The following is a 64,363-nucleotide window of genomic DNA, read 5'->3' as shown; positions in this document are numbered from 1 at the left end:
CGTGGAATTGCAATACACCGAGATGTTTGTGTTAATTAACACGCTGAGTCCCTCAGTAAGTGAGGAACTTGAATCCCTCAGTAAGTGAGGAACTTGAGTCCCTCAGTTAGTGAGGAACTTGAGTCCCTCAGTTAGTGAGGAACTTAAGTCCCTCAGTTAGTGAGGAACTTGAGTCCCTCAGTTAGTGAGGAACTTAAGTCCCTCAGTTAGTGAGGAACTTAAGTCCCTCAGTTATTGAGGAACTTGAGTCCCTCAGTTTGTGAGGAACTTGAGTCCCTCAGTTTGTGAGGAACTTGAGTCCCTCAGTTAGTGAGGAACTTGAGTCCCTCAGTTAGTGAGGAACTTAAGTCCCTCAGTTAGTGAGGAACTTGAGTCCCTCAGTTAGTGAGGAACTTAAGTCCCTCAGTTAGTGAGGAACTTGAGTCCCTCAGTTAGTGAGGAACTTGAGTCCCTCAGTTTGTGAGGAACTTGAGTCCCTCAGTTAGTGAGGAACTTGAGTCCCTCAGTTAGTGAGGAACTTAAGTCCCTCAGTTAGTGAGGAACTTGAGTCCCTCAGTTAGTGAGGAACTTAAGTCCCTCAGTTAGTGAGGAACTTGAGTCCCTCAGTTAGTGAGGAACTTGAGTCCCTCAGTTAGTGAGGAACTTGAGTCCCTCAGTTAGTGAGGAACTTGAGTCCCTGAACGGTGAACGGTAGCAATGGCATCTAATAAGAGGCCTAATAGTAGTGGCTAATCAGACACAGACAGTGAAAACGAAAAGCGAATTTCAGTGAAAAAGAAATTAAACAGTCAAGTATTTCGGTCAGAGTGGTTAGCTGATAAGGAATTTAATGACTGGTTAGCAAGAAACAAGAATGACAAAGCTTATTGCAAATGGTGCCACATCAGTCTCCAACCCAAACTGAGTGTGTTGAAAAACCATGCCCTGTCCAAAAAAACACAGATTCCAAAAAATGTTTCACGAGGCTGTAACGAGGTAAGATAATTTGCATAACTTATCACAAATAACAGCTCTACTCATACTGAACTAAAATTTTACTGTGAGAGTGAGACTAACCTATCCATCTATAGGAAAAGTCAAAGATGTAAATTGTCATTCCCTTTTATCTCTCAATTAGTGTGTTGTTTTCATTTTTGCATTTCTCGGATTTTTTTCCCCAAGGTAACCAACTATTTATATTGATTTTTTATAGAATGGTGGGGATAAGCTGCAATTTTTTACTTTCATAAATGTGAATAAAATTGATGTTATTGTTTTCAAACAGTACGGCACTGATAACATAAAGTAATTCACATTATATTGCAACTTAACTCTTGCCTTTTTCCAAGTGATTGAAAGCGGTTACTTATTTATTTTTTTAGCCACTTTCCTCTTTGTAAGGGTAGAAGAGACTCTTCAGCTATGGTAAGCAACTCTTCTAGGAGAAGGACACTCTAAAATCAAACCATTTTTCTCTAGTCTTGGATAGTGCCATAGCCTCTGTATCATGGTCTTCCACTGTCTTGCGTTAGAGTTCTCTTGCTTGAGGGTACACTCGGGCACACTATTCTATTTAATTTCTCTTCCTCTTGTTTTTTGAAGTTTTTATAGTTTATATAGGAAATATTTCTTTTAATGTTGTTATTGTTCTTAATATTATATTTTTCCTAATTTCCTTTCCTCACTGGGCTATTTTCCCTGTTGGGGCCCCTGGGCTTATAGCATTTTGCTTTTCCAACTAGGGTTATAGCTTAGCAAATAATAATAACAATTAGTTAAGTATTATGACTAAAATCAAGGTAAAGTGATAACACGACTTCTTGGATTACAGTTTTTAAAAGGTGAATCTGCCGAGAACTTGTTTGAAGTACTTTGTGAGGAATTCCAGTCATGTAAATTAAACTTGTCAAATTGTGTTGGATTTGCAGCAGACACAACAAATGTTATGTTTGGTGCAAATAACAGCATTGTTACCAGGCTAAAAAAGAACCCAAACATACAGTTAAGTGTGTTTGTCATTCCATTTCCCTGGCTGTTAGTCATTTCACAAAATTGTTGCCAAAATCTCTAGAACAAATATTACGTGCGTGTAACTCTAACTTTAGCCACTCTAGCAAAAGACTCCGAGAACTTGAGAGAGTTTCAGGAATTTATGCAGGCTCGATGGCTCTCACTTCATGCCTGTGTATCTAAGTTGTTAGACCAATGGAAAGTTTTTCATATGTATTTTCAGGTAGCCTGCACAGAAGACAGACTACTGTCTTCTGACTTCCCATACAATGAGTTGTCAAATCCATATACACATCTATATTTCCAGTTCATGGAGTATGTTCTGTCCCTGACTGATAAGATCAATATAATATTTCAAAGCTCTCACTCAACAGTTCACTGTGCAGTCAGAGACTGCCGTTATTTGTATGTACAGATTCTTGGCTGTTTCTTTAAACCCAGTACTCTCAAGCTACCTGTTAGAAGAGTGGTGCAGTTGGACCCTAAAAACCAGGATTACCATCTTCTAGTTTTTTGGAGGAGTTAAGTTTAGTAGGCTGGCAGTACTTCTTGAGAGTACTGCTAGTAAAAGGGACAGCCAGAGCACAGCTCAAATATTTGAGCGGCTTCTTTTGTTTGTAGTAGAACTTGCAGCTCAACTCCAAAAGCTCCTTCCTCTCAGTGACCCAACATTGACATCTATTTGTTCCCTCCTTGACCCAAATGAAGTTGCACGAGGCTATAAACTGTCTATAGTAGATGTTTCTGCAAAGTTTCCTGGAATCATTGCAGTTCAGTTGTTGGGCGGAGGGATTTGCCTTTCCATCGGTTTTCTTCTTTATTCTAATTCTTTTATTTTCTTCTCTCTTTTTTTCCACATTTGATAAATATATTCTTTTCATTTCTCTATTCCTTCTTTCTTGAACAGCACGTTTCCTATTATCTTCTTCATTAGGCTGTTGCAATTCCACTATTTTTTTTTTCTTTCGTCGCTAAGAGGAGCAAGATTTTGGATAATGAGTGAAGCTTGCTTATAATGAGCGAGGAGGCAAATAATATTCTTTCTTACTGAAATGTTCTGGTCAAAAATCGACCAAAGTGGTAAATATCCAAATTTATCTAAATTGGCAAAAGCATTACTAACCATTCCTGTCAGTAATGCTGATTGCGAAATAAATATTTTCCTCTGTAAACTTGAAAAAAAAAATGAAAAGAGAAACCCCCTTAAAAACGCCACTCTAACGAATGAGTTGATTGCTGGAGAAGGCATACACTATAACAAAGGGGTCATTAAATTTGAGCCCACTAAAGCTATGATAAATTCTATGAATAGAAATATGTACCCACAGTGGCATAGTCAGTAAGGTGTGATTGTATAGGCCTACATATGTTTTCCTTTATAAGTAAAGTATGTTTTTTTTTTCATTTTCTTTATATCGTCAGTAAGGTGTGAATGTATACATATGTTTTCCTTCATAAGTGAAGTATTTTTTTAAATATAAGTATCAAAATGTTAATTATGTTTGAAGAGATTTCCACGCATTGTGCAAGTAGCTAATTACATATGTGAAATATGAAAGAAAAGGGATATTTTATTTCAATTTTCTTACAAGTTTTCATCAAATATATCCAATTATTAAATCAAAATGGTCACATGCGTATCATTTCAGCTAATATAAACACTGAAAAACTCCATTATGTTATTTTAACTGTTATTATGGAAATGTTTAATGCAATAACAATTAGTGAGCATAATTCTAGCATTATATCATACCATATTTAGCATAAATTGCTTTTTAGCATATATTTTTCATCCGACTAGCATAATTTACTGTTAATTTGTTCTCTTCAGTTATTTATTTCCTTATTTCCTTTCCTCACTGGGCTATTTTTCCCTATTGGAGCCCCTGGGCTTATAGCATTTTGCTTTTCCAATTAGGGTTGTAGCTTGGATAGTAATAATAATAATAATTAGTAATTTTATTTTTGGTAACACCGGACGAGAACCACATGTTGGTGCCCTATCAGGGCTGCCATTCGTACGATAATTATCATACATGTACGATTATTTTAGATCCAGTACGATGTACGATACATACCTTAGGTATATACAAATGTGTGTGTTTGATTAAATAATTATACTAAAATATTTTGAAAAGTCAATCATGTAACTCCCTAATAATTATATTGAAACTGTGTACGATACCAAGGTATTAAACTTTGGAATACTCTGCCCGCTTATCTAAAGGCACTGCTTAGCGTTCGGTCTTTTAAGAAATCATATACAAATCTCCTGTTATCTGGGTATTAAGCTTTATTAATAAATATTTATACTTGCCTACCTAACCACATCGCAAGTATGTTTCATTGTTTAGAATATTTTATTTGTAAAACTAGTTCTTTTACTGAGTTTTTTGCTTAATATCTACAATTTTTTCAATGTATATACCATTAGCTTTCATATACCATCTTTCCTTATCATATAAATATGCATTTCCATTTGTTTTTAGGCTAAGATTCTCATTTATATGTATCTATTTGTATACACATGATTATGTATATGTATGCGTACATTTTGTATATCTATATCCATATTTACTTTATTTTTTATTTTTACTTAATTGATATTATCTTGTTGTATTATTACCCGAAGAGCTCTGCTCCACATGGGCTTGGACTGAGTCTTTTTTTCTTTTTGTAAATCTTTGAATGTAAATATCTTTTGTCCAATAAACATTATTATTATTATTATTATAATTTTGGTTGAAAAACGACAATTTTAAGGCTCATGTACGATAATCCAGTCGAAATAATCTGGCAACCCAGGGGTGCCACTCGTACGATAATTATCGTACATGTACGATTATTTTGGGTCCGGTACGATGTACGATACATACCTAAGGTATAAATAATGTAGTTGTGTGTGGGTTTAATTAAACAATTATACTAAAATCTTTTGAAATAAGTCAATCATGTAACTCCCTAATAATTATATTCAAACTGTGTACGATAATTTTGCTTGAAAAACGACAATTTTAAGGCTCATGTACGATAATTCAGTCGAAATAATCTGGCAACCACATGTTGGTGCCCTTTCCAAACATAAACAGAGAAGAGAACACGTGTGAGCGGTCGATTCGAGCAGTAGATTTGCAGAACACGTTTTGTATCGTCATTAAATTTCGCTAAAGTGTATTGAAATTACATCGGCCTGGAAGATTTGAGCAGTCGTTCCCCTTGTCAATACCCAGGTAAGTGAAAATTATGCTTTTTAGAATCATATAATTGAAAAAGAAAGAATTCATTTTGTAAGAGAGTGGTTAACAATTGGAACATGCTGCCACAATTTGTTGTTGAACTCGCAATCTACTTGGAAATTTGAAAACAATATAGATAAGGCATGGAGGGATCAAGATTTACTTTCTAATTATAGAGCTAAAATAGATTATAGTAAAATTATTTATAATATAGCCACCACCAGTGCAATCACCAAGCTAGTAAATCATTCGGAGCTGGATGTACAGGCTTAACAGCCTCTTCCAGACCATCAACTGTAAGAAACTGTACTGTAATGAAGTACAGCATAGGAGTACAGTATATTCTATGCTAGACTAGGGCAAAATGGAACTGAATTACTGATAGTCTAATACTACTTATGTTGTCCACCATTCGTCTGCCTGGAGGCCTCCCTGAGGCTACCTGTATGCAAGTATGAAGTAACTTAGATAATTTGCAGTGTTTTGGGTAAAAGTTAAAATTTGCGGGGGACACCCAGGTCTTTCACACTACGATTTTTGCCGCCTCAGTCTGTAGGCCTAAACCTACAGGTTTGTAGGGGTTAATTTTGGACTTTTTACTTTTACGGGTTTATTTCTCGCCCTCCAGCAGACCCTAAAAGTCTGTTCAGGCGGGCCTTTGTGTGTGAAAAATAATTTCTTTCCAGTTAATATTTTGCTCTGTATCTTATCAGTTATTTCACTAGCATTTGTTTTCAGGTCACTTTTATCAGATCAGATCAGATTCAGGTTGAGGCTTTGCCTTTGCAACGGCGCCTCTGTGTCTTTTAGTTTTGTGTGTTCCTTATTTTCACTAGTTTTTCTCTTTTCATCCACATTTGTTGTAGTACTCTTTTCTTATTTTCAATATTTTCTTCACAAAAAAGGAATTTTCCAACTGTTTGTGCACTATCTTCTTGGATCTTCTTCATATGGTTGTTGGAGTTCAATTGCTTTTATTCTTATATCACTAAACTGTGGACAATATAACATGAAGTGGTTAGCATTTTCTTCTACATCACAGAATACACAGTTTATATTTCCATCTTGGTGTCTGTTTTTTATATTCAAGCCCAGTGAGTTTGTCCTTGCTCTGAATAATAAAATTGACAAAAATGTGTTGTCATACACTTCCTCCTCCTTGATTTCATTTTTCCAGTTGTTATACAAAATTAGACTCTCCTTGCACTCCATTTCACTCTTCCATTTGCTTGTGTCCCATTCTCTTGTTCTCTTCTTTATGTCCTCTTTCGTACATCTCTTGACTTCTCTCATCGCCATCCCACATTCCTCAGCATACTTCTTCACATGCATCCACCACTTCCTCTCTTTTTCTTCCATATCATTGACTATTGCTGTTAGTAAGTCCTTTTCTCCCTTATAAATGCTATTAAGGTACCTCAGCTTTCCATCCATTACCCTTGTTTTCATAGCAGATGCTCCTACATCCCCTCTCAAGGCTACAATTGCTGTATTCTTTACACCCCCTAACATCCTTCTATACACTCCATTCTCTATTCTTTGCAACTTTTCTGTTTCCGTTTCCATTAAGTTAATTACGTTTGTTCCATATAATATAGAAGGTAGTGCTACACTTTTCCAGTATGCTTTCCCTATCATTATCTTATTACAACTTTTTTCTATGATCGAATATATAAGATTAGCTAGCTTTTGCACCTTAACTATCATTTCACTTTTCTGTGTTTTGAACATATTCCTACTATCATCTACCTTGATACCTAGGTATTTAATATTGCTTACTACTCTTATTCCCTCTATATTATCTGGTTTTTCCTTCATATATGTAAGTACGCTACTTTTGTCTCTATTTATGTCTAAACCACACTGCTTTCCTATATCTATCACTTTCCTTATGTTCAATTCAGCATCCTCTATATTCCCAGCAAGCACTAGGACATCATCAGCAAAAAATAATACTACTAGCTTGCCGGCAGAGATGAACTGAAGAACAGAAAACGGGAATGATTCCTCCTACCACCCTTTAACGGGTGTTACCACCCAACCACCACAAGGCGGTTGCCTAGTTTTAGAAAAATTCTGCCGAAATAGAGATAATTAGCTATGTATATATAACTGCCAGGTAAGTATTCACAAAACTTTGTTTTATCATAAAAACTCCATTTTTAAAACCATTACCTTCCTTTTCTACTTGTTTTATAATCTGATAAGTAATTAATTTGAATAATGTTGTAGAGCCAGTACAGCCTTGCTTTATTCCACTACTTACGCTCAATTTGTGTTCTACTCTTTCCCCTATGTCTAACGTAGTCGAGTCTCCCACATATACTTCTGCTATAGAGTTAATTATACTAGTATATACTTTATATTGCTTTAATGTTTCTATCAGCGCTTCCCTTTTTATGGAATCGAAAGCTTTTTTGAAATCTAAAGAGGCAACTATGAGTTTTTTTTTTATTTTTGAAAGTTTCTTCGACCATGTACTGTAAGATGAGTATATTATCCTCAATCCTTCCTCCCTCTGTAAATCCCGCTTGACTATCCTCTATGGCATTATTAATTTTTAGATGTCCTTCTATTTCATCTTTTTTAAAAGCCATGTATATTTTATATGATACATTTGTGAGTGCTATTGGTCTCAATTCCTTTGCTGTTGGTTTGTTTTTCTTTTTTAACATTTTTGATCTGGATTCTTTCCAGCTTTTGGGTTTTTCTTTGCTGGCTAGTTCCTCTTTGTAGCAGTTCACTAGCGTATTCTTACATATATCACTTATCATCATTGCTTTGTAATGTTCTGGCTTTAGTCCATCTCGCCCAGCTGCTTTACCTTTCTTTAGGCGTTTTAGGCATTTTTCTAATTTACCTTTATTGATTTCAGCGGCGGGCACGGGTTTAATTTTTCCTTTAACATTTAGTACAGCATCGTAATGCTCCCTTAGATGTTCTGGTATACTATATTCATTTACAGTTATAATGTCGTTTTCTCTTCTCAAATTATCCAGGTATTCACTCTCCTTCTCCTCATTCCAGATCTCAGTTGTTCTATTTTCATGTGTGTTGTAGACTGTTTTCCAAAATTTTACTAATTCTTCTTTAGCCTCTTCATCTGATAGTTGATTTCCTCTATCTCCATATAATTGTATTGCCTCGCTTTTTATTTCTTTGCTATTTCTTGATTTGTTTATGTTTTCACATAGTTTATTGTTTTTATCATCTCTTATCTCCCTGGTCTTCTTTTTCTCATATAACGTTATGCTGTCTTTCACCAGTATTTGTACTTCTTTCTTCTTATGATTGTATTTTTCTTCTAATTCTGTTTTTAACCTAATATCTTTTTCATTTCTCTTTTCTATTAAGTTCATTTCTTTCCTTAATCTTTCTCCTTATTTCCTCAGTTACCCAAGGTTGTTCTTTGGTCTTCCCTTCATTTGTTACCCTTCTCCTATATGTTTTAGCCAAATGTTCTTGTTTCATTTCTGCCATTATTATGTTTAGCTCTTCAATGTTTTTTACATCCTTGCTGACAAGTTTTCTCTCTATAGATTTCACATATTCGTCTATATCTTTTGTGTCATTGCTATAATACGTAATTTCTTCCTACTTCCCTTTATTGTAGTTATTTTCTCTATTTGTTTTTACTTCCAATTCTACTGTTATTAAGTTGTGATCTGATATATCTAATAGTGTTTTATCTTCATCTATTTCCATACATTTAAATTGTTTATATAGCATGTTATTTGCAAGTACAAAATCAATAGCACTATGCTGATCTTGTCTATTCCACGTGTATAGTCCTGAGCACCTTTCATCTCCATTTAATAGTGTTAGGTTGTGATTACCCATCCAATCTAGCACCATTTCCCCATTCCTGTCTACTTGTTGGTGCCCCAGAAGTCCCATGTGGCCGTTAAAATCCCCCATAACTAGCAAAGGAGTTGTTTCTCCAGCTTTCTGTATTAATTTTTCACATTTTGCTTTCAATTCTTGATCTCTTTTTCTATCTTCTGTATTTCCTGCTGCGAAATATTCTAGTATTATCAAAAATACTATGTTGTGGATTTTGCACTGTACCATTATTATATCGCTATGTTTTGTTTCTATTTCCTCTGCTTCAGTGATATTATTGTTTTTAAAAATGAACATTAACCCACCACCCTTTTTGTCTTTAAAATCCCTTCTTTTTTCTATTTTTAACAGACCTTTACTTAGCTGTATTTTATCTATTTTTTGGTGCGTTTCTGTCAAACAAAATATATGAATTTTATTTGTGTTCATCTTGTTTTCTACTTCTATTAATTTCTGCTTAGTTAGTGCTTGGATATTCAACAGGCATATTTTTATACATTGGCTAACTTTTTTGTCTAAATTTATACCTTTTCTAATTCGCTCTGCTTGCGTTTGCTTCTTGACGAAAATTGTCGTTTCTTACTAGTTCTCCTCTCTTTATGTACCATCCCTGCTCTCCATTTTCTTTTTTCTCTCTCAATTCCTCTAGCAACTTCCTTTCTTTTTCCCTTTCCCTAAAAGTGAGGTCAGGTGCTATGAAAACTTGTCTCAACTCCTCTTTTGTTGATTTCCTGAGGTGTTTCCCCCTTGCAATTACTCCCCATTTTTCCTTGGTGCTTTTAAGCTTAACTGGCTGGGCCCTTGGTTTTTGTCTTTGGCCCTGTCCCTCTCTCTCTTCCCTTGGTTTGCCTAGCCTACCCACTTCTTCAATTTCCACATCGTTCATTCCTAACTCGACATTAATCAAACTCCCACATATATCAAAATCATCTTTCAGCCTTTCATTACTATCAACTTTTGTACTTTCTTTTATGTTGAAAATTACTATATTGTTTTTCTTTTTCTCCTTTTCCCTTATTTCTATTATCTCTGCCCTAACTTCCTCCCTAACTTCTCTTGTCAGCTGAGCCGTTCCTATCATATTATTATCCACTAAAGCCCTGATCTCCTTTTTAACTCATCTACCGTATCCTGCAGCCCTATGAAACTATCCCTGAGTTTATCATACTGTTTCCTAAGTTTCTTGTTTTCTGCCTTCAAGTTTTTGAAATCCCCCCGGCATCTACTACAAAACCATCGGGCATGTTTAGATTCGCTAATTCTCTTAAATTCACTTCTGTCTAGTTGTCCACAGCCTATGTGAAACCATACATCACACAAATCACATTCTATAGCTTCTTGGTTTGATCTTACCCCTTTTTTGCACCATCCGCAGTCGTTTGGACCAGCCATCCTTTCTTCATGGTCAGACTCGCTTGAATATTCTTCCTCTCCTTTTCCCCCTTTCACTTCCTTCTTTCTCACACTCACACCCACTGCACCTTTCACTGATTCTCTCTTAGACACCATGTTTAATATCTTTTGAGCTTGGTTATGTTATTGTAGCGGCTTTATAATTATCAGAACACACAATCACGTTTCTTCTCTCTTGTTGACATTTAGAATCTTATGTTTATAACATTTTCTAAAAAAAAAAGTCTTCAGGTTTTTCTTGAAAGCTGCCACATTTTTGCTATTCTTGACGTCAAGTGGAAGGTCGTTGAAGAGTCTCGGTGCAGCATAATTAAACATTCTTCCTCCTATTGCATGATTCACACTAATTTCGAATAGTCTATGTGAGTCATCAGCATGCGCTGGTAGCTTGAGGGTAGGGGACCAAGCAATCACGAAGACATTTAGGCTTATCACTTGCAAGTGCTTTGTGAGTCAACAAGCAAATCTTAAATTCAATTCTAGCCTTAACAGGTAACCAATGTAGATCGATCAATACAGGAGTTATTCTCTCCCGTAGTTTAATGCCTTTTATCAGTCTAGCCACATGGTTTTGCACATTTTGAAGCTTTCTTAGTAGTGTATTGGGCAATTTATAGTACAGAGAATTGCAATAATCAAGCCTTGATATTACGTGACTCATCACTAAAAATTTTTACTACCCTCTGTTAAATATTTTCTAATAAAAGCTATGTTTCTCAGGTGATAGTTACACACTTAAACTGTGTTCACTATTTGGTCCCTCATTGACAAATTACATTCTATCAGTACACCCAAATTTTTCACAACAGGCACAATCCCAACATCAGCGTCACCAATTTTTATACTTTGAAATAACTGGTAATTCTTCAAAGCCACCTTTGTGCCAAAACACATACATTCTGTTTTATTATCATTTAATTTAAGCTTTTTCCTCTGCATCCATGTTTTTATTTCTGTAATTATCTCATCAAATTTCTTCTTTGTATCTTGTGTTGTTGAAATTGAAAGGTAGAACTGAGTATCATCTGCATATAGTTTAAAGCCCACTTTTTGTTTTTTCATAGGGCCCAGAACACTACCCTGTGGTACACCTTTCATAAGAATTCTCTCACTGGATTGGTTTCCAGAAACTTCTACAATAGTCTTCCTATTCATTAAGTAACCGCAAAAATTCCAGTGCTTCCCTCAGTCACTCCAATAGACTTTGTCGTCAAGTACTCGTGCACAACAGTATCGAAAGCAGCACTAAGATCTAACATAATCAAAATTCCACCCTTTCCCTCATCAAGAAGACCTATCATATTCATTATTGAGCATAAGGTAGTTTCTGTAGAGTGATTAGCTCTGTAGGCCGATTGATTTTCCGGGAATACCTCTAACTCATCAATATACTCCCATAATTGCTCACTTATGATTTTTTCAATAAGCTTCGACATGTAGGATAAATTTGAAATGGCCCTATATGAATTTAGCTCATTTACATCACCTTTTTCAATATTAAACTTACCCGATAATCATGTAGCTGTCAACTCCGTTGCCCGACAGAATTCTATGGAGGGATACGCCAGCTATCACAATACTAGAAGGGGGTGTACTTACCAGCGCCACCTGTGGCCAGGTACTCAATCATTTGTTGTTGACACCTCCTCAATTATTCCTCTGTCGTGCTTCCGGCTAGACGTTCTGGGATACGCTCATGGTCTTCGAGTTTATTCATGGATATTTGGTGAAGTATTCTCTTAGATTAACGGCTGTCGCATACTGGAATCCTTTTTATATTAGCTAGTTAGCTTTTATATAAATACTGATTAACGGTTAATGAATTTTTGCTTGTTTTTGGATCACCCTTTGACTTACTCTTTGAAACAAGATGTCTGACGTTTCGCAAGCTCCCTCCCATAGACGATGTAGGTCTTGCAATAGGCGTATTCCGAAGGCCTCGGTAGATCCTCACACCGCTTGTTCTGACTGTAGGGACAGGCCCTGTCTTTTAGAAAATCGGTGTGAGGAGTGCGCCGGACTTTCGGAATTGGATTTTGTACGTCTTTTAAAATATTCATCTAAGTTAGAGAGAACTAGAGTTAGGAGAAGTTCTTCTCACTCTTCTATGTTTTCCTCACCTCATGATCCCCTACCTTTTCCTACCCCTGTAGTGGCTACCCCCGAACCTACTGTGTGCCCTCCGCCTGATATGTCAACTGTTTTGCGTGCTATTCAGGCTTTAGGAGATAAAGTAGAATCAGTGGTAAGTGACCATAAGTCTCTGATGGCCGAGGTTAAAGAACTGAAGGTCAAGAGTGCAGTGGGTGGAAATAGTGCCAGTGCTGTGACGAGTGCTAGTGTCTGTGCAGTGCCAAGTGCTAGTGGTGCCAGTGTGGTGCGTGAGGATTTTTCTGTGCGAGCCAGTCGTCCTCCCAGTCCGGGACCTCTTGCAAGCTCCCATGCCCAGGGGAGAAGCAATGTCGAAGGGCTTAAGGGTTCGACAGGCCTTGTTAGGCGCACAGAATTATCCTCGGTGGTTGCGGGCGTGTCTTCCTTAGACCGTCACTCCCACCTGCAGACGATTGAGCCCGTCTTCTCGTCCGCTGATCTTCATGCAGGGAAGAAACGTTGGTCTCAGGTCTCGAGACCGCTTAAACGTAGAGTTCAGTCAGCGAGTGCTCAGCCAGGTTGTAGTCATTGGCTCAGCTCCGACTCGCCTCTGTCATCGGTCGACTGTACTCCGCCCAAGAGGAGTAAGGTTCTGCCTATACAGACCCCGACTGTGACTTTACCTCAGTCTGTTATCGTTTCTGCCGACCCCAAGTGGACCCTGCTTCAGTCCATGCAAGCTCAGCTTTCGGACTTGATGCGTGAGTGTCGGGCTGAGAGTGTTGCACCTCCTCCTCCGCCTACACTCCCTCCACCTGTTCTCGCTCCGCCTGTGCTCGCCCAGCCTGCACCTGCTCCGCCTGTGCTCGCCCAGCCTGCACCTGCTCCGCCTGGTCGCAGCACCATCTGCCAGGCGTACGATGTTGAGCCACTTTCGGAGTTTGCTGTTCACAGTGTTGTTCAGCCTCAGCCTTCTTTAAGGCAACCCTTGCTTTGGGATCAGGAGAGTTACACTCTTCCTCCTCCTCCCCTTGCTGCTCCACCAGTGGTGCAACTCTCGGTTGGGGTACAACAACCTCTCCCCTCCGTGAGTCTGTCTGCTCAACCAGCGCTGCACCGAGTTCAACCCTCATCTAGGCAAGCTCCTCTACACCATGGACTTGCGCCTCAGGAGCCTCAGCTTGCGAGAACTTTACCTTGTTCTGCGCAGCCTCAACCTTCTCATGCTCCACTCATCTCTCAGGAACAGGAACGGACTACTCCGCCTCCGTCCTCCGCTCAGCTTGTGCAAGCCTTGGGTGCAACTCTTGCTAGGAGTCAACCTCCTTCACCCATGCACCTGCCTTCTGCTTCGTCTGTTGTTCAGCCTATGCAGTCTGAACCTCAGGTTTTCCCTCAAGTTGAGGAAACCTCTGTTATTGTTCCTACCCGTTCTGACTCTGCGGTTCAGCATTCTGGTCCTTTTGCTTCGCTACCTTCTGCTGATGAAGTGTCGGATGATGAGGAGGCACACCTTGATCCCTCATCAGACGTGGAGGAGTCTAAGCTTTCTCCATTGTCTGTTGATTTTCGAAAGGTCTTGGCTCTACTCAGGGAGCTTTACCCTGACCACTTCGTCTCTGCTGTTCCCCGCTCTCCTCCATCTGAGTTTTCGCTAGGCGTACAAGCTAAGTCTAGCTATACTAAGCTTGTCCTAGCTAGATCCTCCAAGAGGGCCTTAAGGACCTTAGGGGAGTGGCTTCAGTCTAAACAACACCTGGGCAAGACTTCCTTCATGTTCCCTCCAACGAAGCTCGCTTCGAAAGGTTGCGTTTGGTATGCCACAGGGGAAGCACCAGGCTTGGGAGTACCTGCCTCTGCCCAGGCTGACTTCTCAAGTCTGGTGGACTCGCCTAGGAGGACTGCGATGAGACGCTCGAAGGTTTGTTGGACCTTCTCAGACCTGGATCATCTTCTGAAAGGGTTGTTCAGAGCTTTCGAAATGTTCAACTTTCTCGACTGGTGCCTGGGAGCCCTCAGCAAGAAAACATCTCCTGCGGACAAAGACTCTGCCATGCTAATTATGTCCTGCATGGATAAGGCTATCAGGGATGGATCGGGTGAGCTAGCGTCGTTATTTGTATCAGGGGTGTTGAAGAAAAGGGAACAACTGTGTACCTTCCTCTCAGCCAGCATTACACCGTGCCAGCGGTCACAGCTCCTTTTTGCTCCACTCTCAAAGTTCCTCTTTCCCGAGGAGCTAGTTAAGGACTTGTCGGCTGCACTGATACAGAAGGACACGCACGATCTTGTAGCCTCATCGGCTCGTAAGTCTAAGGTTACCACCTCTGTCCCCAAGACTTATCGCTCCCCAGTGGCTGATACCCCGGCCTCTAGGTTCATACCGCCCTTTCGTGGTAGAGCCCCCAGCCGAGGAAGCTCCCGTCCAGACTCTCACAGGGGCAAGTCTAGGAAAGGACCCAGGACATCTAAGGGAAAGCACTGACTCTCAGATTCTCCAGACAACAGTAGGAGCCAGACTCAAGATCTTCTGGCAAGCCTGGGAGAAGAGAGGTGCAGACGCACAGTCTGTCAGTTGGCTGAGGTACGGTTACAGGATTCCATTCTGCCTCAAACCGCCTCTGACCACATCGCCCATCAACCTCTCTCCCAACTACAAAGAAGAGGACAAGAGGCTAGCATTGCAACAGGAGGTGTCGCTACTTGTGCAGAAGAAGGCAGTGGTTATAGTCCGGGACCATCAATCCCCGGGCTTCTACAACCGTCTCTTTCTTGTAGCCAAAAAGACAGGAGGTTGGAGACCGGTGCTGGACGTCAGCTCTCTCAACGAGTATGTCACCAAGCAGACGTTCACAATGGAGACGACCAAGTCGGTCTTAGCAGCGGTCAGACAGGAGGACTGGATGGTCTCGTTGGACTTGAAAGATGCATACTTTCACGTTCCCATTCATCCAGACTCCCAACCTTTCCTGAGATTCGTTTTCGGAAAGGTTGTCTATCAGTTCCAAGCCCTGTGTTTTGGCCTAAGCACAGCTCCTATGGTCTTTACTCATCTGATGAGGAATGTAGCGAAATTCCTGCACTTATCGAACATCAGAGCCTCCCTCTACCTAGACGACTGGCTGTTGAGAGCCTCCACGAGTCGTCGTTGTCTGGAGAACCTCTCTTGGACTTTAGATCTAATCAGAGACCTAGGTCTATTAGTCAATATAGAGAAATCTCAACTCATTCCCTCCCAATCCATTGTGTACCTGGGAATGGAGATTCAGAGTCGGGATTTTCGGGCTTTTCCATCGGCCCCCAGGATAAACCAAGCCCTAGAGTGCATCATGAGCAATTGCTCAGTGAGACAGTGGATGAGTCTCACAGGGACCCTCTCATCTCTGGCCCTGTTTGTCGAGCTAGGGAGACTCCACCTCCGCCCTCTTCAATTCCATCTTGCAGCTCATTGGGACAAGGGCTCCACTCTAGAAGCAGTCTCTATCCCTATCAACCAAGAGATGAAGACCACTCTCCGGTGGTGGAAGCACAATCTCCTTCTCAAGGAGGGTCTATCATTGGCCATCCAGACCCCCCATCTTCATCTCTTCTCGGATGCATCGGACTCGGGCTGGGGTGCGACCTTGGACGGACGGGAATGCTCAGGAGTATGGAACAAGGAACAAGGATTACTCCACATCAACTGCAAGGAGCTGTTAGCAGTTCATCTTGCCCTGTTGAACTTCAAGTCCCTCCTGCTAGGCAAAGTGGGGGAGGTGAATTCAGACAACACCACAGCCTTGGCTTACATCTCCAAGCAAGGAGGGACCCATTCGAGGAGCCTTTACGAGATCGCAAGGGACCTCCTCATTTGGTCAAGAGGTCTAAACCTCACACTGGTCACGAGGTTCATCCAGGGCGATATGAATGTTTCAGCGGATCGCCTCAGCAGAAGGAATCAGGTCATTCCCACGGAATGGACCCTCCACAAGAGTGTGTGCAACAGACTTTGGACCTTGTGGGGTCAACCTACCATAGATCTGTTTGCCACCTCCATCACCAAGAGACTTCCGCTTTATTGTTCCCCTGTTCCAGACCCTGCAGCGGTTCATGTAGATGCTTTTCTTCTGAACTGGTCCCATCTCGACCTGTACGCATTCCCTCCGTTCAAGATTATAAACAAAGTTCTGCAGAAATTCGTCTCGCACGAAGGGACACGGCTGACGCTGGTTGCTCCCCTTTGGCCGCCAAGAGAATGGTACACAGAGGTACTTCAATGGCTAGTCGACTTCCCCAGGACTCTACCTCTAAGAGTGGACCTTCTACGTCAACCACACGTAGACAGGTTGCACCCAAACCTCCACGCTCTTCGACTGACTGCCTTCAGACTGTCGAAAGATTCGCTAGAGCTAGAGGCTTTTCGAAGGAGGCAGCCAGTGCGATTGCCAGAGCTAGAAGAATTTCCACTCGTAGAGTCTACCAGTCTAAGTGGGAGGTCTTCCGAAGCTGGTGTAGAGCCAATTCAATATCCTCTACCAATACCTCTGTGATCCAAATAGCTGACTTCCTTCTTCATCTTAGGAATGAGAGATCCCTTTCAACACCTACGATTAAAGGGTATAGGAGCATGTTGGCCTCAGTCCTCCGCCACAGGGGTTTGGACCTGTCTTCCAACAAGGACCTTCAAGACATTCTCAAGTCTTTTGAGACGTCTAAAGAACGTCGTCTTTCCACTCCAGGCTGGAATCTAGACGTAGTCTTAAGGTTCCTTATGACATCTAGGTTCGAACCTCTCCAGTCAGCTTCCTTCAAGGATCTTACCCTCAAGACTGCTTTTCTTGTTTGCCTTGCAACAGCTAAGAGAGTCAGTGAGGTTCATGCCTTCAGCAAGAACATTGGTTTCACAACCGAATCAGCTACATGTTCTTTTCAGCTTGGATTCCTAGCAAAGAACGAACTTCCTTCACGTCCTTGGCCTAGATCGTTCGAAATACCTAGCCTCTCCAACATGGTAGGTAACGAACTAGAGAGAGTTCTTTGCCCTGTCAGAGCTCTCAAATATTATCTGAAGAGGTCTAAACCTATTCGAGGACAGTCAGAAGCCTTATGGTGTGCCATCAAGAAACCCTCGAGACCCATGTCCAAGAATGGGCTTTCGTACTATATAAGGCTTCTGATCAGAGAAGCACATTCTCACTTAAAGGAGGAAGACCTTGCATTGCTGAAGGTAAGGACCCACGAAGTAAGAGCTGTAGCTACTTCGTTGGCCTTTAATAAAAACCGTTCTCTGCAGAGCATTATGGATGCAACCTATTGGAGGAGCAAGTCAGTGTTTGCATCATTTTATCTGAAAGATGTCCAGTCTCTTTACGAGAACTGCTACACCCTGGGACCATTCGTAGCAGCGAGTGCAGTAGTAGGTGAGGGCTCAGCCACTACATTCCCTTAATCCCATAACCTTTTTAACCTTTCTCTTGAATACTTTTATTGTTGTTTTTATGGTTGTTACGGTAGGCTAAGAAGCCTTCCGCATCCTTGGATTTGGCGGGTGGTCTATTCATTCTTGAGAAGCGCCTGGGTTAAAGGTTTGGTAGAGGTCCTTTAGTAGGGTTGCAACCCCTTGTACTTTGGCACCTTTGGGTTGATTCAGCCTCCAAGAGGAACGCTGCGCTCAGTAAGGAAGACGAACTTTAAATAAAAGGCAGAGTAACGGTTCTATTCGACTTCCTTACCAGGTACTTATTATTTCATTGTTATTTGAGATAACTGTTATATGAAATTTGGGATACTTAGCTATCCTTTAATCATGTACACTGGTTTTCACCCACCTCCCTGGGTGTGAATCAGCTACATGATTATCGGGTAAGTTTAATATTGAAAAATGTTATTTTTATTAATAAAATAAATTTTTGAATATACTTACCCGATAATCATGATTTAATCGACCCTCCCTTTCCTCCCCAGAGAGAACCAGTGGACCGAGGAATAATTGAGGAGGTGTCAACAACAAATGATTGAGTACCTGGCCACAGGTGGCGCTGGTAAGTACACCCCCTTCTAGTATTGTGATAGCTGGCGTATCCCTCCATAGAATTCTGTCGGGCAACGGAGTTGACAGCTACATGATTATCGGGTAAGTATATTCAAAAATTTATTTTATTAATAAAAATAACATTTTCCTTTGTATATTGGTTTGATCAACACAGTTTTTTCACAGTTAGGAAAACAGGATTGTGATATACTTAGGTTAATTATGTTCAGGTAAATATTATATACAACTTGCTTGTTTGGAGCTTCACTTATTGAAATGTTTGAGAAGGGGTCGTTTCCACAATATGTATTCTTCATCTCTCACATATTTATTTCCTTAAATTTTATTAACTTCCTACCCTCCTTCACTGGCTTAACTGACTGTATTTCCTAGTGATTTTGGGGGAAACCTGTAAATTTTATAAATTTTTACATTGAAGAATATAGCAAATTTCTCTGCACAAACATTATCAGGCAAGACATATTTTTCTTTAATCCCATCAAATCATCTAGGTTTTTGTGAAAGTCCCTCATGTTATTAGTTTTTTTACTTTCGCCGTTGTAGAATTTTCTTTTGTTTTTTTCTAACAGGATGTTATAGTCATTTCTGGCCTTATTATATAGTTTTCAATATTAAACTTACCTGATGATCATATAGCTGTCAGCTCTGCTGCCCGACAGAAAAAACCTACGGGCGGAATACGCCAGCGATCGCTATACAGGTGGGGGTGTACATCAACAGCGCCATCTGTCGAGTAGGTACTCAAGTACTCTATGTCAACACAGAACCAATTTTCTCTCTGTCGTGCCACCGGCAAGACCTACTGAATACGCTCTTGTTTTCTGGATTGAATTTCACGTTATTTGGTGAAGTATTCATCTCTAGTTATTAGCTATCGCTGTGCAGAAGTTATCTTCAATACTTCCTTGCATTCTTTTTTGGATTTGGATTATTTGTTGACGACTTGGATAGATTTTGAATTCCCCCCTTTGACTAATTCAAGATGTCTGACCCTTCTCAAGTCCCCAAGTACAGGAAATGTAGCGCTAGGGACTGTTCAAGGCGTCTTCCGAAGGCCTCTATCGATCCGCACACCGTTTGTTCCAATTGTAGGGGTAAAGCCTGTCAATTGGAAGATCGATGTGAGGAATGCGCTGGGCTTTCGGAATTCGGGTTTCAAGAATTCCTGAAATATGCACGTAGGCTAGAGAAGGATAGGCTCAGGAGGAGTTCGTCTCGCTCTATTGATTTTTCCTCTCCCCATGCCCCTCAACCTATTCCTTCCCCTGTAGTGGTTGCACCCGACCCCCCTGCTAGCTCTCATCAACCTTCAATGGCGGATATGATGCGTGCCATTCAGGCTCTAGGTGAGAGAGTCGAGTCATTGGCTAATGACCGCAATCAACTCATGGCTGATGTCAGAGAGTTGAAAGGTAAAAGTGCAGTGGGAAGTGAAGCGAGTGTCAGTGCAGTGAAAAGTGTCAGTGTTACGCATGAGGGTGCGTCTGTTCGTGCCTGTCGTCCTCCCAGTCCGGGACCTCTTGCAAGCTCCCAAGCCCAGGGGAGAAGCAATGTCGTACGACCAAAGGGTTCGACAGGCTTTAATCAGCGTACAGACGTACCCTCCGTGGTTTCGGACGTATCTTTCCGAGATCGTCCCACCCACAAGAAGGCGAGTGAGCCCATTTATTCCTCGTCTGCGGAAGAGGTTTCTAGACAGAAACGATGGACCAAGGTCTCACGGCCTCTTAAACGTAAGGTCCCTTCCGAGCTAGTCCAACGGCCCAGGTGTAGCCACTGGGTCAGTTCGGACTCGCTGCAGTCATCCGACGACTGCACACCTCCCAAGAGAGGCAAGGTGGTACCGCAACAGGCAGTAACTCCGTCTGTTGCCGCACCCGCTGTTTTAGACCCTCAGTCACAACGGACAGTAGCTCCGTCTGTTGCCGCTTTTGTAGACCCTAAGTGGTCTTTACTGCAGTCTATGCAGACTCAGTTAGCTGCGGTTATGCAGGAGTTTCGTGCGGAGAAGGTTGACGCTGCACCCGTTAGCCTACAACCTGCCACGGTTGTGCGCCCAGCTCACGCTGAGGCTGCCTGCTCCCACACTCCGTCTGCGGAGAAGGTTGACGATGCACCCGTTTGCCTACAACCTGCCACGGTTGTGCGCCCAGCAGACGCTGCGGCTGACTGCTCCCACACTCCGGCTGTGAGAGCTCCTCCACCCATGCGCAGTCGACCCTGCCAGACGCATGCTGACTCCCACAGACGCACGGAGCACTCCGTTGCCGTGCGGGAGCTACCACAACAACAGGAGGGTGGAGTTAGGCTGCCGTGTTTTGACGCGGTGCGTCAGCCTCCGCAACCCACGGTGGTCTCCGCTATCCTCCCACAGTCGGGTGTAGACTCTGCGCACCCACTCGGCTTTGGTTGTTGCCAGTTCTCAGACTGACCAACAGTGGCATGATGTTGGGTCCAGTGCAGCCACGCATGCACCCGTGCTGCCGGACTCAGCTGTCCAGCCCACTCCGTTGCCTCTTCCTCCTCAACATTCAGACGATGGTATCTCTGATGATGACGAAGCTGCACATCTTGACGACCAACACTCCGACATCGAAGAACCCAAGACCACGCCTCCCTCCTTAGACTTTAGGAAAGTGCTTGCGCTCTTTAAGGATTTGTATCCAGACCAGTTTGTGTCTGCAGCACCACGCTCACCTCCCTCTGAGTTCGCTTTAGGCATGCAGTCAGCAGCTCCTGCCTTTACGAAGCTCGTACTCGCTCGCTCGTCCAAGAGAGCTTTAAGGGTACTGGGAGAGTGGTTGCAGTCTAAGAAGCAGTTGGGAAAGACATCCTTCATGTTTCCCCCGGTCAAGCTTGCTTCCAGATCTAGCGTCTGGTATGCCACGGGAGAAGTTCTCGGCTTGGGAGTTCCTGCCTCTGCCCAGGGCGACTTCTCAAGTCTAGTAGACTCTCCCCGCAGGCTGGCTATGAGACGCTCCAAGATTTGCTGGACCCCTTCGGACATGGACCATCTTATGAAGGGAGTTTTCCGCGCTTTCGAGGTCTTTAACTTCCTGGACTGGTGTTTGGGAGCATTGAGCAGGAAGACCTCCCCTTCTGATGATAAGGAGACTTCCATGCTCATCATGTCCTGCATGGACAAAGCCATTCGGGATGGTTCTAGTGAGCTTGCGGCTTCTTTCGTGTCTGGGGTACTCAAGAAGCGAGATCACCTTTGCTCCTTCTTATCAGCTGGAGTCACCCCATGTCAAAAGTCGGAGCTGATGTTCGCTCCACTCTCTAAGTGTCTCTTCCCTGAAGAGTTGATCAAGGAGATTGCTGCCTCCTTGATCCAGAAAGACACCCATGACTTGGTGGCGTCTTCCGCACGCAAAGTCACCCCTTTGCCCTCCGTACCTAGACCTAGGATGGACACGCCAGCTTCAAGGTTCATCCCGCCCTTTCGTGGCAGAGCCTCCAGCAGAGGAGGTGCTCGTGCCGGAAGTCAACGTGGGAGCAAGAAGAAGGGTTCCAAGTCCTCTAGAGGCAGAGTCTGACTGCCTTCCTCTTCAGACAGCAGTGGGAGCCAGGCTCAAGAACTACTGGCAGGCCTGGGAGAGCAGGGGCGCAGACGCCCAGTCTGTGAAGTTACTCAGAGAGGGGTACAAGATTCCATTCTTACGCAAGCCCCCTCTAGCAACAACTCTCATCAACCTCTCTCCCAGGTACAGAGAGGAGGAAAAGAGGCTAGCTTTACAGCAAGAGGTGTCTCTCTTACTACAAAAGGGAGCGGTAGTCATAGTCCGGGACCATCAATCCCCGGGCTTCTACAACCGCCTCTTCTTAGTGCCGAAGAAGACAGGAGGGTGGAGACCGGTGCTAGACGTCAGTTCTCTGAATGTCTTTGTCACAAAGCAGACGTTCACCATGGAGACGACAAAGTCGGTTCTAGCATCGGTCAGGAAGGAAGACTGGATGGTCTCGTTAGACCTAAAGGACGCGTACTTTCACGTCCCCATCCACCCAGATTCCCAACCTTTTCTAAGGTTCGTTTTCGGGAAGGTCGTCTACCAGTTCCAAGCCCTGTGCTTTGGCCTAAGCACGGCACCTCTAGTTTTTACCAAACTGATGAGGAATATTGCCAAATTCCTGCATTTAGCAAACATCAGAGCCTCCCTCTATTTGGACGACTGGCTTTTAAGAGCTGCGTCAAGTCGTCGCTGTCTGGAGAATCTACAGTGGACTCTAGATCTGACCAAGGAATTGGGTCTCCTGGTCAATATAGAAAAGTCCCAACTCGTCCCATCCCAAACTATAGTTTACCTAGGAATGGAGATTCAGAGTCAAGCTTTTCGGGCTTTTCCGTCGGCCCCCAGAATCAATCAAGCCCAAGAATGCATCCAGTCCATGCTGAAGAAGGACCGGTGTTCTGTCAGACAGTGGATGAGTCTGATAGGGACGCTTTCATCACTGGACCAGTTCATCGCGTTAGGGAGACTTCACCTTCGCCCCCTTCAATTTCACTTAACTGCTCACTGGAGAAAGGACAAGACACTAGAAGCGGTCTCAGTTCCTGTTTCCGAGAAGATGAAGTCGTCACTGACTTGGTGGAAGAACAACATTCTCCTCAGGGAGGGTCTGCCACTGGCTGTTCAGACCCCCGACCACCTTCTCTTCTCGGACGCATCGGACACGGGCTGGGGTGCGACGTTGGACGGTCGGGAATGCTCGGGCACGTGGAATGCGGTTCAAAGCGAGTTACACATCAACTGCAAGGAGCTACTGGCAGTTCATCTGGCCTTGAGAAGCTTCAAGTCCCTCCTTCTAGGCAAGGTGGTGGAGGTGAACTCCGACAACACCACAGCACTGGCGTACATCTCCAAGCAAGGAGGGACTCATTCGATGAAGTTGTACGAGATCGCAAGGGACCTCCTCACCTGGTCAAAAGATCGAAACATATCCCTTGTAACGAGGTTCATTCAAGGCGACATGAATGTCATGGCAGACCGCCTCAGCCGGAAGGGTCAAATCATCCCAACAGAGTGGACCCTTCACAAGAATGTATGCAACAAACTATGGGCATTGTGGGGCCAACCCACCATAGATCTGTTCGCAACCTCGATGACCAAGAGGCTCCCAAATTATTGTTCACCTATTCTGGACCCAGCAGCAGTTCACATAGATGCCTTTCTTCTGGATTGGTCCCATCTAGACCTTTATGCGTTCCCCCCGTTCAAGATTGTCAACAGAGTACTGCAGAAGTTCGCCTCTCACGAAGGGACACGGTTGACGTTGGTTGCTCCCCTCTGGCCCGCGAGAGTGGTTCACCGAGGTACTGCAATGGCTAGTAGACGTTCCCAGAACACTTCCCCTAAGAGTGGACCTTCTGCGTCAGCCGCATGTAAAGAAGGTACACCCAAGCCTCCACGCTCTTCGTCTGACTGCCTTCAGACTATCGAAAGACTCTCGAGAGCTAGAGGCTTTTCGAAGGAGGCAGCCAGAGCGATTGCTAGAGCTAGGAGGACATCCACTCTCAAAGTCTACCAGTCGAAGTGGGAAGTCTTCCGAAGTTGGTGCAAGTCCAATTCAGTATCCTCAACCAGTACCTCTGTAACTCAGATAGCTGACTTCCTGTTATACCTAAGGAAGGAAAGATCCCTTTCAGCCCCCACGATCAAGGGTTACAGAAGCATGTTGGCAGCAGTCTTCCGTCACAGAGGCTTAGATCTGTCTAACAACAAAGATCTACAGGACCTCCTTAAGTCTTTTGAGACCACGAAGGAGCGTCGGTTGGCCACACCAGGTTGGAACTTAGACGTGGTACTAAGATTCCTTATGTCAGCAAGGTTCGAGCCACTTCAATCAGCCTCTTTTAAAGATCTCACTTTGAAAACTCTTTTCCTCGTCTGCTTAGCAACAGCTAAAAGAGTCAGTGAGATACACGCCTTCAGCAGGAACATTGGATTTACATCTGAAACGGCTACATGTTCCTTACAGCTTGGTTTTTTAGCCAAAAACGAACTTCCTTCTCGTCCTTGGCCCAAATCGTTCGAAATTCCAAGCCTTGCTAGTTTGGTTGGAAATGAACAAGAAAGAGTACTATGCCCAGTAAGAGCTCTTAAGTACTATTTGAAACGGACTAAGCCATTACGTGGACAATCTGAAGCTTTATGGTGTGCCATTAAGAAACCTTCTTTACCAATGTCGAAGAATGCAGTTTCTTATTATATCAGGCTTTTAATTCGAGAAGCTCATTCCCATCTGAATGAGGAGGACCATGCTTTGCTGAAGGTAAGGACACATGAAGTTAGAGCTGTCGCAACTTCAGTGGCCTTCAAACAAAACAGATCTCTGCAGAGTGTAATGGATGCAACCTATTGGAGAAGCAAGTCAGTGTTCGCATCATTTTACCTTAAAGATGTCCAGTCTCTTTACGAGAACTGCTACACCCTGGGACCATTCGTAGCAGCGAGTGCAGTAGTGGGTGAGGGCTCAGCCACTACATTCCCATAATCCCATAACCTTTTTTAATCTTTCTCTTGAAATGCTTTTTATTGTTGTTTTTTGGGTTGTCCGGAAGGCTAAGAAGCCTTTTGCATCCTGGTTGATTTGGCGGGTGGTCAAATTCTTTCTTGAGAAGCGCCTAGATTAGAGGTTGTGATGAGGTCCTTTAGTATGGGTTGCAGCCCTTCATACTTCAGCTCCTAGGAGTCGCTCAGCATCCTGTGAGGATCGCGAGGCTCAGTAAGGAAGACGTACTTAAAAAAGGCAGAGTAATTGTTCAAGTCGACTTCCTTACCAGGTACTTATTAATTTTATGTTTGTTATTTTGAATAACTGCTAAAATGAAATACGGAATACTTAGCTCTTAAGGTTAACATATATGCTGGACTCTACCCACCCCCCTGGGTGTGAATCAGCTATATGATCATCGGGTAAGTTTAATATTGAAAAATGTTATTTTCATTAGTAAAATAAATTTTTGAATATACTTACCCGATGATCATAAATTAAAGGACCCACCCTTCCTCCCCAATAGAGACCCAGTGGACCGAGGAGAAAATTGGTTCTGTGTTGACATAGAGTACTTGAGTACCTACTCGACAGATGGCGCTGTTGATGTACACCCCCACCTGTATAGCGATCGCTGGCGTATTCCGCCCGTAGGTTTTTTCTGTCGGGCAGCAGAGCTGACAGCTATATGATCATCGGGTAAGTACTGTATATTCAAAAATTTATTTTACTAATGAAAATAACATATTTCTGTCTTGTGAGGATTTGGCTCTTTTCCATCTACCTTCCATCTTACGTCTATGTCTTTTTGCCTTTAATAGCTCACTGTTATACCATCTAACATTTTCGCGTACAACTACAGTATTTGTTTGCTCTTTATGGGACACATGGTATCATACATTTTTCCAAAATTGTCATTATATTTCTTGGTATAACACCCAACACATTCTCTATCTACCATATGTTCACATTGTGTGTTCTCACAGGACATTTGCGCTACACTAGCTTCAATAAAATTCTCAGCATCAAAATTTTCCCGTTCCCTATATGTGATCCATTTTTTCAATACTCTGATGCAATTTATATTAACCCTTTAACCCCCAGTAGCCCAGCGGCATAGTAAGAAATATGAAACCAATTTTTCAAATTGTTCTAAAAGCACCAAAATTGGCACACATGTGGATTAATACATTCTGAACAATTTTGGATATGGAGGCATTCAAGATTCTCCCCGTAGCACATTTGGCGGCCATTTTTCAAAATGGCCGCTATTTACCGTTAGCGTCATTGAATATGTACCATAATTTGTCTTTTTGTGGATGCTAAAGGTGATAAGTGTGCTAGAGGTGATAAGTATTGTACAATTACACATACTTCTGTGCTTACCAAATAATTTGGCTACCATTTCACAAGAAAATTAATTTTACTTTGCAGCGGCAGCGTTGGTGGCAGTGACGGCGGCTGCAGTAATAGTATAGTGTTGATAGTCATGGTTCTTGTAGTAGTAACTTGTGGTAACATGGTGGTGTTTTGTGTCTTTGCAGGTGAGGCAGCAGCAGCACCACCTGACATCAGAGACGCGTTGTTCCAGACTGCAGCCATGGCAAAGAAGTTCCAACTGGTCGATACTTTTGAGCAACGTACTCCCACAACACCTCCTGAGACAAACTGGAAGCTGTGTCTTGTATGTCAAGAGGAGACAACAGAGTCACTTGTCTGCCCAGTACTGTCTAAACGCCGAGACCCTGGGAGTGGATACACGACAATGGCTGCAAACTTGGTCAAATTTGATGAACTCGGAGAACTGCCAAGAACTGTTCAGTTACAGAGACTAGATGAAGGACAAGGTGTTGAGGCGACAATGGTTGCCCACCAGGCCAAGTGGCATAAAACATGTATGCTCAAATACAATAACACAATGCTACGAAGAGCAGAGAAGAGACGCATCGCAAGCAGCTCAGCATTTGATAGTACTGACAATGTCCAGGCCAAGCGCGCCAGAACACACTCTTCAGAAGCCACTACCAGCGGCACCTCCTGCTTTTTCTGTGGAAAGTCTGGCACAGAGACCCTACATGAAGTAACAACCTTCCAGGTGGACACACGCGTACGGAAGTGTGCAGCGCAAGTTGGGGACAATGAACTCATAGCCAGGCTCAGCATGGGTGATATGGTGGCTCTGGAGGCCAAGTACCATTCCAAGTGTTTGTTGGCTCTTTACTATCGTGCAAAGACCACTTTAGAAGCCGAGCAGAAAACTGACCATGAAGGTGTAATGTCAAGAATCGTACTGGCTGAACTGGTCCTGTATATCGAGGAAACCCACCTAGAAGAGGGCACCACCCCAGTCTTCAGACTCGCAGAACTTGTAAAGCTATACACAACAAGAATGGAACAGCTCGGGGTTGTTTTGTGCCAGAAAGTTAATAGCACAAGGCTGAAAGAGCGCCTGTTAGCCCAGATACCAGGCCTGAGATCCCACAGCAAAGGCCGAGATGTTTTACTAGCGTTTGATGAAGACATTGGTGAAGCGCTAGGCAAAGCCTGCGAGCAAGACTGTGACACTGAGGCAGTTCACCTTGCGCGTGCTGCACAGATAGTTTGTCGATATATGTTTGAAGACACTTACCAATTCCGTGGATCATTCCCGGGCGGCTGTCAGGAGGACTCTGTGCCAAACGTACTAGTTGCAATGGTAAATATGGTGCTGGATGGCCCCACCATCAAGAATCAAAGCCATTCCTCTTCAACACAAGCAGCTCTTTCCATTGCGCAGCTTCTCAAGTTCAACAGTGTCAAGCAAAGTCGGAAGCAGGGAGCAACCAAGACACAGGAGCCTCCAGCTGTCAGACACAGTACGTCTCAAGAAACTCCTCTTCCAACCTATGAGCTGGTGTCTTGCGGATGCAAGAAAGGCTGCAAAAACCGCTGCAAGTGCAAGAACGCTTCACTGCAATGCACTGGTCTATGTTTCTGTGAAGGCGAATGCCAGTAGATTGGGACAGAAAACTTGCTAACCAACATTATGATCTGTAGACATTCATAATTCTGGTGACCAGATTTGAAAAGTTCGGAATCATAATTAACATAGTGTGGCAAAATCTACGTTATTGTATTACATGTATGTACTGCAGGATTACACAAGTACTGTGCCTAGAGACTGGGCTTTTGGTCGACTATATAACTACAATCTGACCATACTGTAAACTTCCCGTACTCTGTGTATTATTTTGACCAGCAATTTTGCCAGCAATTTGAAATAAAAAAGCAACTTGAGCAATTAAAGTGTGTTCCTGAAATCAGGTACTGGTTATTAGAGGTATTATGTCATTGAGTATTGAAATCTTCATCAAATGTCCACTTTTTCCACAAAATGGCGGCCAGTTTGGGGGCCATTTTTGAGAAGATTCATCTAAATATCGGTTAAACATTTATTGATGTTAATTCTGATGTAAAAAAATGTTATTTTTATTAGTAAAATAAAGTTTTGAATATACTTACCCGATAATCATGTAGCTGTCAACTCCGTTGCCCGACAGAATTCTACGGGAGGGATACGCCAGCTATCACAATACTAGAAGGGGGTGTACTCACCAGCGCCACCTGTGGCCAGGTACTATAGTACTTCTTGTTGACACCTCCTCAATTTTTCCTCGGTCCACTGGTTCTCTATGGGGAGGAAGGGAGGGTCAATTAAATCATGATTATCGGGTAAGTATATTCAAAAATTTATTTTACTAATAAAAATAACATTTTTCAATATTAAACTTACCCGATAATCATGTAGCTGATTCACACCCAGGGGGGTGGGTGAAAACCAGTGTACAAGATTAAAGGATAGCCAAGTATCCCGTATTTCATATAATCAGTTATCTTAAAATAACAATGAAATAATAAGTACCTGGTAAGGAAGTCGACTTGAACCGTTACTCTGCCTTTTTTTAAGTTCGTCTTCCTTACTGAGCGCAGCGTTCCTCTTAGGAGGCTGAATCAACTCTAAGGTGCTAAAGTATATAGGGCTGCAACCCCTACTAAAGGACCTCTACACAACCTCTAACCCAGGCGCTTCTCAAGAATGAATTGACCACCCGCCAAATCAAAAGGATGCGGAAGGCTTCTTAGCCTACCGTAACAACCATAAAAACAACAATAAAAGCATTCAAGAGAAAGGTTAAAAAAGGTTATGGGATTAAGGGAATGTAGTGGCTGAGCCCTCACCTACTACTGCACTCGTTGCTACGAATGGTCCCAGGGTGTAGCAGTTCTCGTAAAGAGACTGGACATCTTTAAGATAAAATGATGCAAACACTGACTTGCTCCTCCAATAGGTTGCATCCATTATGCTCTGCAGAGAACGGTTTTTATTAAAGGCCATCGAAGTAGCTACGGCTCTCACTTCGTGGGTCCTTACCTTCAGCAAAGCAAGGTCTTCCTCCTTTAAGTGAGAATGGGCTTCTCTAATCAGAAGCCTTATATAATACGAAACCCCGTTTTTGGACATGGGTCTCGAAGGTTTCTTGATTGCACACCATAAGGCTTCTGACTGTCCTCGAATAGGTTTTGACCTATTAAGATAAAATTTCAGAGCTCTGACAGGTTCGAACCTAGGTGACAAAGAAGTCTCAAAAGACTTAAGGATGTCTTGAAGGTCCTTGTTGGAAGAAAGGTCCAAACCTCTGTGGCGGAGAACTGAAGCCAACATACTCCTGTACCCTTTAATCGTAGGAGTTGAAAGGGATCTCTCATTCCTAAGATGTAATAGGAAGTCAGCTATTTGGGTCACAGAGGTATTGGTAGAGGAAACTGCATTGGCTCTACACCAGCTCCGGAAGACTTCCCACTTGGATGGGTAGACTCTACGAGTGGATATCCTCCATGCTCTGGCAATCGCACTGGCTGCCTCCTTCGAAAAGCCTCTAGCTCTAGCGAATCTTTCGACAGTCTGAAGGCAGTCAGTCGAAGAGCGTGGAGATTTGGGTGCAACCTGTCTACGTGAGGTTGACGTAGAAGGTCCACTCTTAGAGGGAGAGTCCTGGGGACGTCGACCAGCCATTGTAGTACCTCTGTGAACCATTCTCTTGCAGGCCAAAGGGGAGCAACCAGCGTCAGCCGTGTCCCTTCGTGCGAGATGAACTTCTGAAGGACTTTGTTTATGATCTTGAACGGTGGGAATGCGTAAAGGTCGAGATGGGACCAGTTCAGCAGAAAAGCATCCACATGAACTGCTGCTGGGTCTGGAACTGGGGAACAGTACAAAGGAAGTCTCTTGGTCATGGAGGTGGCAAACAGATCTATTGTCGGCTGACCCCACAAGGTCCAAAGTCTGTTGCACACGCTCTTGTGGAGGGTCCATTCCGTGGGGATGACCTGATCCCTTCTGCTTAGGCGATCTGCTGAGACGTTCATGTTGCCCTGAATGAACCTCGTAACTAGGGTGAGGTTTAGACTTCTTGACCAAATGAGGAGGTCCCTTGCTATCTCGTATAGGCTCCTCGAATGGGTCCCTCCTTGCTTGGAGATGTAAGCCAAGGCTGTGGTGTTGTCGGAGTTCACCTCCACCACCTTGCCTAACAGGAGGGACTTGAAGTTCAATAGGGCTAAATGAACTGCTAGTAGCTCCTTGCAGTTGATGTGGAGCGTTTCCTGTTCCTCGTTCCACGTTCCCGAGCACTCCCGTCCGTTCAAGGTCGCGCCCGAGTCCGATGCATCCGAGAAGAGATGAAGATTGGGGGTCTGAATCGCCAACGATAGGCCCTCCCTGAGAAGGAGATTGGTCTTCCACCACAAGAGAGTGGTCTTCATCTCTTTGGTGACTGGGATAGAGACTGCTTCGAGAGTCAAACCCTTGTCCCAATGAGCTGCTAGATGGAATTGAAGAGGGCGGAGGTGGAGTCTCCCTAGCTCGACGGACAGGGCCAACGATGAAAGGGTCCCTGTGAGACTCATCCACTGTCTCACCGAGCAACTGCTCCTCTTCAGCATGCTCAGGATGCAATCTAGGGCTTGGCTTATCCTTGGGGCCGATGGAAAAGCCCGAAAATCCTGACTCCGAATCTCCATTCCCAGGTACACAATGGATTGGGAGGGAATGAGCTGGGACTTTTCTAGATTGACTAACAGACCCAGTTCTTTGATCAAGTCCAAAGTCCAGTTGAGACTCTCCAGACAGCGACGACTCGTGGAGGCTCTCAACAGCCAGTCGTCTAAATAAAGGGAGGCTCTGATGTCCGATAAGTGGAGGAATTTTGCTATATTCCTCATCAGATGCGTAAACACCATAGGAGCTGTGCTTAGGCCAAAACACAGGGCTTGGAATTGGTAGACAACCTTTCCAAAAACGAATCTCAGGAAAGGTTGGGAGTCTGGATGAATAGGAACGTGAAAGTATGCATCTTTCAGGTCCAACGAGACCATCCAGTCCTCCTGCCTGACCGCTGCTAGGACCGACTTCGTCGTCTCCATCGTGAACGTCTGCTTGGGGACAAAAGCATTGAGCGCGCTGACGTCCAGCACCGGTCTCCAACCTCCTGTCTTCTTGGCCACCAGAAAGAGACGGTTGTAGAAGCCCGGGGATTGATGGTCCCGGACTATAACCACTGCCTTCTTCTGTAACAGGAGCGACACCTCCTGGTGCAACGCTAGCCTCTTGTCCTTTTCTTTGTAGTTGGGAGAGAGGTTGATGGGAGATGTGGTCAGAGGGGGTTTGTGGCAGAATGGTATCCTGTAACCCTCCCTCAGCCAACTGACAGACTGGGCGTCTGCACCTCTCTTTTCCCAGGCTTGCCAGAAGATCTTGAGTCTGGCTCCTACTGCTGTCTGGAGAGGAGGAGAGTCAGTTTTTGCCTCTAGAAGTCTTGGAACCTTTCCTAGACTTGCTCCTGGAAGAGTCTGGACGGGAGCTTCCTCGGCTGGGGGCTCTACCACGAAAGGGCGGAATAAACCTCGTAGCAGGAGTATCAGCCACTGGGGTGCGATAAGTCCTGGGGACTGAGGTAGCAACCTTAGTCTTACGAGCAGATGAGGCCACAAGATCATGGGTGTCCTTTTGTATCAGGGCCGCAGACAAGTCCTTAACAAGCTCTTCAGGAAACAGGAACTTAGAGAGCGGAGCGAAAAGGAGTTGAGACCTTTGACAAGGTGTGATGCTGGAGGAAAGGAAGGAACAAAGCTGCTCCCTTTTCTTAAGCACTCCTGACACAAACATCGAAGCAAGCTCGCCAGATCCATCCCTAATAGCCTTATCCATGCAGGACATTAAGAGCATGGCTGAGTCCTTGTCCGCAGGGGAGGTCTTCTTGCTAAGGGCCCCCAGGCACCAGTCTAGGAAATTGAACATCTCAAAGGCTCTAAATACACCCTTTAGGAAGTGATCTAGATCGGAGAAGGTCCAGCAATTTTAGAGCGCCTCATTGCTGTTCTACGAGGAGAGTCTACCAAACTTGAGAAGTCAGCCTGGGCAGAGGCAGGAACTCCCAAGCCTGGTTCCTCTCCTGTGGCATACCAAACGCCCGCTTTAGAAGTGAGCTTAGTCGGAGGAAACATGAAGGAAGTCTTTCCTAGTTGCTGCTTAGACTGCAGCCACTCCCCTAAAATTCTTAACGCTCTCTTAGAGGACCTTGCAAAGACGAGCTTAGTATAAGTTGACTTGGCTGGCTGCATGCCCAGCGAAAACTCAGATGGCAGAGAGCGGGGGGTAGCAGAGACAAAATGGTCTGGGTATACCTCTCTGAAAAGAGCCAAGACCTTACGAAAGTCAATAGGAGGCGGAGAAGACTTGGATTCATCCACGTCTGATGAGGGATCCAGATGTGCAGCCTCATCATCAGAAACCTCATCACCAGAGTGTAGCGAAGTGAGTGGTAAGGTATGCTGAACAGCAGAATCTGCACGAGCGGGAGCAAAAACGCTTGTGGTTTCATCCTCAAGTCTCTGTTGAGGCAACACCTGAGGCTCAGGCTGCAAAGGCTGGTCAAAAGAAGTAGCAGAAGGTAGGCGCATGGGTGGAGGAGGCTGACTCCTGGCATGAGTGTCTTGACTCAAGAGTTGCGCTTGCTGTAAGGTTGGTGGATGCGCAGTAGCAGGTTCCTGAGGAACGAGTTGAGGTTCCTGAGGTGTGAGCTGCGAGCGTTCAGGTAGTGGCTGCGCAGAACGCAGTAATTGTCTCGCGAGTTGAGGTTCCTGAGGCGCAAGGCTAAGGTGTTGAGGCTCTCGCCTTGAGGAGGGTTGAGGTCGCTGCAGCGAGAGCTGAGGAGACTGCCTCATGGATGGGAGAGGTTGTTGTACCTCAAGAGAGTGTTGCCTCACTGGTGGAACCGCAAGTGGAAGCGGAGGAAGTAAGGTATAAGCTTCCTGTTCCCATTGCTGAGGTTGCCTTAAGGAAGGCGGAGGTAGCTGCACACCGCTGGAAACTGGCAACTCGGTACGTGGTAAGGTATCCTGAGGAGCCTCAACATCGTATGCCTGGCAGACAGGACTGCGGTTAGGCGGAGCGATCGCAGGAGGAGGTGTAACCTTCTCAGCCTGACACTCACGCATCAAGACCGCAAGTTGTGACTGCATGGACTGCAGTAGAGTCAACTTGGGGTCGGCAGACACTAAGGTCTGCTGAGGCAAAGCCTTAACAGAAGAGATCTGTTGCGGCAGCACCTTACTCCTCTTAGGAGGAGTGCATTCAACAGATGACTGCGGCGAGTCAGAGCTGATCCAATGACTGCAGCCAGGTTGTAGAGCTCTTGAGGTCTGGACTCTGCGTTTGAACGGTCTTGAGACCTGAGTCCAACGTTTCCTCCCTGACAAATCTACAGCAGACGAGTAAAAGACGGGCTCAATCGTCTGCGGGTGGGAGTGACGGTCTCTGGAAGACACGCCCGCAACCACCGAGGATACTTCTGTGCGTCGATCAAGGCCTGCCGAACCCTTTTGCCCTTCGACATTGCTTCTCCCCTGGGCTTGGGAGCTTGCAAGAGGTCCCGGACTGGGAGGACGACTGGCACGCACAGAAGTACCCTCACGCACCACACTGACACTGACACTAGCACTTGGCACTGCACTGACACTAGCACTCGTCACAGCACTGGCACTATTACCTCCCACTGCACTCTTGACCTTAAGTTCCTTGACTTCGGCCATAAGAGACTTATGATCACTAACCACCGACTCCACTTTGTCACCTAAAGCCTGAATGGCACTCAAAACAACAGACATATCAGGTTGAGGGCAAATAGTAGGTTCGGGGGTAGCCACTACAGGGGGAGGAAAAGGTAGGGGATCATGAGGTGAGGAAAAAAGTGAAGAGCGAGAAGAACTCCTCCTAACTCTCTCTCTCTCTAACTTGGTTGAATACTTAAGAAATCGGACAAAATCAAGTTCCGAAAGTCCGGCGCATTCCTCACATCGATCTTCCAACTGACAGGGTCTTTCCCTACAGTCAGAACAAGCGGTGTGAGGATCTACCGAGGCCTTCGGAATACGCCTATTACAAGACCTACATCGTCTATGGGGTGGGGCTTGAGAAATGTCAGACATCTTGAATCAAAGAGTTAGCCAAGTGGGGATTCCAAATCAAGCAAAAAGATCGTTAACCATTAATCAGAACTAAATAATAGCTATCTAAGCTAATATAGAAGTTTTCCAGTAAAGCGACAGCCGAAATCTGAGAGAAATACTTCACCAAAAGCCGTGAAAATACTCCAAGATCATAAGCGTATCCCAGAACGTCTTGCCGGAAGCACGACAGAGGAAAAATTGAGGAGGTGTCAACAAGAAGTACTATAGTACCTGGCCACAGGTGGCGCTGGTGAGTACACCCCCTTCTAGTATTGTGATAGCTGGCGTATCCCTCCCGTAGAATTCTGTCGGGCAACGGAGTTGACAGCTACATGATTATCGGGTAAGTTTAATATTGAAAAAGGGAATTTTGGCCCATCTAGCACCAAACTAACGACACATAATGAAGTCTATGTAATGACGCTAATGTTAAATGGCGGCCATTTTGAACAATGGCCGCCATATCTTCCTAAGGGCTAATCTTGAATGCCTCCATATCCAAAAATGTTTAGAATATATTAATCTACATGTGTGCCAATTTTGGTGCTTTTAGACCAATTTGAACAATTGGTCTGCTATGCTGCTGTACTACAGGCTATTTGGAAATTTCCAACCCTTAACCCCCAGGGGGTTATTTTTTTCCCAGCACATTTTGCAGTATATTTTTTTTAAATTGCTCTAACAGCCTTAATTTTGGTCATAGAGAGGTCAGGTTGGTCTCATTCTCTTGGAAAATGCCTGAATTTTTAAAAAAAAAAATTATCAAAAATATGAAAAAAATAGTTTTTTCATAGCATTTTTTTGCAAGGATGTACCGGTACGTCCATGGGGGTAAAGGGATGGCTTTTGTGAAACGTACCAGTACGTCCTTTTGGGGTAAAAGGGTTAACATCAAAAGTGATGAGTTTGTGTTTTTGAGATCTCAAAGTCTGATTCCACTTCAAGGTTTCTTATTAGGTCAGAATCTTTCCCACATATGACCAAGTCGAGTGTATGACCACCTACTGACGTTGATACCAAAACACTGTTTATTAAATTAAACATCTCAAATATTTTTAGCCTTATCATTTTCATCATCTACCCAACAATTAAAGTCTCCACCAATTAATGTATTTTTAATGTCGTCCACCACACCCACAAGAATACTAAATTCTTCAATGAATTTCCTCATATTACTCCCTGGTGGTCTATATAATGATATATTCAATACCTTACTGTTTCTTGTCAGTTTTAAATAGATGTATTCAAACGTTTCAAATACTATTTCATTCATGGTAGAAACCCCAGAGAAGGTTTTCGACACGAAGACACCCACTCCTCCTCCAGTTTTATCCTTTCTTGGTACATGGTAGAAATCGTGAGTACACGGCGTCATCTCCTGAATCTTTGAGTTATCACTAATATTTCCCTGCAACCAAGTGTCCATTAATAAGCATAAATCTAATTCCATTTCATTAATAAGATTTCTTATCTTTATGGTTTTATTCCCCACCGATTGAATATTTATCAGACCACACTTAACCAATGGGCTAGACTCCATGATCGGTTTTATTTTTTATCCTGGTAAGCTCCTCCTTGTATACTTTACAGTTTTCATCATATGTCTTATGATTCGTATCATTGTAATTTCTCATTGTGCAGTTATGACACTTTAACGTATTTGCACTACAATCCGTGGTTCGGTGTTCTTGGCTACACTTGGCACATACCTGGGTCTTGCTACAACTATCGGCAGTATGACCAAATTCCTGGCATTTATAACATTGAAATACATTGTAGGAATCATAAATTTTGCAGCATCCTCCAAGCGTGGTATATACTCTATCATCCCTTTTACGGAAAACTTTCCTGATAGTTGGACTACACTTTATAATGACATGTGATTTACCGCTTTGTCTTGATTTAAACTCCTGATCAATTCAAAGTCCTCTTCATTTTCACATATATCATTCAACCATTCATTCTTCTCCATTATACTGGCAATTATATCATCTTCATTTTCATCAATATTGCAGACCTTGATCTTCGGTTTAAGTAGATCCTTTTTATCTACTTCCACCTTAATGTCATTCTTGACCTCTTCTAAGTAATTTTTAGCCTTTTCTAACCCAGCTTTATCCTCAAAATTAACCACCAAGTGGCCTTGTTTAGAGGTTTTGACTTGTTCGACATTCGTGGTCATCATCTTCATGATTGTTTTCTTGATCTCTGAAGCCTTCGTATTTTCCTCCGTAGATTTTATGACCAAAGTGTTTTTTTATTTCAACCTACTGTACTTGCATATGTGGTCTTGGTCACATTCTCTTTTTCGTATTCCATAAGTTTCTCTTTCAGCTCAACAATTTCTTGACACATATTAGTGTATTGAGCAGTTATCATATCCATAATACCAGACATCTGTTGTTGTACATTTACCTTCATCTCTTCTATGTTGATGCTTAGCTTCGTCATGTTTTCCCATGATTGCCTGACCCTTGAACCATTGGGATTTGCAGTCTCAATACATCTTGGACATTTATAAATGATGTTCCTACTTTGTAAAATAACACTTGTGCCATCTCTGAAGTTAGAGCAAGCTTCATCATGGTACCATCTTCGGCATTCATCGCATTGGTATCCCATCAGCGACATAGGGCTCACAGTGCCCACACATGCCATGATTGCCTCCGTCATCACATTCTTCATCAGCGGTGCTCACTTGCATGTTAGTTGCTGCCATTTTATTTCCCTCTTTCCCTTGGAGTACCGTGTCAATTTCGGACTTCTTAGGGAATCACATTCGTGCTTCTTTTTGTTGGTTAGCTTAATCTTACTAATAGCTCTGCACAATGGAGGGACAAAATGATTAGCGTAGCCTAGAGTACACCAAAATAGCCTATGTTTAAGCTTACAGTAGTGGTAGGCTAGTGGTTTTAGTTTGTCAAACCAAAACTACAGTTGTTATGGTGATTTAGGCCAACTTAGGTTAGGTTTTGCTTTTAATATAGGGTAAACAACCGCAGACGATCCATCGTGTGGCCAGGCCTTATTCACCCGATATTTAATTGTTGAAACAAGTCAAGAATACTTACTTTAGGAAAAGCCAAATTTGAGATGAAAAATGATTTATTTTATTTCGGTAGTATCTGCTAGTGATAGCATAGATGGGTGATAGGAGGATAGATGTGAGCGAGGCAAGACAGCGTGCTAGAAATAGGAATGAATGGCGAGCAATTGTGACGCAGTTCCGGTAGGCCCTGCTACTGCCTCTGATGCCTTAGATGACCGCGGAGGTAGCAGCAGTAGGGGATTCAGCATTATGAAGCTTCATCTGTGGTGGATAATGTGGGAGGGTGGGCTGTGACACCCTAGCAGTACCAGCTGAACTCGGTTGAGTCCCTTGTTAGGCTGGGAGGAACGTAGAGAGTAGAGGTCCCCTTTTTGTTTTTGTTTCTTTGTTGATGTCGGCTACCCCCTAAAATTGGGGAAGTGCTTGGGTATATGTATGTATGTATCTGCTAGTGTATAATCTTGGGTTCCTTCTGTTTATATATAAGAATATTATTATGTATAAAAAGATGTTTGTTTCTTTGTTATTGGGGAGTATAGCCTACCACTGAATATATAAATTTGTCATAAAATGAATAGAAAAATAGTATATACTGTATATTCTCACTCAGGTACTTCAAGATGAATTACGAGTCTGGTGAATCTCCCCCATCAAGACCAACCAAGAAAGTGAGAAGAGTCTCAAATAGGAAGGCATTGACAAAAAGGCCGTTCTATAGACAAAAATGGAGAGAGGGCTGGACGTCAAACCCCTTGTTCTCTGGATGGTTATCAAAATCCCCAAGATCAACGTCTTTAAAACATCGTGCGTTTTGTGCGACATGCAACATGGACTTCCAGTGTGGCAAATCTGACATTATGAGGCATGCTACCAGTCAGAGGCATAAAAATCTATCAATGCAGAAGGTTGATAATAAATCACTTTCAAGCATTTTGTTAGGTAATGATCCATTGGAAGAGTCTGCTCAGAAAATAGAACGCAAACTTTGTGCTTTCCTTGCAGAGCACTACTTGCCAATATCTCTGTGTGAGCCCATCATGTTGTTATTACGAGACTTATTTCCAATGAAGATGCCTTGAAAAGAATCTGCCTAGGAGAGCAGAGAGCATCAGATATTATTCATCAGGTATTTGGTAAGCCTTTGTTACAGGATTTGTGTAAAGTTTTAAAGGAGAGAATGTTTTCAGTCATAATAGATGAAACTACTGATAGAAGTACTAAGCAAATGAGCATTATTGTGCAGTATTGGGAGGGTAATAAAATGCAAAATTCTTTCCTAGATCTTGTGGAGATTCATGACAGTTCTGCTAGTGGTTTGGTCAAAGCTTTAATACAGTCGCTGGAAACCAAGGAGATTCCTTTAGAGAATGTTTTAGCATTCAGTTCAGACACAACAAATGTCATGATGGGGGAGAAACATTCTGAAGCGACCATTATAAGAGAATTGTTGCCGAATGTTATATTAGTTAAGTATCCGTGCCATCTTATTCACCTGTGTGCATCGTATGCTTGCCTAAAACTACCTAAATCCCTTGAGGATCTTTGTCGCAATATACATATACATTTTAGTTTAAGTTCAAAGCGACAAGATCCTCTAAACGAATTTCAGAATTTTGTAGGTGCAGCTCCTCACAAAACTTTAGCTCTAGGGCAGACCAGGTGGCTTTCCTTGAAAAACTGCGTCAAACGGTTACTGGAACAATGGGAGGCTCTCGGATCATATTTCACTGATGTTGCGTTTACAGATCCAACGGACAGTAACGATGCCATTCTGGAATCTCTCAATGATAAGTTTACCTTTGCCTATCTAGAATTTTTGTCGTATAACTTAAGTCGCCTCAATAATTTCAATTCTCAATTTCAATCAGAGGTTCCAAATTTTTATTGTCTTAGAAAAGAAGTTAGAAATTTAATAAGGAGCATATGCTCAGATTTTATGAGCATTCCATATGTTAAAAAGTGTGATCTGCATGCACTGGATCCAAAGCATCCATTATTTTCGTCTAATATTGTGTCAGCTGAAAACATATATTTAGGAGTGATGGCTATGGAGACAATGAGAGAGTTGAAACAAAAAAGCAGTGCCCATGATATAAAAATATTTTATGAAAGTTGTTTGAACTTTCTTATTGAATCTGTAAAGCAGATTCAAAATAGATTCTCCCTTAGTGAGCCGATTCACGCAATAGTTCAGTGTTTGAATCCAGTGAATGCTGCTAATCTTGAGCCTAAATCACTGGCATTTGTCTTTGATGCTATACCACAGCTGTATGAATATGCAGATAGAAGCAAGACAGATTTAGAGTGGAGATCCCATTGTTTCATTGAGGAGTTGAATGATCAGGTTCCATGTTCACAGTATTGGGATATTGTATTTAACAAGAAAAATGCTTTAAACCTTCCATGCTTTCCAAATTTAAGGGTTGTTATCTCTGTTTTGTTATCTTTGCCATTTTCTAATGCTAGTTTGGAGAGATTTAATGCTAGTATGGAGAGATTTTTTAGTAATTTTAATACGACAAAAACCCCAAAGAGGACTCAGTTGAAAAATGAAACAGTTTGTGGTTTAATGCACATGGTTTACCATCTAAGAAATAAAGGTCTAACTACAGATGGTCTCAGGATTGATGACTGCATATCCCTTTAATACATATATCAGTCACATGTCACTAAGTTGAAAGTAAACTATGGTGCCATTATTATAGGCCAGTTTGTAAGAAGTGCAATTACTTTATTTATAAGAAAATTACATTGTGTTTGTTTTGTTAGAGTTTATTTTCTTGCTATTGTGAATAAGAGAAATAATAAAATTTCCATTGTATACTCCAATATATTGTATTTTTACTATGGTTACCCTACCTTTATTGGTAATTCTGAAGAATAACTCCACATGGACTGCAAGGAACGTAACCGAGAATAAAACATCCACTAGGGATTGTGGCATCCAATGTATTTCCCTGTGTTTAGTACTGGCCCGCTGATGCGAAGCTGCTTAAATCTCCTAAAAATCCTTCCCTACTTCCTGTTTTTAAGCGTTTTGAGTTCTTGATATCCTTAGTTGTTAACTACTCCTAAGCAAGGTTCATAGAGGAAGATGAAGAGAACGCAACTAGGGTAACTTTAGCTATAGGATTTGATGTTGCTGAATCATTACAGTCCTTAGTAAATGATATTTGTGAATCTTTAGGACAGAATTAAGAGTTGCGGTACATCGTGAATCCAAATGAAGATGCAATAGATAAGGAAAATCTAACAAAAAGTCTTTTCTTTTTTCACTCTCTTCACTCTGGTCATATGCTGAGAAGTGGACAATGTCAGATATCTATGATGTGTCTTGAATTTCTGCTTTGTGGCCTATCAGTATAGCTAGCATATGCCCAATACCATGTAACCTACATCATGCTACATGATGCACCGATACATATTCCTCAGCACCACCAGTTACATTAGTCATCACATCAGAACATAGTTTTGATAAGTCTTAGGCATATAAGTGAACAGTGTCATGTTCAGTGTGTATAAATGGTGTTGAGTGAAGTTTAATAGCGCCTGCACTGTGTATGAAGGTTGCAGTACTGTATACATTAAGATACGTATAGTATCAAAGACAGTATTCACGCAGTTACAGAATGTAAAGTGTTGTGCTAAGAACAGTTTCAAGTTCACTGGGGTGCACTTTGCTGAACCTGTACAGTATAGTAACAGCATTTGGTTATCCCCTACATCCCACTGCTTTCTACTGAATATACCATCACATCTGGCATGGTAAGTTCAGTATGCAAATTTGTATTTTTCAAAGTACCACGTTTTTCTTGGAATAATAAAGATTATAGTATATTTTAGTAAGTCGGACCTCTTAATAGGTTTGTGATAGAAATTAGCATTCAGCATCAGTGTTACCATTTATAATCATATGTTTTGTATTCAAATCCTCATTATTTATGCAAGGTACTGAACTGAACAATAATTTTATATAATATATATATATATATATATATATATATATATATATATATATATATATATATATATATATATATATATATATATATATATATATACATCATACATACATATACCAAGGCACTTCCCCCAATTTTGGGGGGTAGCCAACATCAACAAAGAAACAAAAAGGGGACCTCTACTCTACGTTCCTCCCAGCCTAACAAGGGACTCAACCGAGTTCAGCTGGTACTGCTAGGGTGTCACAGCCCACACTCCCACATTATCCACCACAGATGAAGCTTCATAATGCTGAATCCCCTACTGCTGCTACCTCCGCGGTCATCGGAGGCAGCAGCAGGGCCTACCGGAACTGCATCACAATCGCTCGCCATTCATTCCTATTTCTAGCACGCTCTCTTGCCTCGCTCACATCTATCCTCCTATCACCCAGAGCTTCCTTCACTCCATCCATCCACCCAAACCTTGGCCTTCCTCTCGTACTTCTCCCATCAACTCTTGCATTCATCACCACCTTTAGCATACAGCCATTTTCCATTCTCTCAACATGGCCAAACCACCTCAACACATTCATATCCACTCTAGCTGCTAACTCATTTCTTACACCCGTTCTCACCCTCACCACTTCGTTCCTAACCCTATCTACTCGAGATACACCAGCCATACTCCTTAGACACTTCATCTGAAACACATTCAATTTCTGTCTCTCCATCACTTTCATTCCCTAAAACTTCGATCCATACATCACAGTTGGTACAATCACTTTCTCATATAGAACTCTCTTTACATTCATGCCCAACCCTCTATTTTTTACTACTCCCTTAACTGCCCCCAACACTTTGCAACCTTCATTCACTCTGTGACGTACATCTGCTTCCACTCCACCATTTGCTGCAACAACAGACCAAAAGTACTTAAACTGATCCACCTCCTCAAGTAACTCTCCATTCAACATGACATTCAACCTTGCACCACCTTCCCTTCTCGTACATCTCGTAACCTTACTCTTACCCACATTAACTCTCAACTTCCTTCTCTCACACACTCTTCCAAATTCTGTCACTAATCGTCCAAGCTTCTCTTCTTTGTCTGCAACCAGTACAGTATCATCCGCAAACAAAAACTGATTTACCTCCCATTCATGGTCATTCTCGTCTACCAGTTTTAATCCTAGTCCAAGCACTCGAGCATTCACCTCTCTCACCACTCCATCATCATACAAGTTGAACAACCACGGCGACATCACACATCCCTGTCTCAGCCCCACTCTCACTGGAAACCAATCACTCACTTCATTTCCTATCCTAACACATGCTTTACTACCTTTGTAGAAACTTTTCACTGCTTGCAACAACCTTCCACCAACTCCATATAACCTCATCACATTCCACATTACTTCCCTATCAACTCTATCATACGCTTTCTCCAGATCCATAAACGCAACATACACCTCCTTACCTATTGCTAAATATTTCTCGCATATCTGCCTAACTGTAAAAATCTGATTCATACAACCCCTACCTCTTCTAAAACCACCCTGTATTTCTAAGATTGCATTCTCTGTTTTATCCTTGATCCTATTAATCATTACTCTACCATACACTTTTCCAACTACGCTTAACAAACCATTACCTCTTGAATTACAACACTCATGCACTTCTCCCTTACCCTTATATAGTGGTACAATACATGCACAAACCCAATCTACTGGTACCATTGACAACACAAAACACATATTAAACAATCTCACCAACCATTCAAGTACAGTCACACCCCCCTCCTTCTACATCCATATATATGTATATGTATGTGTGTGTATATGTATATGTGTATGTATAACCAGTAACAGCATACAGTACATTACAGTATACTGTACTGTAGCAACATGTATGACCGAACCACAACCCAAATATAGCAACCCTTTACACAGCTATTTCTTTCAAGATAAACTTGTTCCAGCATTATATACAAACCATACCCTCTTACTGTGGAGATATATTTTGGCTATAGCTAAAACTAGCCGTTAAAGCTCTTGCGAGATGTTACTACCCTCCACTAGTCAGTGAAGGGGGTAGTAGGGGTAGCCCAACCCCCAGCTCACATCTGCACTAGTAAACAACGTTCGCTTTTTATTTCGGCTCGTTGGAGTACAGGTGTTGTCTTACTCTCATTAAAACCAAATAGAATTTCCCAATACTGGCCTGAAAGCTAAAAGTTTCCTTCACAACTATTCTTTTCAGGTGGAAGAAGTTTAACAGGTGAAGGAAGAAGAAGGCTAAGAGGGATTCTTCTCCTTCAGGGTCATCTTCGAAAGGGAAAAACCTCGCCGACTAACTCCGTCGGCTCCACCTCGCCGTCGAACTCCGTCGGCTCGACCTCGCCATCGAACTCCGTCGGCTCCACCTCGCCATCTTGGCTCTGCCAGGTGGCGTCCATGTGACTCCGGGACGCCCGTTGCTTCCCCTAGCATGCATTTTCTGTGGCCTTCCTTGGGGCTCACAGGGTCTCCATGCAAGGAAAGGCTACGAGAGGTCTTGTGGTTGGGTGTGCAACAGGAGCAGACATCTTCCCCAAAGGTTGATTTCCATCTTCCCCCTCGAGTCTCTTGCGCATCCGTCCCTCTTGACCTCATTACCTGCTCACCCCAACGTTCGCTCTGCTGTGGTGAGCGGGTATGAGCAGTTGCTGACAAGTACTTTTCAGGGGATCCTCCTGGGTGAACTTTGAGACTAGCTTCAGCTACTTTCCAAGGGCAGTTCAGGATTTAGATCTTCTCTCTGGGTTCGCTCAGACAGGGGCAAGGAGATTGTACCAACCGTGTGTCACATGATTGTACATAGTTCATTTTGTGTATATATTAGACTTGTATCTTCGCTCTTCCCTCGCGCTAAAAAGAGCCTGAATAAACATGACTGTTTTTCTCATCGGTAACGGTGTCAATTTTAAACAGGAAAATTCTTGTTGCCTTCAGCTTTTGTATATAAAGGAGGGTGTTCTATAATAAACTCACTCAGTTGCCTTCATCCTGTCTTTGAGTCACAACCTTCTCTCGGCTCGTCACATTGGTGACCCCGGAGTGACTCGCTCCTCCCGCATCCCCCCCCCCCCTCACCGTTACTATGACGCCCTCAAAACACATCTTATGCAGCAGTACTAGCCGTCGCCAGCCGCCCGAATAGCAAGGCTTTCTCAGCTCTCTCAACAACCGTTGGGGGGACCAAAGGGCTTCGTTCGCCCTCAGGGAAATGACCAGTATCACTCACCTGCAACCTGTCGCGGACGGTTCTCCTCGTGATGTGAACTTACTTATGTGACCTTTGGGTAAGCCCTTTACCCAAACCTGTACGCGCTGCCATACCTGATGTCGATAGTTTACCCATAAAGGACTTGATGACCAAAGCCGATGCCCTTATGGACAGCCACTTCATGACCTTCAAAACCTCCATCAACGCCTCCTCTCGTGACGAAGATGACACCTATTCAACTTCAACCGAAACTGACGTGAATGGCGTAGGACACACGCCTATGAATGCTGTAGGACACACGCCTATGAACGCCGTAGGACACACGCCTACCCCGTGACGAGCCGGAGCGGCAACAAAGCCACCCTTCATCCACCACTCGCTCGCGCCCCAACCAACGACTTCTACAGCCACTCACTGCCGCTAATCGGCGCAGTTTTTGCTACTGCCACTCCAGATTCAGGGCACCCTATTTAACATGTACAGTATGTCATTTATGGGGGGGGGAGCCATGTACCAACCGTGTGTCACGATCGTACTTGGTTCATTTTGTGTATATATTATGCTTGTATCTTCGCTCTTCCCTCGCACTAAAAAGAGCCTGAATAAACATGTCTGTTTTTCTCATCGGTAACGGTGTCAATTTTAAACAGGAAAATTCTTGTTGCCTTGAGCTTTTGTATATAAAGGAGAGTGTTCTATAATAAACTCACTCAGTTGCCTTCATCTTGTCTTTGAGTCACAACCTTCTCTCGGCTCGTCACAAGATTTAGCTGCCCGGAGGTCTGCTTTCAGGAGTTGGGCAACTTTCCCTTCCGAGGGAGAATTATCCTCCACCAGGTGTTGGGCAGCCATCCCTTTCGAGGAAGAGCTTCCTATCACCAGCCTCTGTTTAGCTTTCTTCTCGTCCCCGGGGAGATTTGCCGACAGTGGCAAAAGGGATTGATCAACCTTCCCAGCCGCACTGAAAAGTCGGCCTTCTCCTGGGAGGTCTTCTACCCGGGAATTCCCCCGAAGGGAATGGGATTCATCTATGTCCCGCTCCAGTTCATTGAAGGACAGCATTTCCGAGTTGTACGACCATGGGGGTAGGCTGTTGTTTGCGATCCCTCCTCCTTACTGTCGTGTCTGTAGGGCACAACGTAGCATTCATCATTGTGTAAGGCCAAACTCTTGGATTCTTGCACCTTTGGTTTAACTTCTTGTGAGGTAGAATCTGCTTCACAGCCTGTGTGCAAACGGTTAGTAATTGCCGGTCCTTCCTTTCCTTTATGTTATGAGATAGGAAGACAGCTCATCTTTCCCCTTCGGAGGATAGAGCAAGTAGGAGAGTTTCTCTCCATGACGTGTAAGCAGAGGATCGTGCTAATCTAAGTCAAGCAGACGATTCCTGCACTGCCTTGTGCACCCTACCACCTTGCGAGGTGGGCGGGCAAGCTCGTCTGCCTGATGAAGGAATGGGCTCTACCTGTGCTATGCGTATTGCTCTCTTTGTCGAGTCTTTCTACCTTGACTCGCAAGTACAAGAAGCATTGTCTAGAGCTCAGGCGAGCTCTACCTCACAATCTGTTTTATGGCTGGACTACTGTACTGGTTAGGATGAGTAAACTACAGTTCTGTACTTGGTTAAGAACAGGGACCTCTCAGGAGCTAGAACTCTGGGGTTCCTAACACAGAACATCGTGAACCAGTGGGTCAACTTGGTTTTAAGGCGATGCAACGCTGTGGTCTCAAAATTCCAGAGGCAGGTACCGAAGATAGTGGAGATGAAGTTACGCAACTCCTTAAAGAACGCTCCCTCCCTATTTAACATGGAAGACATTGAGGCAGTGACACAGACAGATGGAAGAAGGTGAGCCAGGACCCCCAATTTCATAGGGCTATGACCTCACACCCTTATGCTTCGGTTCCACTACTGTAGAGATCTTCTCCGACAAAAAGCCCAGGGGCCGAAGAAGAGTTCGCAACTGAAGAAGCAGGCAGCACAACCACAAGGTCCCAAACATGTCTTTCGTACTAAGTACTTGAAGAGGGGCAAGAGAGATAAATGTGGACATTCCCGCTAAGGAGGGTATTCCCGCGACCAGTCAACCGGTAAGGGGATGTCTGGTGTTGTAGGTGGATGTTCCACAGCGCCAAACCTTGGTCGGTCTCCATGCTCAGAGAGGGATACATTGTCCCGTTCACACTCTCTCGCCCTCCTCGGACCCTCCATCCGACGATGTCAGATTCCTATGCTAGGAAATCCGCGAAGGAACAGGCCCTTCGAGCTGAAGTCCAGACCAGACTAGAGAAGGACGCTCTCCAAGAGTCTCCAGGCTTCTACAGTCGGTTATTTCTTGTAAAATTGGCGTCTGGAGGCTGGAGACAGTTATCAATCTCTCAGCCTTGAACAAGTTTGTTCAACAAACTCGGTTCAAGATACAGACGGCTCAGACAGTCAGGCAGGCTATCAGACCGAAGGACGTGATATTGTTAGTCCTCAAGGACGCGTACTTCCAAGTCTCTATTCATCCATCCTCAAGGAAGTACCTGACATTCACATTAAGCAGAAAGATGTACCAGTTCAAGGTGCCGTGCTTTGACCTGTAAATAGCACCTAAGGTGTTCTCAGATCTTCTCACTAGTGTCCACCGGAGCTCAAAAGTACTGCATTCATCTCCTTCATTATCTAGATAACTGGCTAGTTCTAGCAGAATTGAGGGAGACCCTTCTCCTCCACCGAGACAGGCTTCTCATCTTTTGCCAGGATCTGGTGATCATGGTAAATTACAGTAAGTCATAACTGCAACCTTCTCAAAGAGACGGTATATCTAGGGATGAAAATCATAACCAAACTAGGCAAAGTTTTTCCATCCAAGGAATGAGTAGAGAAAAAGAAAAGGGTAGCTCAACCTGCAGGGCAATTTGCCAGCAGATCCTTTGCAAAGATTGCTGGGCCACCTAACCTCTCTGGAGAAGTTAGTTCCCAATTGCCGTCTACGCATTCTTTCCCTACGGTGACAGCTGAAAATCTTTTGGTCTCGGTACCTCAACCCGATGAAAATCTTGGTGCCGGTAGGTCCAGAGCAGAAGAGAGACACCTGAGTTGGTGGGTGCCAGACACCAATCTGCTCGGGGGAGTAGACCTCTCTCCTCCCCCAGAATTGTTGCTCTTCACAGATGCATCAAAAGATGGGTGGCGGCTCACTTGTTACACCTCATGGTATCTGGGCTTTGGTCTTAGCGACAGTGCCACATAAACCTTCTAGAAATGAGAGCAACCTTTCTCGACCTCAAGCAATTCCATCAGCTCCTTTCTGAGCACACTGTAGTGCCGATAAGTAACAACACTACGGTGGTGTCATCCATAAACAAAGAGGTACTTTTTCACAGTACTGTACCTATACCAACTACCTGTGAAAATCTGCAGATGGATAGAAACCACTTGGTAGTCCTATCAGCCCGTTTCATCCCGAGCAAGAAGAATGTGCTGGCGGGCAATCTGAGCAGGATTCTGAAAGTAGACTCCAAATGGTCTTTGAAACAATAGATACCCAACAAAGTTTTGACTTTGTATGGTTCGCCGACAATCGGCCTGTTTTTATGTTTCTAAACCAGGAATTTCTGATGTACTGCTTACCAGTACCAGATCCCAGGCAGTATGGAAAGACACCCTCTAACATGTGTGGGACAGAGTAGACTTCTTACACGTTCCCCCTATGTGCCTAGGGAGGAGGCTTCTAAACTAAGGTCAGGGCACTGCAAGATCTCTCGATGACACTGGTATCTCTGCTTAGAGGCACTTAAAAGCTCCCAGCACTTCCCAACCACAAGTGGAAATCTTCCACCAAGCGATTCCATTGCTTCGTCCTCCCACCTGGAGGTTATTCATCAACTCCTCGCAAAGAAAAGCTTCTAGGGACTGGTTTCAAAGAGAATGGCAGGATACTGTACCTCCGGGTGTCATTTACCGCAGTATATCGAGCAAACGATCCGTATTTTCTGGTTGGCATAGTGGATAGGGTGTCTCTCCTTTCAGTGCCACTATACCAACAATAGCGGTTGTTGGTAACACTGTCTTGGTTTGTAAACACGCATTGTATGAGCTCTCTATATAAGGAGTTTTTGTGCAAGTTCTAGCGATACTACACCTTTCACCGTGCTAAATAAGTTACAGTAAGACTCAGTGACCATTTTAGTAACAACAGTGTGTATATAGGACTTTTATACTAGTCTGTGGTTAAGATATAAAAACTCATACCCCGTGGCATACCCACTCGTTCGGCGGCGCCTCAGTTCGCGCATGCGCAGTGTGTGTGTGACGTGACAGGGCTGCTGCTTCACTAAAAATGGATTACTCCGGTCCAGCCTCTGTTTCTGAGGTTGAAAATGATCTTCACCTGACTGATGCTGAGGATGTAGATATGACTCATTGGCCACCACTCACACATTCTCTTCCTCATAAGCCCTCCAGTACTGTTGCTAATACCCCCATGAAGCGCCCAGTGGATTATGGGTCAGATACTAGCAGTGGTCCACAGTCTCCTGCTGATAAAACATCCAAGTGTCAAGAGTCTTTCACTAGACAAAAGAGTGATGTCACTCTGCCTCACCCCCCTACACGACATGCTTCCTCTGCTACCCCAGCTTTTGCTCCCCGTGATGAGTATGCTAGGTTGGTCTTCAAAGAAAATTTGAGCACTGACACTAAACTACGATGGCTGACTGAAGTAAACAAAACCTTCAATCTTGATAAGGAGCTGGCTGAGGTGAAGATGTCTGCTATCACATCTAAGTTTGTATATATTGCAAGGAGTCGTGAGGACATCATTGGCAGGGTGAAGGGTGGTGAATTTCTGTCCATAAGCCTGGATATTCAAGATTCAATAGACAGACCCCGTAAGTATTTAACATATCTTATTACTCGTTACCCTATTGAAGCAGACCCTAACCTTGCTAAGGAACTGCCTGGTGTATACAGTGCACGAAGATTTCTTCAAAATGGGAACCCTATTAATCGCGTTGTCATCACATGGAGTCTACTAGAACCACCACCATCTGTCTATGAGTTTTCCTTCCTCCCTTGCCTCCCTCCTTGTGAATTACGCAGGATGAAGGATGATCAGCCCAACTGTTTCAACTGCTGGGGTACTGGCCATATCTCCCGATATTGCTCTTCCTCACCTAAGTGTGCCTGGTGTGCTGCAGCCCATTCCACACGCACCTGTCCATACCGTAAACCTGTTACTGATGCTTCCACCTCATTGTCAGAACCATCATCAACTCCAGAGACTGTGCATTGGAAATGCCCTCGTTGTGGTGAAGCAGGAGTTAATGTTTGGCATGGATGTTCCAGACGGTCGCTCGCTGCCACGCAGTCACTTCCACTGACGACACCACCACCACAACCAGTGTCAACCGTCTCATTATACCCTCCTGAATCAGCTGAAATTTCAAAACTTCGTAAGGCTGTTGCTACCTTGGAATCGCACTGTACAGCACTAACGACACGTTTTGATGCTATTGACGCACGCGTCGATAGCTTGATCGTTCAACAGGCTACCACTGCAAGTAACCTCGATACACTGGTCAAGGCACAAGAAGTTCTCATAACCTCTGTTGCCTCACTTACTGAGAAGCTAGATACTGTTGCCTCTTGTCTTGAAAGGGTCAGTGGCCTCCTGCCAGCTCAGCCTCCTCCACTTGGTGCTCCATCTAACAGTGCTACTTCTCCGGTACATGCTCGACCTGTCTCTCGCAGCGTTAAGGGTAAACTTCGCTAGACTCATGCAACTACATGTCCTTTCATGGAATGCCCTTGGAATTAGACAATACTCCAGACTGACTGCACTCAGGACATATGTTTATCGCCATCACCCACAAGTAATATTCATTCAAGAAGCCTTCCCTGGCGGTGCTCAGCCAGGTGATGAAGCTCCAAAACACTCTGGTTATGTTTCATATGTACATCATGTCAGGAATGGTCTTATTACTTACATCCACTCTACTCTCCCTCATCAACTCCTTCGCTCATGAGCAGATATTAACATGACCTTCCAACTTTTTCAGGTTAAGATAGGTGATGGTCATATTCGATTATGCAATGTTTACTCTGCCCCTGGCTTAATTAACCTCTCAGCACTTCCTACACCTACAAACCTTGGCATGATCTACATGGGGGATTTCAATGCCAGACACCCAGATCTAGGTGATGTCTCCGATTCCCAACCGCAGTGGAGTTCCTCTGCTCAACTACATCCATCGTTACCATTTAACCCGTTGGGATACAGGTGGTGCCACACACATCCGGGGAAGCACTCTTGATCATATCCTTACATCTGGGCTCGTGGCATCACATGTCTCCTGTCATTCTGTTCCCTCGCTCTTTTCTGACCATGTTGCCTTATGTCTACAGTACGCAATACAGACTCATCCAAGTGACCCCTATCATCGTACCCGCATCACCATTCCACCCAAGTACTGCCCAACATATGTTTCATACATCTCCTCTGCCCTACCTACCTTTGATAAACACTCTCCAGAACACCTGTATAATTCTTTGGTAAAAGCTACCCATGACTTCTATCAACTATATATCGCCAGACCTCACATCAAAAGTCATCTTGTTGCCCATGCTTGGACCTTGGATCAACGCATTATGCAACCAGAGAGAGTTGCGGCCAATGCAGGCCTTGACTTTCAGACACAACCGACACCTAATCATCTACTTCAATATCAGCTGGCGAGGGATGATTTAGTTGCTCTCCAGAAGTGTGTCTACACTGAGTCGTGGTATAAATACACTGACCTAATTAACCACCAGACTAGCGTTGGGACCATGTGGCATCTCGTCAAAAGGACTGTCAAGAAAAAAACCACATGTGCACTTCATCACAGTCCACAAGCATATGCCCAGGATCTCATCACTACTTGGTCAACCCTGTCACGGTCCAGTAATCTCCCTGTACAAATCCAAGAAGCACTCTTCCCAGAGCAATTTACGCAGCCTTCATCTGATGGCTGCATTGTTGGAATCAGACGAGGAGGACAATGAGCTGATCACCGAGGGTGAGCTGCGACGTGCTGTTATGGGAAATAAAAATTCTGCTCCTGGAGCTGATGGCCTTACTTATCAAGTGCTTCGTCTCCTCCAGAAGGTTCCTGGAAATCCTCTTCTACAATTGTATAATCTTTGCTACCAACTTGGATATGTACCTGCTGCCTGGATCATTAGCACAATTATTCCTATCCCAAAGCCTGGAACTGATAAATACTGGCCTATCTCCCTCACCTCATGTTTTAGTAAAGTGTTTGAGCGTATATTACTAACCAGGCTAATGTACCGGTTACAAGAAAAACTTTCTCCCCATTTGTATGGCTTTCTTCCACAGAGGAGTACTCATCACTGTTTAGCTGAACTCTACTCCCGATTGTCCTCCAACAGTGTAGTTGCCTTCCTTGACCTCAAAAGTGCTTTTGATATAGCCAACAGGGATATAATCCTTGATCAGCTTGTCGAATTTGGTGTCAGAGGAAACCTTCTGAAGTGGATAAACGGTTATCTCAGTAACAGAAAATCGCGTGTTTTCTTTAAGGGTGCATGTAGCTCCTATGAAAATTTTGAGCTTGGCACACCTCAGGGCAGTGTATTGAGCCCATTTCTTTTTAATATACTTATGCACCGTGTACTGTCTCTCCTCCCTGCTATCCATGGAACCACTGTAACCTGTTATGCTGATGATGTCTGCATCCACTCCACTACCCCTCGAGACCTTCAACGTGTCCTTCAAGACTTCTACAGGTCCTGTACCTCCTGTGGCCTCATACTCTCCCCAGAAAAAAGCAGAATCTTCTCTGCGCGGAATCTCCGAGACCTGCCAGTGTTCACTATGGGTGGGAATATTATACCTCACTGCACACAGTATACATATCTAGGTGCACCAGTCAGGATCACCCCTGCTATACCCGCACGACAACGAATCCACCCCATGGTGAAAAACCTTCTTGATCGACTGGAGCCTCGCTTCACTCCCATCAAGTGGCTTGCGACCAGTGCCACAGGTATATCTATCCCCGTGGCTAAAACCCTCTATGTCCTCTTCCTAAGGTCAGTTGTTGACTATTTATCTCCTGCTTTAATTAAATTATCCAGACAGGCATTACAACCACTAGAACTGTTCCAAAATAGGGTAATGAGGTTTATCCTAGGATGCCTTCCTTCCACTCGGATAGTCAACATGCAGACCGAACTCATGTTGCCTTCCATTAATAGAGAGAATTTATGCCAATGTAACTGTTTTCTGTTAAATGTCTACACTCTCCACAATTTACTCCAAACTTCTTTGCTGTCCTCAGAGCATCACTTGATGAAGATGCACCAAGACCTCATCTCCGGCCAGGGGGCCATAACCTAGTTAGGGCAGTATGTGAAAATCTTCGACACCTTGATATTGGTGTACCTGAGCAAGCTGTCATCCAAGATTTGCCACCATGGCGGGTTCCTATTCCTGCTGTCACTTTCACACCAACCTCTAAAGATGCCCATACCAGTCTACAGAAACAGCTGGTTTTGGAAACAATATCCAATGTGTCAATTTCAGTTCCTGCAGGACACCACATCTACGTTGACGGCTCAGTACAGGCAGATGGAAGTGCAGCATGTGCTATGTTCTCCCAAACTTTAGAACCTCCTGAGGGTGGGTGGCATGGTCGCAGGTTGCCAAACTCATCCAGTTCCACTTATTGCGAACTTCAAGGTATATGGGATGCAGTAACTCTACTTGTTAGAAGAAATGTGAATGGATTGGTGATCTGTGACTCAAAATCTGCACTCCAGGCACTGACATCTTCTAGGCCCAGCTGTGGCCGTGTTGTGCGAGACATACTGTGTCAATTCGCTGCTGCTTACAATGCCTCGCTTGTCGTGTCCTTCATGTGGATGCCCTCCCATATTGGGCTTGCTGGGAATGACATGGTGGACAGTCTTGCTAAAGCTGCCTGCACGCTGGACCTTGATGACAGAAATGATGAGCCCTCACTTAGCTGCCTTAAACATAGAATATATTCAGCAGCTTTTGCCTGTACAGTACAGCGCCGGGATGCAGAGAGGGGCACTAGTGTTTCCATACAACATCATGATAACTTTCTTCATAGCCGTCACAAGTACCGGCGTCGTGGACTCATGGTGCGTAGGCATAATGTCGTAAGTGCCAGGATAAGGTTGGGATGTCGTCCTGTGTGGCAGGTTGGACAGACACTAGATATACCACACTACACCTCATGTAAACTGTGTAACCTTGCTAATGCCAATAACCTTGAACACTACTGTCTTCATTGCCCCACTGTCAGGAATCTGTTACCTCAAGGACAGAATTTACTTCAAACCTGTCAATATTTACTCAAAGATGACCCTAGATGTAATTTTGACTCGTCATCCACACTTTGGTGGCTGCTAAACTGTCTGTTGCAGTTGTTGTGATAATGGAATACGAACTCATATATGTTAATTTTGTGAATGATATACTGATGATTCAATGCTGTAAATTTTTTTTTTTTTTTTTTTTTTTTTCCTGATGTACTGTATGTAACCTTGTTTGACGTTGTTGGTCGTAATAAATTTATTAAATAATCGTAAGTGCCAGGATAAGGGTGGGATATCGTCCTGTGTGGCAAGTTGGACAGACACTAGATATACCACACTACACCTCATGTAAACTGTGTAACGTTGCTAATGTCAATAACCTTAAACACTATTGCCTTCATTGCCCTACTGTCAGGAATCTGTTACCTCAAGGACAAAAATTTATCTCAAACCTGTCAATAGTTACTCAAAGATGACCACCTAGACGTAATTTTGACTCGTCATCCACACTTTGGTGGCTGCTAAACTGTCTGTTGCAGTTGTTGTGACAATGGAATACAAACTCATATATGTTATTATTGTAACTGATACACTGGTGATTCAATGCTGTAATTTTTCTTTTTATGTTGATTTCTGATGTACTGTATGTAATTGCCAATATGTAACTTTGTTTGACGTCTTTGGGCGTAATAAATTTATTAAATAATATACCAACAATAGCAGAGTTTCTGTTATACCTCAAGGAGGAAAATCTTTGTTCGGTGTCGGCGGTGAAAGGCTATTGCTTGGCATTAAGCCTTGTTTTTTAGGTGAACAGAGTTATTTCATCCCCGACAGAATTATTTCTTATTTGGAATTTTGAATGCACCTGCCCTCAGTCGGAAGTCAGACCACCTCCTTGGAACATAGTGAAGGTACTACGCTCACTGAAAGGAGCACCCTACGAACCTCTTTGTCAAGCATCAGATCGTGACAACCATGAAGACTGTCTTTCTCCTAGCCCTGGCCTCTAGCAAAACAGTCGGCGAGCTATGTGGTCCGTCCTATGACATCACCCATTCAAAGGGAGGGGGGCAAGTGATACATGGTTTCATCCCAGAGTTTATGGCCAAGACTCAAGATCCAGGTGTAGCGAATCCTAGAGTCTAGCACTTCCATTCTGTAACAGATGACCCAGGCCCAGCCCAACTGTTACCCTGCCTTGTGAGGGCACTGAGAAAATACCTAAAAGGACTGTCAGCGCCCACCCTCAGATCAACAGGCTCTTTGTGAACACTGGGAGAGCCAAGAGGATTATTACAAAAACTCCATATCTTCCTGGATTAGGCAGGTAATCAAGAGAGCCATACCTCCAGGCTCCTCACCAGGAGTATCAGCACATCCCAGGCGTTCAAAAAGAATTTCTTTGTGATGCAGGTACTACAAGCAAGTGTGTGGAAACGGCAAACGACGTTCACCGCCCACTATCTGCAAGACATGTCAGAGGAACCTGGATACATTTACCTTAGGTCTTGTGGTGGCTGCATAAAACATTGTCAATAGCACCTCTGTTCCCTTGTAGGACAAGTAGCAGTCAGTGTAGGGCAGATGTTGCCCGTGAGCAAGTCTAGGATGAAATTATGAGTTACTGGCTACTTCCTGTTTCAGCCTCCCCTCTTTTGGGGTCCAGCATCTGAGGAACTCTGCTAGCTGACCTCTTGACTTCAGGGGGCGACCATTGCCCCTTGTGTAACCTGATAGCCTATATGTATATATTTGTTATGTCCCCGTGGCAATGGCTAGGTTAATTGAGGAGCTTGACTCCATAATTACGCTTACTTGGTCAAGTCACGTTGCTAATTCTACACCTAGGACGGATTACCTAGGCCATCATCCTGTAAGTATAACGAGGTGTCAGGGTACCCTCTAAATAGCAAGTGCAAAGCAGTTTCACCCTGGGAAAACCACCAGCCAGTTGGTTTTGGACTTTCACCGACCACGTAGCGAGTCTCCATTGTAAAGAGCATAAGGTTTCTATACAGTACTGTATAGTACTGGAACAAATGACAAATTTAAAATAATTCTAATTTTTTTCTATACAAACCTGGATGGGAGGTAAATCAGTTGTTGTTTGCAGATGATACTGTACTGGTTGCAGACACAGAAGAGAAGCTTGACCGACTAGTGACAGAATTTGGAAGGGTGTGGGAGAGAAGGAAGTTGAGAGTTAATGTGGGTAAGAGTAAGGTTATGAAATGTACGAGAAGGGAAGGTGGTGCAAGATTGAATGGAGAGTTACTTGGGGTCTGTTGTTGCAGCAAATGGTGGAGTGGAAGCAGATGTACGTCAGAGAGTGAATGAAGGTTGCAAAGTGTTGGGGGCAATTAAGGGAGTAGTAAAAAATAGAGGGTTGGGCATGAATATAAAGAGAGTTCTGTATGAGAAAGTGATTGTACCAACTGTGATGTATGGATCAGAGTTGTGGGGAATGAAAGTGACGGAGAGACAGAAATTGAATGTGTTTGAGTATGGCTGGTGTATCTCGAGTAGATAGGGTTAGGAACGAAGTGGTGAGGGTGAGAACGGGTGTAAGAAATGAGTTAGCAGCTAGAGTGGATATGTATGAGTTGAGGTGGTTTGGCCATGTTGAGAGAATGGAAAATGGCTGTCTGCTAAAGAAGGTGATGAATGCAAGAGTTGATGGGAGAAGTACAAGAGGAAGGCCAAGGTTTGGGTGGATGGATGGAGTGAAGAAAGCTCTGGGTGATAGGAGGATAGATGTGAGAGAGGCAAGAGAGCGTGCTAGAAATAGGAATGAATGGCGAGCGATTGTGACGCAGTTCCAGTAGGCCCTGCTGCTTCCTCCGGTGCCTTAGATGACCGCGGAGGTAGAAGCAGTAGGGGATTCAGCTTTATGAAGCTTCATCTGTGGTGGATAACGGAGGAGGGTGGGCTGTGGCACCCTAGCAGTACCAGCTGAACTCGGTTGAGTCCCTTCTCAGGCTGGGAGGAACGTAGAGTGTACAGGCCCCTTTTTGTTTTGTTTCATTTGTTGATGTCGGCTTAGTGGTCCCGCCCGCTATCGTCTTTCCCGGGAAGTCCTTCCGCAATTGCAAAGCGAGTTGTTTACTAGTTCAGGTGTGAGCAGGGTGGTTGGTCTACCGCGGTACCCCACTCCTCTAACTAGTGGAGGTAGTTACACCTCGTAAAAGCTGTAACGGCTAGTTTCAGCTATCGCTGAAATATATCTCCACCATAAAGAGCTCCGGGTTTATATAGTTAGGAAAAATACAAATTATTTAAAATTTGTCATTTTCAAATGATATTAACACCCTCTACTAATTAGATTGAAAGACGTGCACGTGATTAGGGGTATGGCTAACGGTATGTCTGATCATTTTATGGTGGAAGGAAAATTAGTTGTAGCAAAAGAGTGGGGAAATAGAATAGGTGGATGTAAAGGGGAGCTAGTGAGGGTTGAAGAGCTAATAAAACCGGGGGTAAAAAGTAAATATCAAGAAAGGATGAAAATGGCATATGACGAAGTGAAAGTAAGAGAAACTGGTTATTTAGAGGAGGAGTGGAAGTTAGTAAAAGAAAATTTTGTTGGGATTGCAAGTGATGTCTGTGGCAAGAAATTTGTTGGACGCAGCATGAGGAAGGGCATTGAATGGTGGAATGAAGGAGTGAAGGTAAAAGTGGAAGAGAAAAAGAGGACTTTTGAAGATTGGCTGCAGAGTAATAGTGTAGAGAAGTATGAAAGATATACAGAGAAAAATGTGAAAGTAAAGCGCAAGGTAAGTGAGGGAAAGAGGGCAGCTGACCTGAGGTGGGGTCAGGGATTGGGTCATTCATATGAAGAGAATAAGAAGTTTTGGAAAGAAGTGAAGAGAGTAAGGAAGGCTGATTAAAGAATTGAAGAGACAGTGAAAGTTGGAAATGGAAGTTCGTTAAAAGGAGAGGAGGCAAGGAAAAGGTGGCCGGAATATTTTGAAAGTTTACTGAATGTTGAGGATAATAGGGAGGCAGATATAATTGCTGTTCCAGGTGTTGAGGTGCCGGTGATGGGAGATGAGGAAGTGAGGAGAGCACTAGATGAAACGAGAGTAGGAAAAGCATCTGGTATGGATGGTATGAGCTGAGATGTTGAAGGAAGGGGTGTGACTGTACTTGAATGGTTGGTGAGATTGTTTAATATGTGTTTTGTGTTGTCAATGGTACCAGTAGATTGGGTTTGTGCGTGTATTGTACCACTATATAAGGGTAAGGGAGATGTGCACGAGTGTTGTAATTCAAGAGGTATTAGTTTGTTGAGTGTAGTTGGAAAAGTGTATGGTAGAGTACTGATTAATAGGTTTTCAATATTAAACTTACCCGATAATCATGTAGCTGTCAACTCCGTTGCCCGACAGAATTCTACGGGAGGGATACGCCAGCTATCACTATACTAGAAGAGGGTGTACTCACCAGCGCCACCTGTGGCCAGGTACTGCAGTACTTCTTGTTGACACCACCTCAATTTTTCCTCTGTCGTGCTTCCGGCAAGACGTTCTGGGATACGCTTATAATTTTGGAGTATTGTTCACGGCTTTTGGTGAAGTATTTCTCTAAGATTTCGGCTTTCGCTATACTGGAAACTTCTCTATTAGCTTAGATAGCTTTTATTTGGTTTTGATTAATGGTTAACGATCTTTTTGCTTGATTTGGAATCCCCCTTGACTAGCTCTTTGATTCAAGATGTCTGACCTTTCACAAGCCCCACCCCATAGACGATGTAGGTCTTGTAATAGGCGTATTCCGAAGGCCTCGGTTGATCCTCACACCGCTTGTTCTGACTGTAGGGAAAGACCCTGTCAGTTGGAAGATCGATGTGAGGAATGCGCCGGACTTTCGGAACTTGAATTTGTTCGATTCCTTAAATATTCAACCAAGTTAGAGAGAGAGAGAGTTAGGAGGAGTTCTTCTCGCTCTTCGCTTTTTTCCTCACCTCATGATCCTCAACCTTTTCCTCCCCCTGTAGTGGCTACCCCCGAACCTACTATTTGTGCTCAACCTGATATGTCCGATGTTTTGCGTGCCATTCAGGCTTTAGGTGACAAAGTGGAATCGGTGGTTAGTGACCATAAGTCTCTTATGGCAGAAGTCAAAGAACTTAAGGTCAAAAGTGCAGTGGGAGGTGATAGTGCCAGTGCTGTGCCAAGTGCTAGTGTCAGTGCGGTGCCAAGTGCTAGTGTCAGTGTCAGTGTTGTGCGTGAGGGTACTTCTGTGCGTGCCAGTCGTCCTCCCAGTCCGGGACCTCTTGCAAGCTCCCAAGCCCAGGGGAGAAGCAATGTCGAAGGGCAAAAGGGTTCGGCAGGCCTTGATCGGCGCACAGAAGTATCCTCGGTGGTTGCGGGCGTGTCTTACAGAGACCGTCACTCCCACCCGCAGACGATTGAGCCCGTCTTTTACTCGTCTGCAGAAGAAATGTCGGGGAGAAAACGCTGGACTCAGGTCTCAAGACCTCTCAAACGCAAAGTCCAGACCTCAAGAGTTCTACAACCTGGTTGCAGTCATTGGATTAGCTCTGACTCTCCGCAGTCATCAGGTGACTGCACACCTCCTAAGAGAGGTAAGGTGATGCCGCAACAGACCTCATCTTCTGTTAAGGCTTTGCCTCAGCAGACCTTAGCGTCTGTTGACCCCAAGATGACTTTGCTGCAGTCCATGCAGTCACAGCTTGCGGTCTTAATGCGTGAGTTTCAGGCTGAGAAGGTTACACCTCCTCCTGCGAGCGCTCCGCCTCACCGCAGTCCAGTCTGCCAGGCGTACGAAGTTGAGGTTCTTCAGGCTACCTTACCGCGTTCTGAGTTGCCAGTTACCAGCGGTGTGCAGCAACCTCCGCCTTCCTTAAGGCAACCTCAGCAATGGGAGCAGGAGTCTTATGCCTTACTTCCTCCGCTTCCTCTTGCGGTTAAACCAGCGAGGCAACAACCTCTTGAGGTACGACAACCTCTTCCATCCATGAGCCAGCCACCTCAGCACTCGCTGCAGCGACCTCAACCCTCCTCAAGGCGAGAGCCTCAACTCCTTAGGCTAGCACCTCAGGAACCTCAACTCGCGAGACAGGAACTGCGTTCTGCGCAGCCGCTACCTCAACTCTCGCAGCTCACACCTCAGGAACCTCAACTCGTTCCTCAGGAACCTGCTACTGCGCATCCGCAACCCTTACAGCAAGCGCAACTCTTGAGACAAGAAACTCATGCTAGGAGTCAGCCACCTCAACCCATGCGCCTACCTTCCTCTACTCTTCTTGACCAGTCTTTGCAGCCTGAACCTCAGGTTTTAACTCAGCAACAGAGACTTGAGGATGAAACCACAAGTGTTTATGCACCCGCTTGTTCAGATTCTGCTGTTCAGCATACCGCTGTTACATTACCTCTCACTTCGCTACACTCTGGTGATGAGGTTTCTGAGGAGGAAGCTGCGCACCTGGATCCCTCATCAGACGTGGAAGAACCCAAGTCTTCTCCTCTACCCATTGACTTTCGTAAGGTCCTGGCTCTTTTCAGAGAGGTATACCCGGACCATTTTGTTTCTGCTACCCCCCGCTCTCCTCCATCTGAGTTTTCGCTGGGCATGCAACCTGTTAAGTCAACTTATACTAAGCTCGTCTTTGCTAGGTCCTCTAAGAGAGCTTTAAGAATATTAGGGGAGTGGTTGCAGTCCAAACAGCAACTAGGGAAGACTTCCTTTATGTTCCCACCTACTAAGCTCACTTCTAAGGCGGGCGTATGGTATGCCACAGGAGAGGAACCAGGCTTGGGAGTCCCTGCCTCTGCCCAGGCTGACTTCTCAAGTTTGGTCGACTCTCCTCGTAGATCAGCAATGAGGCGCTCTAAGGTTTGCTGGACCTTTTCCGATTTAGACCACTTCTTAAAGGGTGTATTTCGTGCCTTTGAGATTTTCAATTTTCTAGACTGGTGCCTGGGGGCCTTGAGCAAGAAGACCTCCCCTGCGGACAAGGACTCAGCCATGCTTTTAATGTCCTGCATGGATAAAGCAATTCGGGATGGGTCTGGCGAGCTTGCATCAATGTTTGTTTCAGGAGTTCTTAAGAAAAGGGAGCAACTTTGCACCTTTCTTTCTTCCAGCATCACACCTTGTCAAAGGTCTCAACTCCTTTTTGCTCCGCTTTCTAAGTTCTTGTTCCCCGAAGAGCTTATCAAGGATTTGTCTGCGGCCATGATTCAGAAGGACACTCATGATCTTGTGGCCTCTTCAGCTCGTAAGGCTAAGGTTGCTCCCTCAGTTCCCAGGACTTACCGCACCCCAGTGGCTGATACTCCTGCTACAAGGTTTATTCCGCCCTTTCGTGGCAGAGCCCCCAGCCGAGGAAGCTCCCGTCCAGACTCTTCCAGGAGCAGGTCTAGGAAAGGTCCCAAGACTTCAAAAGGCAAACACTGACTCTCCTCCTCTCCAGACAGCAGTAGGAGCCAGATTCAAGACCTTCTGGCAAGCTTGGGAAAGAAGAGGTGCAGACGCCCAGTCTGTCAGGTGGCTCAGGGAGGGTTACAGGATACCATTCTGCCGCAAACCCCCTCTTACCACTTCTCCCATCAACCTCTCTCCCAACTACAAGGAAAAGGACAAGAGGCTAGCGTTACACCAGGAGGTGTCGCTCCTGTTACAGAAGAAGGCAGTGGTTATAGTCCGGGACCATCAATCCCCGGGCTTCTACAACCGTCTCTTTCTGGTGGCCAAGAAGACAGGAGGTTGGAGACCGGTGCTGGACGTCAGCGCGCTCAATGCTTATGTCACCAACCAGACGTTCACTATGGAGACGACGAAGTCGGTCCTAGCAGCGGTCAGGCAGGAGGACTGGATGGTCTCGTTGGATCTGAAAGACGCTTACTTTCACGTTCCTATTCATCCAGACTCCCAACCTTTCCTGAGATTCGTTTTTGGAAAGGTTGTGTACCAATTCCAAGCCCTGTGTTTTGGCCTAAGCACAGCTCCTATGGTGTTTACGCATCTGATGAGGAATATTGCAAAATTCCTCCACTTATCGGACATCAGAGCCTCCCTTTATTTAGACGACTGGCTGTTGAGAGCCTCCACGAGTCGTCGCTGTCTGGAGAGTCTCAACTGGACTTTGGACTTGATCAAGGAACTGGGTCTGTTAGTCAACTTAGAAAAGTCCCAGCTCATTCCCTCCCAATCCATAGTTTACCTGGGAATGGAGATTCGGAGTCAGGATTTTCGGGCTTTTCCATCGGCCCCAAGGATAAGCCAAGCCCTAGATTGCATCCTGAGCATGCTGAAGAGGAACAGTTGCTCGGTGAGACAGTGGATGAGTCTCACAGGGACCCTGTCATCGTTAGCCCTGTTCGTCGAGTTAGGGAGACTCCACCTCCGCCCTCTCCAATTCCATCTAGCAGCTCATTGGGACAAGGATTTGACGCTCGAAGCAGTCTCTATCCCTGTCACCAAAGAGATGAAGACCACTCTCTTGTGGTGGAAGACCAACCTCCTTCTCAAGGAGGGCCTATCGTTAGCGATTCAGACCCCCAATCTTCATCTCTTCTCGGATGCATCAGACTCGGGCTGGGGCGCGACCTTGAACGGACAGGAATGCTCGGGAACGTGGAACAGGGAACAGGAAACGCTCCACATCAACTGCAAGGAGCTACTGGCAGTTCATATGGCCCTAATGAACTTCAAGTCCCTCCTGCTAGGCAAGGTGGTGGAGGTGAACTCCGACAACACCACAGCCTTGGCTTACATCTCCAAGCAGGGAGGGACCCATTCGAGGAACCTGTACGAGATAGCAAGGGACCTCCTCATTTGGTCAAGAAGTCTAAACCTCACTCTAGTAACGAGGTTCATTCAGGGCAACATGAACGTCTCAGCAGATCGCCTAAGCAGAAAAGATCAAGTCATCCCCACGGAATGGACCCTTCACAAGGGCGTGTGCAACAGACTTTGGACCTTGTGGGGTCAGTCTACGATAGATCTGTTTGCCACCTCCATGACCAAGAGGCTTCCTTTGTACTGTTCCCCAGTTCCAGACCCAGCAGCAGTTCATGTGGATGCTTTTCTGCTGAATTGGTCCCATCTCGACCTTTACGCATTCCCACCGTTCAAGATCATCAACAGAGTCATTCAGAAGTTCGTCTCGCACGAAGGGACACGGCTGACGCTGGTTGCTCCCCTTTGGCCTGCAAGAGAATGGTTCACAGAGGTACTACAATGGCTGGTCGACGTCCCCAGGACTCTCCCTCTAAGAGTGGACCTTCTACGTCAACCTCACGTAGACAAGGTGCACCCAAACCTCCACGCTCTTCGTCTGACTGCCTTCAGACTGTCGAAAGATTCGCTAGAGCTAGAGGCTTTTCGAAGGAGGCAGCCAGTGCGATTGCCAGAGCAAGGAGGGTATCCACTCGTAGAGTCTACCAATCCAAGTGGGAAGTCTTCCGAAGCTGGTGTAGAGCCAATGCAGTTTCCTCTACCAATACCTCTGTAACCCAAATAGCTGACTTCCTATTACATCTAAGGAATGAGAGATCCCTTTCGGCTCCTACGATTAAAGGGTACAGAAGTATGTTGGCTTCAGTTCTCCGCCACAGAGGTTTGGACCTTTCTTCCAACAAGGACCTTCAAGACATCCTTAAGTCTTTTGAGACTTCTAAAGAACGTCGTTTACCCACTCCAGGCTGGAATCTAGACGTAGTCTTAAGGTTCCTTATGTCTCCTAGGTTCGAACCTCTCCAGTCAGCTTCCTTCAAGGACCTTACCCTCAAGACTCTTTTCCTCGTCTGCCTTGCAACAGCTAAAAGAGTCAGTGAGGTTCATGCCTTCAGCAAGAACATTGGGTTCACATCCGAATCTGCAACATGTTCTTTACAGCTCGGATTTTTAGCTAAGAATGAACTTCCTTCACGTCCTTGGCCTAGATCGTTTGAAATTCCTAGCCTTTCCAACATGGTGGGTAACGAGCTAGAAAGAGTTCTTTGCCCTGTCAGAGCTCTGAAATATTATCTTAATAGGTCAAAACCTATACGAGGACAGTCAGAAGCCTTATGGTGTGCAATCAAGAAACCTTCGATGCCCATGTCCAAAAACGGAGTTTCGTATTATATAAGGCTTCTGATTAGAGAAGCC

General features: G+C 44.3%; 1 protein-coding gene across 1 annotated transcript; it reads left to right on the top strand.

The window, feature by feature from the left end:
• Window positions 1-5,054: 5,054 nt before the first annotated feature.
• LOC137643697 (uncharacterized) lies at window positions 5,055-40,503 on the top strand. The gene is made up of 2 exons (XM_068376399.1): window positions 5,055-5,219; window positions 38,304-40,503. The coding sequence occupies exon 2, from the start codon at window positions 38,871-38,873 to the stop codon at window positions 40,338-40,340; it is 1,470 nt and encodes a 489-aa protein (XP_068232500.1). The 5' UTR covers window positions 5,055-5,219; window positions 38,304-38,870; the 3' UTR covers window positions 40,341-40,503.
• Window positions 40,504-64,363: the final 23,860 nt, after the last annotated feature.

Source organism: Palaemon carinicauda, chromosome 7, assembly GCF_036898095.1.
Source record: "Palaemon carinicauda isolate YSFRI2023 chromosome 7, ASM3689809v2, whole genome shotgun sequence".
Taxonomy (NCBI): domain Eukaryota; kingdom Metazoa; phylum Arthropoda; class Malacostraca; order Decapoda; family Palaemonidae; genus Palaemon; species Palaemon carinicauda.
This window is presented reverse-complemented; position numbering and strand designations above follow the sequence as displayed.

Bases quoted from the DNA above. Each gene is read 5' to 3' on its own strand.
- LOC137643697 (XM_068376399.1), top strand. From the start codon at position 38,871: ATGTTTTCAGTCATAATAGATGAAACTACTGATAGAAGTACTAAGCAA.